Below are 72,089 nucleotides of genomic sequence, written 5' to 3' on the forward strand. Positions count from 1 at the left end.
ACTATGGGCCTCGGTGCTATGACCCACCGGACCTGAACGTGCCAGGACGGTATGGGGCCAACAAGCCGAGGAAAGTTGTAGTCCACCGACCTGAGTAATCAGGCGGTGTGTAGGGCTACGACTGGCTGCGACCCACCGGATTTTGGGACGACGGTGTGTAGGGCCATAGTCTCCGAGGATCTTCGCTCACCGACTGAGTATAGCTCTGCGGTGTGTCGGGCTGGATCCGCTATGGTCCACCGGCGTACCCATTGGCGATGTGTAGGGTCGTATGTCCCCCCTTGTAAAGGGGATCGCGGTCCACCGACTGGGTGCGTCAGCGGTGTGTAGGATCATGATCCGACGTTGAGTTCGTCAACGGTTATAAAAGGGTTGGTTGCTATCAACTCCCCTCATACCGCGGTATTGAGGTAGGGTGCTGTGGGGCTGTGTTAATGCTATATGCATTGACCCTCATGTTCGAGACATGCGATTGGTCCCGTGGCGCCATCAATGATGATGTGATATGTGATGATGATGATTCAGTAATGATGCGTGATGATTGATGTGTTTGGAATTGGGAAGTGACCTGTGTTGTGTTTTCCTCATGATGTTACCTCTATCTAAACTACTTGTTGTATTTGATGTGCTTATCCCTATCTGTCGAGTCTATTCCCGGTTTTTAAGCTAGCGTTCCTAGGATATATCTTCATGCTTCAAAATGGTTTTCCTATATCTATATATATCTATATGTAATGTATTTCAACACGTTGGAATGGGTTACCAACATCTCTCGCTGAACAGATATATTTGGCTTTCAAGCACAGAGGAGTAGACACCGGAGCGCGTTAGAGTCTTGGAGCGTAGAAGTAGATAGTTTCCCTTTCGGCCTGCGTGCCAAGCTTATGCATTTACATTATTGAGGATATTAGTTAGTTAGCCTGTGCACCTGAGTTCTCTAGCTCAGGTGTGGCATAGCACCCCATACTCTTATGTTACATCTTTGGGATTTAATGAAAATCTACCTTTAATATATAAGTCTTAAAAGTTGAAAATTTTCGGGGTGCTACACATAATCCAGTTTTACATTCACGAACTAAACATATCGATATCAAATATCATTTCATTCGTGATCATGTGAAAAGAAAGGACATATCTCTTGAGTATGTCAACACTGATGATCAACTTGCGGACATACTCACGAAACCCTTAAGTGAGGCGAGGTTCTCTACTCTAAGGCATGAAATAGGAATGATTGAGATGACATAAAGCCTTGAGAATCAAATCTGCAAAGATTCTCATAATATTCCTCGATGCTCTAACCAAAAGATTTGAATCCATATCACACGAAAGGTCTCTATAAAAAGAGGTATATGTTATCATCAAATTCTAATAATTAACAAGAGATCTAGTTTTTGTCTTTGTGTGTGCAGCCATGAGTACAGGAAGTGAAACGAAGACAACGATCACCGAGACAAGAAAGGAAGAAACCGAAATCTTCCATGACCCACTAGTGAATGAGGAGGATCTGAACAAATTCCTTGCATACTCTCAGCATATACAAAACATTCTACGAGATCCAACGGAGAATGAATCAAGAGAATCATTTCACTCCGTCGGCAATACCATAGGGTATGCAAAGGAAGATAGCGTGTTGGAACGAAGTGATAGTCTTGACTATTCACCATCAAGCACCCCTCCAAAAATACCATCCCCTCTCAAATCCACAGCTAGCTGCAAGAAGAAAAAGGCCTGAAAATCTCATTCGGCCACAATGATAAGCTGTGCTTTTGTTATCTTTAACTATATTTCGTTTCTTAAATGAATCATTTCAATTTCTCGTCTCTCACGAATTTTCTGATAACGTCTTCAACACGAAATGAGGCTTCAGTATCCAAATTATTATAACAAGATTCGCACGCAAAATTTGTGCCTATAAATTGGAATTTTTCTTCATAATCTTTACTCACACATTCAGTTTTTTTTTTTTAGTAAGAAAAGTTTCACAGGTATGGATAAGGGTAAAGGACAGATGGACGAGGCCGAGGCTCGAGCTATTCATCATCTTCGAGAAGCAGGCAAGCTGACAAGTGCCACAATAACGAAGATAGTGGAAGATGGTGATAGGGTCCACGTAACGTTCACCATGCCAAACTCGGCCACCCCGAGAGAAAGGAACATTCAGGATAAAGTCGTCAACGAATCTCTGGCCATGAAAGACAAATATTTGGCACAGGCAAAACAACTGGCTAACGAAAGGAAGGTGGCTTTGAACAACGCTAACAAGCACTCATCTCACCCACACACCTGATAGGGTCCACGTAACGTTCACCATGCCAAACTCGGCCACCCCGAGAGAAAGGAAAATTCAGGATAAAGTCGTCAACGAATCTCTGGCCATGAAAGACAAATGTTTGGCACAGGCAAAACAACTGGCTAACGAAAGGAAGGTGGCTTTGAACAACGCTAACAAGCACTCATCTCACCCACACACCTTTCGTTGGTACCCAGTTGCTGAGGCTCCACAAAATATTGAAAAGTCTTATGAAGACTTCAATCTAGTTCACTCTCAGTCACCAACTAACCCAACGACGCCCACCCTCTCTCTAGAGGAACTGGACGACTATGCAAACAAGACAAATGTGTCTGACGTGATTGATGAGTTGACTCGTCTGGAGCTTCACGTGCCTTATCGCTTTCTTTGAGCCATGTTGTTTCTATCTGTATGGCCTGATGTATCTCTGCATGATTCCTCTCAATGAATCTATCTATCCTTATTGGCTTTATTAATTACGCTTTTGACCATGAATCTTTTATGTCAGACTATTTCTTTCGAGTCAAAGATGGGATTATGTCATAAAGTACCATCTCTTAATCGTCTCAAAATGACAATGAAGACATGAATTTAATGCTAATTAGCTCTTCAGGAACCATAGACTCTCCTATTGGTTAATCTTTGGATAAGGCATTAATTCTCATCTCAAATTGCTATAAAAGGAGGATATTGGTTTTGCTAAAATGCATCCCTCTCATCACCAATGGCTCCTAAAGTTTCAATGACCAAAAAGGTGTCAAGAAAGACCCGAGCTCATCCAGAAGAGGGTGAACAAGGCAATCATTATCCTGGAAAAAATCCTATCAATCCTCTGAATATTTCATCCGACTCTGAAATTGAGGATTTTGATGAATTCATCAAAAGAGATGCTGATGAATATGCAAGATCTTTCGATCTCAATGAGGAACCCCCTCTAATTTTTAAAAAGGGCTTCTTGACACTGGAAGCTTGGAACGATCTCACTATAGACAGAGATCTTTGGGAATTCTATCGAAGATATGATTGCAAATCTGAACTTGTGGGGTATGTTGAAGGAAAATCTGATGAGGAGAAACATCTGTGCTCAAAGAAAATCCCCTAAGGCTCTAAGGGAGAGTCTAGCTCAAAAGGGAAGGGAAAGTCAAAGAAGTGATTATCTTTGTTTTAATCTATCTTTTATCTGACATTCCTGTACTCCTCGTAAGAGTAATCAATAAATATCTTCTAGCACACATATGTGCGTATTGGAGTTATGCTACTGTTCTTGAAAGCATGAATCTCTTGAATACAAACAGTCAAAGTCCTTCTTGAAATTGATTACTTATTGAAGAAATATGGGCATTAATTACCGCATTGAATGTTATGCGTAACAGTCACATAAATATCTTCACATCACGGCTATAAAAAGGGCATGAACTACTCACCATTTCACCATCACCTTCCTCATCATGTATCCCAAAAAGCCTTTTACCAGAGGTGATCTTCAAAAATTGAGAGACACTGCTAGGCAAATTCGAGAAGAACAGGGAGACATGTATCCAGGCAATAGCCTTCAAGCCCCCGTAGAGATCTCATCTGATACTGAAACATCATCTCTGTATGATGATATGGCTGGCTTCATTGTCGAAGAGCCCGAAGAAAACCCTCCAAAAGAAGTTGTCCCTCCAAATAAGACAACCCCTGCTGATCCTAGCAAGTACTATGATCAAGACAACATGGACTTTCTGAAAGAAGAGTTCAAATGTGAATCAAAGGCTGATGAAGAAAAACCAGAGTTGTCCTCGGGCTCCAACTATCTGCGTACCGGAAAATGGTACAAACGAATGTGGGCTGATCTGAAAAAGTTGAAGGCTGAGCCATCTGAGGGCAAGGCAAACGAGAGAAAGAAAAACTAATCCTTCGGATTATGTATCTTATCGTCTGTATCTGTTTCTCTCGTTTTAATGAATAATAAAGTCTTGGTTTCATTTTTTTTTCTGTTAAAGTGATGAACGAAACTTTATTTTTTTTATTCACACCCATCACAGTTTATCTCGGACTAAGCATATCCTTCTTGGAAATGCATATATTCCTTTACACATGCTTTCTGTGTTCATGGACAGTCATTCGGGTCACTTCTTTTGATGAAATCTCACATTCTTTATAAGGGACTATCTCGGGAAATATGGTTTCACCCTTCTTGTAACACCCCCCAAACAAGCTAGATAATAAGCCTTAACACATGCAGATTAGACAACAAAACTATCAAAGCGGAAGATAAAACGAGAACTGGATAAAAGAAATCCAACGGGGTGTCACGCCACGTCTACCAAACACGGTAAATGCTACGACAAACAATCTACAAGTGTAAACATCTATCCCAAAAACATCAGCATACAACTACATTGGCACACAGGCCACAAAACAGGGATAAAGGTACAAACCACACACACGCTAGCACTAAGACAATAAACTGGCATGCTTAACAACAGAGAAACTCAAGATAGTTCCGAGGAACATACAAGACACCTCACGGTCTAACGAAACACAATGTTGAACACTTAGCACGATTCAAGACACCAAAGTCCTACACGGATACCTACCATATAGTTCTAGACATACGAAACATCAAGAAGACGCTCAAATAGTTCCACAAAAGAACAACGGGAAGTCAAAAGACCAAATACCGAGTCAAACGGATCACGGGGAATAAATCCCGAATAAACACCACCATGTACCCGCGGGTGGACCCACGGGTAGTGCCCCACCCGTGGTTCCGCCCGCGGGAACATATTCCCACAGGGCTGTGTACCCGCGGGTAGGCCGGCGGGTGGTGCCCAGCCCGCCGTTTCGCCCGCGGGAACACTCTTGTTCCACACCAAATCCCTTCGGGGATTTTCTTCTCCAAACACAAATTCAAGTCCAAAACATGCCAAATCTCACCCAATACAAAAAAATGACTTGAACCATGGAAAATGCCAAGCAATGGCACAAAGGAACCCTAAACACAAGCTCTAGATATGCAATATCACAAGACAAATGCATAAACCCTCACATTTCATAGCAAAACACAAGTAGAATCCAAGAAATCACATATAGGTAAGCAAAATAGGTTTTGTAGAGCATGGGTTACCTCTTGTAGACCAAAAGACTTCACTTTACACCACAACAGGCTCCCCACAAGGCTTACTTTCCAAACCCACTTCAAGATCAAACCAAAAGATCATAAAGATCCTACCTTTAAGAAAAAGATAACTAAGATGAAACCAAAAACACAAGATAAACTTAGATCTTACCCTCCTAGATGCCCAAATAGGTGAAAGGTTGAATCTTGGAAGCAAAACTTGAAATCTTGACAAGGGTCTTAACTTGGCTTGGAGAATAAGCTACACTTCTTTTCTAGAGAGAAGGTAGAGCTAATTTCTAAGAATGGTAAGGAATGAAATGAAGAAGTCTTCTAGGTTAGGTTACAATACTAACTCTTGGTGAAAGGACAAGAATACCCTTACTAACCTTTAGAAAGTGTAAGGAACAAGGGAACTCCCCTCAAAGCTCAAGGTACAACACAACTTTAAGGTTGACTAGTCAAATACTAGTCCTTGAGTATTAAAAATCAGGATTTTAGGAATTAGTTCCCCAAATAAAATAGGATTAATTACTCAATTAATCCATGGATTGAATGTGGATTTTTGGGGTGTCACACTTCTCAACTGATATCACCATGGACAAGGGAAAAGCAATGGCTCTCATAACCGAAAGTCTGTCTAGAAAAGCTAAATCCAAGCATGCCTCTTGTCATGAACTAGAGAATTCATTGCTGGAGGGCTCATCTTCAGCTGATGGATCCACCAAGGTCTCAAGCCTATCTGAGTTTCTCACGCTTGTAAAGCTTACACCTCACCTGAGAAATGAAGAAAAATACCGGACTCTTTATGCCGGTGCTAAAGCTAAGGTTATGGCTGAACTGGATGACATGGAGAGACGAGGTCTCTCAAGGGATGCAATGGGAACGGATCATGAAACAATCATAGTCGAAGTGTTTGCTCATGAGGTGCGAAAGAAGGAATACTTTGAAAACGCTCGAAAGAAGAGGGCTGCCATGGAGTAAAGTACCATGGTTCGTGAATCACGAGAGATGTAGTAACAGTTGTCACTATCCTTGTTTCGTGTAATAAAGCATCTCTCGGGCTATGCACTTTCGTTGTATGTCTTAAATTTGTTTGACTTTATTTTTCTTACAAATCTGTTGTTATGTGAAATTTATCTCCCTTCGGTTTTCAGTCGTATTCAAGACGCTTCCTATTGAATCTCTCATCTGAACCGTTTACACATTTCATCATGGGGATCGTGTGGCCGAGGAAAATGGTCCACTACCCCACGACGTCTGACAGATGAATTGATGGGCATTTAATGCCTGTACAAGCACTTGAGTGGAATTCTCTCTTCACATTTAATATGGAATGATCAAAACTGATCTGAGCATGATCTTATCACTTTCTCATAAGCTGATCAGTTACCATTTGAAGAAGTAGAACCGGTTGAATATTTGAAATTCAAATCATCCACCCTAAAAATGGGCTAACCCGTATTTGAATACCCGGAAACAAGTGAAACCCTACATAAACCCTCTACTCTCCATACTTCACCTCTTTCATTCATCTCCCGTCTCAAAATCACATTGCCATACTTGTATTCCTTCAACACTTCAGAATGACGGAGAAACCCCAGATACTCCCTCCAATACAGAACCAGAAACCCCAACCACCTTGGAAATTCCTTCCTTCCCTACAGAAGATGTACAATTTATCGAATCAAGGGCTCCGCTTATTGTCAGAGGAAGCATGTGGGATGCTCATGGGTTTCTCGAATATGTTCTTGATCACGAGTTTGGAGAAAATATCATCAATCTGCTTACAGAAACTGGGCTATATAGGTTTATCACTCATCTCTATACTTTATGGTATCCTACCGATGTTGCTCAATTTTATATGAATGCAACTGTCTCCTCCGACTCTCTAACCATCACGTCGAGAGCTCACGATCATCAAGTAGTTATAACATCAGAGGATATACGAGCTGCATATAATTTTCCTCAGAGGGATGAAACCTACTCGCCCAACCTCTCTTTCTACCAGTATGACCCCAGTGATTTTTATGATTCCATCAAGAACAACGATGCACCCTCGAAAGCGGAGATTACTTGGCCTTTGAAGAAGAAGTGGTTTCGACTGAACTGTGAATTCACTGTGGACATCTTCAATAAGATTGTAGATCACAAAACGTCTGGAACAGATGATGTCACAAAGGAGAAGCTCAAAATGCTGCATGCATTCCTCCACAAACACACAGTCGACTGGTCGAAAGTTATCTTCAACAACCTTGTTCATACCGTCACCTTCAACAGAAAAAGTCCTGGTGACATCACAAAGAAACTGGGCTATGGATTCTTGGTTAGTCACCTACTTGTCACAAAGGATGTCCTTATGAGACCAGGAATTCGGCCAGGATTAAAAGCATGCCATATGAAACAGAAGCCCTCCGGTTATGACAAACAAAAAGCCTTGGAGCTGGGAATTCCTTTGGAATTGGTGAAATCCAAACGTAGATCAAGGACGCCGAAAGAGTCAGAAGATGACCAACCAAAGCTGAAAAGGCAAAAGAAGGAAAAGCGCTCTTCTCGGGTTAAGTCGAAAGAGGAAGCTGTCAGTATACCCACTCCCACATCTCCAAAATCTCCCACAGAAAATAAAACTTCCACCACACCTATTGCTCCTCCAGACACAATTGTTGTCGAAGACTCATCTGATGAAGACAATTTGGTTCTGTCGAACCTCCGAAAAACGGGACATTTTCGATCTCCTATCAAAACGAAACATGGTTCAACTCTCTCCCCGAAGGAAGACCATACACCAAGAAATGCACTCACTCAGGGGGAAGAAGACAGGAGAGAAGCACTCTTTCAGGGGGAAGGTCAGCCGAAAGAAACTTCTCCAGAAAAACCGTCTGAATAACAAGTGCAAAACCTTGGGCACAGTTCTCCTCAAGTCCTTCATCCACAAGAACCCATTTCAGCAGAGCGAAATATTCAAAGTTCGACACAAGAACTTGCTGGTATGGACACGGAGGCCGGTCACTTAAGTCTTCCACAAGAACCTAGCTTGCCAGCAAAGACGAAAGAAGTGGCTGCTGAATTGACTGAAGTTCCGTCTCTTCCACAAGAACCTACCAATGCAGAGCAGGTAACAAAAAATCTGACACAAGAACCTGCATTGGCAGATGAGACAATCGTTGTACCTGTTGACACTCCTGCCATTTCGAAGACATCGTCACCTGTTCCCGAAGCCACAACAAGACCACCAGTTGTTGCACCCATTCCTCCTTCTCTAGATCAACTGCTTCGTGAGTCTATTGAAAATGACTACAACCGAGTGTTGCAGTGGCAAAAATGGCGCACAGCCCCCTTGGACACGTTCATCGAAACTTTTGAAGCCATGAAAGATGAAGAAGAGTTTGCTCTAGAGTGGATTGAGACCAAGGATCTCAATGAAGCACTGCGACTTGAAAAAATAAGACGAGTGTTTTCTTACAAGATGACCAATCATACTCTCGAAAAGGATAAAGCTCCGATTTGCATTGAGCTCAACAAACCCCCCTTGGACCCAGCATTCGAAGAAGAAATGAAGATAGTTCGATATGCCATGTTGATATCCAAAGTCAAAACCATCCTGGAGAAAGAACATCAAAATGATCCTGACTGCAGCGTCAGTGGCATGAAAGATGAGCAAGGCCGAGAAATTGACATGACCAAAGACGAAGAAGAAGACGAAACTGACGATGTCGAGGTTGCAGATGATGAGAATGATGATGATGATGATGACAATGATGATTCGGGTAATGACGGAGATAATGGGGTTGACCTGGCCTATGACAGCGAATCTCCTCTCTTGGTCGGTCCTGATTACGACACTATTCCTGAAAGATCTCCAGCTCAAAAATCACCCCACAGTGATGACACAAGGGAAGCATCACAACAAGATGAAGACATTTCAACTGAACTTCCTGAGGATCTGTCTCGAGCTCTCGTTCCACACTTTCAACCCATGGATGAGACTCGGATAAAACGAGAGGAAGTAGTTGTACATGAGGGTAAACTAGAAGCCTCTCCAATCCTTCTTAGCTCAGGTAGTGGTAGCAAAAAGGATGCACCACCTCAAGAAGACCAGGTGGAAACCCCACAAACCAATATTGAAGATGAATCTCCTCCAGTATCCCCGCGAGTAGTCATGAATCTCATGAGGAATACAGTCCATGCTGCCGAAATTATACATCAGCAACACTTGATCCTTCGGCAAAGAGACACCAAAGTTATGGCAGATCGACTTGTCCAAGAAGGTGGATCAGCTGATGGCTGCCCAAGCTCACTCTCGTCTGCCTCCGCAAGAGCCATCTCAACCTCCACCACAAGCTGATCCTGACCAACAATTCCACAAGCATTTGGCTAAGAAACTCCATGAACTTCATACCGCTGTCAACAAAGTGGCTCGTCAACAGCACGAAATTAAGCACTCTCACTTCAGCCTCAAAGAGCGTGTTGACTTAGCTTGCTCAAAGATAGAGACTTCCCAAGACAACACATACCAACTGGGACAGTATGCTCTTCAAACTCTCGGGTATGCTCAAGACATTCTGAATGCAGTTAATCAACTTTCCGTCGTTCCTCTTACCACATGTGGCGATGATGTCAAAAAGGGGGAAAAGAGAAATCATGATGATAAGGATGACGATCATCCAAGGAATGACGATCATTCGAGGAAGAACACGAGAGAACGCTCTTCATCTCATGCACCAAGAGACTCTGGGCAAAGAAGTACAAATCCTCTATCCAAGTCTCGTGGTCACCATCCTTCCCAGTCTAGACATTATTCAAATCGTGGTCATTCTCAACCCAGATCACAGTCTCTCAGGCCTCGTCAATCCTATGGTTCTGAATCACAATTTGTATTCGCTGGGCTCTCCAAGAGAGAAAAGGCAAACCGAAGGCATAAACTCATGAAGGACAAAAAGGTAACTATGGATGGAGTAGGAAATTTTGTGGAATACAAACCTTGTGAAGAAGGCAGTGGAAAGCGTTTTGAGGGTTGCAATGTTCCTACCTGGCTGAAGACAAAGGACAACTACACTAGACAACATCACATAAGCACCCAAAACGAAAGAATCAAGAGACAAAACAGAGAACTATGGGAGAAACACGAAGAAGAAGCCCGAAAGAGAGAGCATGAACTGGAGGAAAGAGAGAGAGAGTAAAGAAGCTTATTGAAGATCTCACGAAAGTGACCAAACACTCTGAGCATGGTGTCATCTACAATGCAGCTTTCAAAGTGCATGCCGAGTCTGGAAAGAGCTACAAAGAAGGAATGAATTCCTTTGAACTCATCTCATGGTGGAAGGCTGGAGTAATTGCAGGAGCAAACATTCGCGAGGCTTACAACAAATACATAAGTCTCAACATTCGAGGAAAACACGAAGATCTAGTCAAAACAAATCCAATCAAGATCTTCAGAGAACGAATCAACAAGGAGATCGATACCGATAGAATGCTCAAACAGCAAGAGGAAAGGGACATTCATGAACGAGAAAAAGTTAAGCCACAGATGTCGAATCTTCTAGATCTGTAAGATGCCCTTCTTTATGTATTTCTTAGAATGTTTTTGTAATCATCTTTATCCATATATAAAGAACTCGTTGTTACACATCTCGTGTCACTTGTCTGAGTTACTTGTCCTTATCTTACTTATTATTTGCATTTTTCTAGAAAAGACTTGTAAACTCTCGAGTATGGCTGACTTGTAATAGAAAATCCATAACGGAACCTTTTATCAGCCATATAAGAAGAGTATAGGTTTTGACATCATCAAAAAGGGGGAAATTGTTAGGAACTCTTGTATTAGGATTTTGATGATACCAATGTAATCTAGAAAGTAGACCCCTAACCGTTAATACTTTTAATCGCCGCTTTCGTCCTAGACGAAAGTTGCCATAACTCACATGTAATTCGTGTTAAGCTAGTCAAACACAAGAAGACGAGTTATGCCTAGTTGTTAGGGTTATCAAGACGAAATAAGATACGAAGCATGAAGCAACTGCAACGAGAGTTAACCAGGAGTTGTCATTAAACACGAAAGGACAGTCTTATTAACGACAATCCTTCAAGACATTTCTTCTCACCAATAACAAGAAGAATGTCTCCACTATCTGACTTGACAACATCCTAGGAACAAAAGGACCTCAACTTGTGGGACACGCATACCAAGGAGCATTAAATGAAGATGTACTATTTCCTGAAGCTAAAGAACAAAACCCTAAGGCTCTCCATGCCAGCAACGGCCACAAGGTACAATCTCATTAATGGAGCATTTAATGCGGGAAGCTCCCCGGTCCTTACCCACTGGATAATAGGTTTAAAAATTCATCTCCCTCCAACGGATGAATTTTTCCTCACCTATATAAACCCACCTTCACCAACTAAGAAGGTGTTGGTTCTTATCACTCGATCTATCTATACGCAAAATCTCTTAAACGATCTCAGTTCTCTCAAGCTTTTGTGAACCAGTGTTAAGGTGCAAAGATACTTGAAAAAGCTCATTGATACTCATCTTACACCTTAAAGAAGTCTTGCAACTTGTACGAAGCATTCATCCATCATCAGTCAAGACTTCATCACCTTGGAGAAATCAGAAATCATTTTGTACCAACCACAACTCTGAAGAAGATGTTGATAGAGGCAGAGTAAACTCGAGGGGTTGAAAAACCTACGAAGGTTGTCCTGCTTAGTGATCAAGGAAGTCTTTGTGTAATTGTACTAACGAGTGATAGTGCAATCCTTCCATAAGTTGTGGAAGAAGAGTGGAGTACGCAAAGTTGGCCGAACCACTATAAAACTCTCGTCTCCCTATCTCTTTACTTTCGCTATTCATTTCTGCATCATATTATCTTTCACGACATTACCGAAAGTTTCCTTTATAACGAAAACCCGTGCAAAGCAAGTAATCAAACTTAACATTTCCGCTGCGCCAAAACACCGAAAGGTTGTTTTTCGGCAAAACACAAAAAGAGTCTATTCACCCCCCCCCCCTCTAGACTCTCGCTACAACTCTACCGGGACCAACAATTTGTTTACTAATGTTCGCGAACAACCTCGTTTAGTGTTCTTCGTTTAATAATGTTTGTGAACAAGCTCATTTGTGTTCGTTTAATATTTGTTTGTATTCTCTTTATAGTTGTGTTACATGTTTGGTTATTTTTCGTGAACATATATTATTTATTGTTAATGAACAAATTGTGATCATGAACATGCATGTTCATATGTTTGGTTATTAAGCATTCACGAACGTGCTTATGAACGTGAACGAACATGTTCGCAAATATTAATGAACATGTTCATTAACATGATTGTTAACAAACATGTTCGTGAATGTCACTACTAGAAATTATGTAATTTCTAACCACCTGAAAGTCATCTTAAATCAAGTTGAAAGCAAAAGTGGTCGGAAATAGCTGCAAAGGTTTTTCCGGATACCAAAAGTGGTCGGAACAAGGCTTTCGACTTGATTTAAGATCACTTTCAGGTGGTCGAAAATTCCATAATTTTCAGTAGTGTGTGTTTGTTAATGCTAACGAACATGTTCGTGAACGTGTTCGCGAACGTTAACAAACACTAATGAACGCTTAACAAATGAAGATGAACAAGATTTTCCAAAACCATAACGAACGAACACGAACACAAACACTTCAAAAATCTTAACAATCGAACACGCACAACCTCCGTTTGTTTATATATGTTCGGTTCGTTAAGAACGCTATGTTAGGAACCTTGTATTAGGATTTTGATGATACCAATGTAATGTAGAAAGTAGACCCCTAACTATTAGATTTTTTGATCGCTGCTTTCGTCCTAGACGAGAGTTGCCATAACTCTCCTGTAATTCGTGTTAAGCTAGACAAACACACGAAAATGAGTTATGACTAGTTTATAGGGTCTCCAAGACGAAAGAAGACACAAGGCATGATGAACAACAACGAAAGTCAAGCAGGAGTTGTCAAATACCACGAAAGGACAGTTTTGTTAAAGACGATTCTTACCAAGCATTACTTCTCTTCAACAACGAGAAGAATGTTCTATCTGTCTGATTTGACAACATCCTAGGACAATAAGGACCTCATCTTATGGGACACAGTAATCAAGGAGCATTGAATGAAGGTGTACCATCTCCTGGAGCTAAAGGACAAAACCCCAATGCTTTCCATACCTTCAACGGCTACATGGTACAACCTCATTAATGGAGCATTTAATGCATGAAGCTCCCCGGTCTTTGCCCACTGGTTAAAAGGTTCGAAAATCTCATCTCCCTCCAAAGGATGAATTTTCATCACCTATATAAACCCACCTTCATCAACTAAGAAGGTGCTGGTTCCTTTCACTCGACTCATTTACTTGCAAAAGCTCTTGAACGCTCTCAAATCTCTAAAAGCTTTTGTGAACCAGTGTTAAGGTGTTAAGTTACTTGAAGAAGGTTATTGATCATTTTCTTACACCTTAAAGAAGTCTTGCCATTTGTTAGAAGCAATCATCTCTCACTGTCAAGACTTCATCACGTTGGAGAAATCAAGAAATCATTTTCTACCAACCTCAACTCTGACGAAGAAGTTGATAGAGGCGGAGTAAACTCGAGGAGTTGAAAAACCTACGAAGGTTGTCCGGCTTAGTGATCAAGGAGGTCTTTGTGTAATTGTACTAAAGAGTGATAGTGCAATCCTTCCATCAGTTGTGGAAGAAGAGTGGAGTAGGCAACGTTAGCCGAACCACTATAAAATCTCTTGTCCCTTCTATCTCTTTACTTACGCTTTTTCTTTCTGCATTCATATCATCCTCATTATCACCTTTACCGAAAGTTTTCCTCATATCGTAAACTCGTGCAAAGCAAATAAACGAATCTGACTTTTCCGCTGCGCCAAAACACCGAAAGGTGACTTTTAGGGCATTTCACGAAAAGAGTCTATTCACCCCCCCCCCCCCCCCTCTAGACTCTCGCTACACTCTATCGGGACCAACAAGTGGTATCAGAGCCAATACCTTGATCGGTAAAGGCTTTGCATTTACTGCCTGGTAGATCCCTTATCAAAAATCTCTTGAAAATCTTGCATATTTTCTTTGCACGCTTTTTATCTTTAAAAATGGAAAAGGATCATGCACATCGCTCTAAGCAACTTGCCTTTAGTCTTGCTAAATTTAATGACTGCAAGTTAAGAATGCAGGCTCTCCAATGCTCTATTCATGATGAAATGTGGGACTTCATAACAATCGGACCAATCACGGTCATGATGGCGAATGCACAAGCAGCCGCTCAGGGAGCAGGAGCTGCACAGATGATACCAAAGCCGAAAGAGCAGTATACCTCGGACGAAAGAACGAGGGCAAATCTGGACAATGTGGCAAGAAATATTCTCTTCAACTCTCTGGATGATTCTTTGTTTCCCAGAGTCCGAAAGTGCCAAAATGCCATGGAAGTGTGGAATGTCCTAATGAGTTTAGGAGAAGGAGACGAGCAAGAAAAGGACAACAAACTGACAATGGCCATGAAAAAATTTGAAGATTTCAAAATGCTGCCAAATGAAACAATCATGGAGATGGAACTCAGATTCACCAGACTTATGGGCGATCTGTCAGATCTCGGGAAAGAGCTAACTGAAAAGGAGATGAATCTGAAGATTCTTCGTGGATTACCAAAATCATGGGAAATGAAGGTTATCGCGATGAGGGATAATCGAGACATGAAAACAACAAGCACGGCTAAGATTTTTCAGTGATCTCAAAGCATATGAGTTCGAACATGAAACGAAAGATGCCGAAGAATCAGAAATGAGAAACATTGCTCTCGTGGCAAATCAATCAGCATCAACATCCAACAGGTCAAAATCTAATTCTTGTGATTTTTTATCTGATGAACAATATGCACTATTTGTTAGGAAAATGAAAAGGTTCATGAGAAAGAACAACTTTCAAGACCCACAACGATCGGGCCACCGAAAGAAGCATGAGAATTCCCCTCAAACCTCAAAAACCGAAACCATGGACTCGCAACTATTGTGCTATATTTGCCGAAAGCCAGGACACTTCAAGGCGAACTGTCCTCATCCTATAGTGAGCAAGCATCAAGATAACAACACTGCCACAAGTCCTTCAAAAGAGACTGGAGAAAGATATAAAAGGAGCGACAAGTCCGAATCATCAAAATCCAGAAATGAAAGAAGAAGGATGGCGATGGTAGTAAACGAAACTTCTGACACAGTTGCAACCGAAAGTAGCTCCTCAAGTTCGAGCTCAGAAGACGAAAACACTGATGAGGAGAAAGGACTGTTGTGCCTATTCAGTCAAGAGTTAGACGAACTGTGCCTCATGGCAGATGAAGATGAGGTAAACTCTCATTCATCTTCTTGTTATTCAGCTGAGTCAAGTTCTGTGAGAAGTCAAACCTCCAATGAATCTATTACCGAAATGATGAGGAGGTTCAAGGTGATAAATAGCACTTACTCCAAACTTAAAGAGGAGAACTCTCGGCTCATGATTAGCTATAATGAACTGAAGTAAATTCGAATTCAGAACGATATGCTAGTCATTGCTAAGGAGCAACTTGAGAAAAATGTTCTCGCTCTAAAGGAGCAATGCACAGCAAGAGAAACGAGAGAGCAAGAACTGCTTGAAGTCTTGGATAAATTCAATAACTCATCCAAATTAATGGATAGAATGATGAATGAATCTAGACTGCCCGGGGAAAGAACTGGAATTGGTTTTCACCCCAGCTCCTCTTCACAAGTCGAATTGAACAAATCCACAAATGCATATTCACACGAAAGCTTTGAGGCTGCATTTGTTCAAGGACCCACCCAGGTGTCTGAGCCTATGATGGTAGTTAACAATGTCGAAACACCACAAACAACAAGCCAACCGAAAGGAATAGCTGTACAACGTGTTGTGGAATCTGGAAAAGAGAAATCCGTTAATGGCAATCCTAGACAAATTTATGTCAGACGGAATGGACCAAATGGCAATAGACAAGATCTACACCATAAAAGAGGTCAGCCTAACAGGAATACTCAATCCAAGAAAAAGACGAATGTTAACCAGAGGCAATATCGTCCGAAATTCACACTAAAGAATCCTACTCAAGGAATTTCAAAGACAAATCAGACAACCCGAAAGATCCTTCATAAGATCTGGGTATGGCAATGGATGGACTGGGCCATCAGAAGAAGATTGGTTTGATTACCCAGAACCTCTCTCTAGAGCGGAATTTGAAAAGATTCATCTGCGTAAACAAACTAATCATCTCAAGCATTATGAAAATCCTCCTCAGGAATATCTTCGTAAAAAATATAATGCTAAAGTCTTTGCCAGCATTCATTATGATTATCGCACATCTAATGGATATAGAGGACCAAGGATGAGTCGTGGACACTCTAGGTTGATGTGGGTTCCAAAGTTGACTGCTAACCCTCAAGGACCCGAAACTCAATGGGCACCTAAAAACATATAATCTTTGATGCAGGAAAAACAAGTCATATGGTATGTTGATAGTGGATGCTCAAGACATATGACTGGTGATAAAACAATGTTGAGCAACTTTAGGGAAGTAGATGGACCCAAAGTTATCTTTGGAGGAGAAAACAGTGGCAAGACTCGTGGAAAAGGGGACATCATCAAAAAGGGAATAACAATACAAGATGTCTCTTATGTTGAAGGACTGAAGTTCAATCTCCTAAGCACAAGTCAATTCTGTGACAAAGGATACAAAGTAGAATTCTCCAAAGACGAATGTAAAATCGTGAACACGAAGGATGGCAAGATAGCCTTAACGGGTCAACGAAAAAAGAACATGTATGTAATATCCTTAAATTCTTCTAACGCTAATGTTTGTCTTGTGGCCAAAAGTAATGCAGATCTCAATCAAGAATGGCATAACAAACTAAGCCATCTGAACTTGAAGACTATAAACAAGCTTGCCAAATGAAATCTCTTGAGAGGACTACCCGAAGTGTCTTACACGAAAGATAAAATATGTGAAGCATGTCAAAAAGGAAAGCAATTCAAGTCATCTTTTAAGTTAAAAGATGTGGATGCAAACTCTCGATCTCTAAGCCTTCTACATATGGATCTCTTTGGACCAGTAGATCCAGCAAGTTTGAGTGGAAGAAAGTATACTTTTGTTATAGTAGACGACTACACAAGATATACATGGGTGCTTTTCTTGAAGAAGAAGAACGAAGCAGAGACAGCTCTTCCAAATCTTTTAAGACAACTTCAAACAGAAAAGGAGGTCAAAATAATTCGAATAAGATCTGATCAGGGAACTGAATTTGTCAACAAAGTTATAAAGTATTGTGTGCGCAAAATGGAATCTTCCATCAACTCTCGGCAGCACGAACTCCTCAGCAAAACGGAGTGGCCGAAAGAAGAAACAGAAGCTTGAAAGAAGCTGCACGAACGATGATCTCGCACTCAAGTCTACCAAAGAGATTTTGGGCCGAAGCTATAAACATAGCATGCTATACACAAAACAGATCCTTGATCAACAAATCTCACAACAAAACACCATATGAGTTATGGAAAGGTAAAACACCTAGTATCGGTTATTTTCATGTCTTTGGTTGCAAGTGCTTCATACACTACAATGGAAAGAACCATCTAAAGGCTTTTGACGAAAGAGCTGATGAAGGACTATTCATGGGATATTCTTCAGTAAGCAAAGCATTCAGAGTTCTCAACAAACGAACAATGGTAATTGAGGAATCCATTCATGTCAAATTTGATGAACAATCTGAGAAGAATCCATCTGGATATAAAACATCAATCAATTCAAGTCAAAGTCCTCAGCAACCTGTTGATGAAGACATCTCAGATGAAGAAGATATACTTTCGACTTACACGAAATATCAGCTAAAGATTTCAGAACCCGAACCTGCGTCTCAAGAAATGGTTGGAACTCAACAGAATGATCCTACAAGTACCACAACATCTGAACCAATGATATACATTGATCTACCATATATTCCTGAAATGGATGCTCAAAATTAACAAGATGCATTTGAACCAGACCTTAGGTGGTTAAGAGATCATCCATCAAATCAGGTTATTGGTAATGTCCAAGAAGGTGTGAGAACAAGAGCCTCGTTGCACGAAAGTATGATGGCATGCTTTTTGTCACAAATGGAACCAAAATCCATAGAAGAAGCCCTAAGTGACCCTGACTGGGTAATAGCCATGCAAGAAGAGCTCCATCAGTTTGAACGAAATGAGGTATGGGAACTTGTATCGAGACCATCTCATCAGAACGTCATTGGAACTAAATGGGTGTTCAGAAACAAAATGAGTGAAGATGGGCTCATTGTTAGGAACAAAGCTCGTCTTGTCGCTAAGGGGTATTGCCAAGAATAAGGAATTGATTTTGATGAAACCTTCGCCCCTGTAGCTAGATTGGAGGCTATACATATATTCCTGGCATTTGCAGCCTATAAGAATTTCAAAGTTTATCAAATGGATGTCAAGAGTGCTTTCTTAAATGGACTTCTTGAAGAAGAAGTGTATGTTGAACAACCACCTGGTTTTGCAATCAATAATGAGCTTGAAAAGGTTTATCATCTCGAAAAGGCTCTTTATGGTTTAAAGCAAGCTCCACGAGCTTGGTATGACACTCTTTCATACTTTCTTATCAACTGTGGCTTCACGAAAGGAGTGGTTGACAAAACACTCTTTCGTGTAAAAGATAATGATCATATTCTATTAGTCCGAATCTACGTTGATGACATTATCTTCGGAAGCACGAATCCAATATTATGTGAAAAGTTCTCCAATCTTATGAAAGGTAAATTTGAAATGAGCATGATGGGAGAACTAAACTATTTTCTGGGATTACAAGTCAAACAATGCCCAGATGGAATATTCATCAATCAAGCCAAATATACCAAGGACCTAATCCGAAAATTTGGCATTGATGGAAAAAGTTCGGTCAAAATTCCTATGAGCACATCCCTGAGAATGGATGTTGATAATGAAGGAAAAGATGTTGATCAGAAAAACTTTCGAGGCATTATTGGTTCTCTTTTATACCTAACAGCAAGCAGACCTGACATTTCGTTTGTTGTTGGTGTATGTGCTCGCTTTCAAGCCAAGCCGAAAGAAAGTCATCTAAGTGCAACTAAAAAGATATTAAGATATCTTAAGGGAACGCAAAGTGTCGGACTTTGGTATCCGAAAGAAGGATCATTTGATCTAATTGGGTACTCAGAGGCAGACTTCTCAGGATGTCGAATTGATCGAAAAAGTACCTCAGGAACCTGCCAGTTCCTAGGAGGAAGAATTGTATCATTGTTTAGCAAGAAACAACACTCTATTGCTACAAGTACGGCTGAAGCCGAATATATAGCAGCCGGAAGCTGTTGTGCTCAAATTTTATGGATGAGAAATCAATTGAAGGATTATGGTATAAATGCACGAGAAGTGAGCATTAAATGCGATAACACGAGTGCAATCGCCATTACCCATAAACCCGACTTACACTCTCGAACTAAGCATATTGACATCAAATATCATTTCATTCGTGATCATGTCGAGAAGAAAGACATATCTCTTGAGTAATACTGATGATCTACTTGCAGATATACTCACAAAACCATTGAGTGAAGCAAGATTCTCCTCTCTAAGACACGAAATCAGAATGATTGAATTGACATAAAGCCAAGAGAATCAAATCTGCAAAGATTCTCACTCTCGATATTCAAAAGATTTGATCCATCCTTACATCCAAGGATCTTTATAAATGAGGTACACGACGTGGTTAAGTTTTCATATCTAACAAAAATTCTAGTGTTTGTCTTGCATGTGCAGATATGAGTACAGGAAGCGAAAGAACAATCACTGAAGCACAAGAAGGGAAAAGCGAAATCCTCAATGATCCACTTGTAACCGAGCAAGAGTTTAATCAATTTCTTGAACATTCTCAACACATACAGAGTCTTCTCCGTGACACAACGGAAAATGAGTCAAGAGAGTCATTTCACTCTGTTGGCAACCCTATAGGGTATGTCAAGGAAGACAGTGTACTGGAACAAAGTGGTAGTTTTAACTCCTCACCCTCAAGCACTCCTCCTAAGATGACATCTCCTCTCAAATCCACCGCAAGCAGCAAGAAAAAGAAGGCCTAAATAACTTTGTTAGGCCACGGTGATAGGTTGTGATGTTATCATGATTGTGATCCTCTAATATATGACTCTATCTTTCAATATCTTTTCAATATGGTGTCAGTATCTAAAAGATTTTATTAAGATTCACACGATAACTTTTTGCCTATAAATTGTTTTCTCATTTCATGAGCCTTACTCACTCTCAACCCTTAGAAAAAGAAAAAGCTTGCAGGAATGGACAAAGGGAAAGGAAAGATCGATGAAGCTGAGAGAAGAGCTACTCGCCTAGATCATCATCTGCGAGAAGCCAGCAAGCTACCAAATGCCACCATCATTAAGTTGGAAGAAGATGGGGAAAGGGTCAACATAACTTACTCCATGTCTAACACAGCAACACGAAAGGAGAAGGAGATTCTTGACAATCTGGTCAATGAATCCAGGGCTAAGAAAGCATACCACCTAGAACAAGCCAAACGGCTTGCTAACGAGAAAATAATGGTGATGAAAAGCTCTAACAAGCATTCAACAACTACACCTACCTTTCACTGGTATCCTATTCCTGAAGTTCCCCAACCTAGTGATCAATCTTATGAAGATTTCACTATGGTTCACTCTCGGTCCTCAACTCATTCACCCGTACCCACTCTCTCACTTGAGGAGCTGGATGAATATGCAAAGAAGGCAAATCTATCTGATGTGACCGAAGAGATGACTCGTCTGGAACTTCATGTGCCATATCGTTTTCTCTAAATTGTTGTGTGATGTACTCTCGTGACTTGGAACCCCCTTTCTCTCTCCTTTATGATCTAATAAAAGTGTTATTTTTCGTGCTTAGAATGAATGCATTTCTTGACTATGTCTATCTTTGTCAGTTTCTTGTTTAAAGTCACAGGAAAACTCATCACACAAATATAATCTGGTCAAAAACGGGCCATAAATCATTATGAGTTATCTGACAGATAAGCTCATTGAAGTTGGAGCATGCTTAATAAAAAGTCAAATATTCACAGTCAAAGTCTTGCCTGGAATTGATAACTCCTTGAAGATATTTATGAGCATTAATTGCTACGTTGAAAAATATGTGTAACAGACACATGAACATTGTGGATCTCTTGCTATAAAAGGAGGTGAATTCTTCACATCCTCATCATTCTCTTCCTCACCGTGTCTCCAAAGAAACCTTTCACCAGAGGTGACTCTCACAAACTGAGAGAGGTTGCTAGGCGAATCCGGGAAGAACAAGGTGATTTCTATCCTGGTAACAGTCTGCAAGCGCCACTAGACATCCTCTCTGATTCCGACTCATCTCTTCAATATGATGAGATGGCTGCCTATATTGTTGACAAATCTGAAAATGAAGAAAGCCCTTCAAAAGGAACACAGGCAACCCCTGAGGATCCCAGCAAGTTTTATGATCCGGACTATATGGCCTATCTGAAACAAGAGGATGAAAAGGAGGCATATGCTAAGGGGGAAGAACCTGAATCATCTTCATGCTCTAACTATCCTCGTACTGGGAAGTGGTATAAGCGTATGTGGGGTGATCTGAAAAAGGCAAAAGCTAAGCCATCTAAGATCAAGAAAGTCGAGAGAAAGAAAATTAATCCGTGGGATTATGTATTTTGTCTTTTGTACCGCTATCTCTCGTTATTATAATAAAATCTCAGTGTTTCTGTGTCTCTTAAAAGCAGTAAACGAAACTTTACTTGTCTCGTTTCTCATCTGTTCAATATCCCGAATCAAGGACAAACTTCTTGGAAATGAATATATTCCCTAAGGCGTGCCTTGGTCAAGTCATTCGGACACATCTTTTGAGATGTCCAACTCGCTATTTAATGGACCTTCTCATTTAACAATGGACTCATTCTTCATATTTCACAAGCTCATGGATAAAGGGAAGGAAATGGCCCTCACATCCGAGAGCTTATCTGTGTCCGAAAAAATGTCTCACCATGATCTCGGAAGCTCAGTTGAGAAAGGTTCACCTTCTGGGAAGGAACCAGACATCTCTGAATTCTACTCACTTGTTCAACTAACACCACTTCTGAAACATGAAGAAAGATATCGTGCATTGTATGCTGGTGCTAAAGCCAAAGTCTTGGCAGAATTGGATGGCATGGAGAGGCGAGGTATCTCTAGAGAAACAATGGGGGCAGATCACGAAACTCTCATCGCTGAAGTATTTGCTCATGATATCCAAAAGAAGGAGTATCTTGAGAATGCACGAAAGAAGAAGGATAGCATTGAGTGAAGGCTAGCCTGCCTACTGATGCACGAGAGATTGTAATCGTTATTATTACGTTTGTTCTGTGTAATAAATCTCTCGGGAAAAGCACCCTTGTTATTGTAAAAAGGATTTGTTTGACTTTATTTGTCTTACAAATCTTATGTTGTGCTAATCTTATCTATCTTTGGGTTTGGAATCGTGCCTAAGACGCTTCATCTTTAGCTTTTAATCCAAACCGTTTAAATGAGTCATAATGGGGATCATGTGGCCGTGAAAAATGGTCCACTATCCCACTCTGTCTGACACTGGACGTAACGTGCATTTAATGCACCCATAGGCACTCGAGTGCTTTTCTCTCACCTCATTAAATGATGGAATGATCAAATTTGATCTGCACACGATCTTATCATTCCCCCACTATGATCAGTTACCATATGAAGAAGAGGAACCGGTAGCTCTTTTGAAATTCAAATAATCAATCTCTAAATGGGTTACCCATAACTGTTTACCCGGAGTCAGATTAAACCCTACTTAAATCCTCTTCTCAATATACCTTACCTTTTTCACTCAATCCCTACACACATCCATCATACTTCTCTCTCTCTCTCAATCCTTCACAATAGCGGAACTCTCAGAAGCTTCACATACTGAAAAAGAACCTGAAACACCATCAACCCTGGAAATTCCAAGCTTTCTAACTCAAGACTTGAGGTTCATTGAATCCAGAGTACCTTTTATTATCGGGGGTAGCATGTGGGATGCACATGGATTTCTTGAATACATTTTGAATAGAAGATTTGGAGAAAACACCATTCGAATCCTCACAGAAATAGGGCTGTATAGATTCATCAAACATCTTTACACCATATGTCACCCTATTGATGTTACGCAGTTCTACATGAACTCAACCATCTCTTCTGATTCTCTGACCATCACCTCCAGGGTTCACAATCATGAAGTGATCCTCACCTCGGAAGACATTCGAACCACATACGGTTTTCCACAGAGAGATGACTCTTACATGTCCAACCTTACCCACTATTACCACGATCCAGAAGACTTCTATGTCTCTATCAAGAACAATCAAGGTCCGGCGAAGACAGAGATCTCATGGCCGTTAAAGAAGAAGTGGTTTCGACTAAATTATGAGTTCATAGTTGATATCTTCAACAAAGTTGTTGATCACAAAACTTCAGGAACTGATGATGTAACAAAGGAGAAATTAAAAATGTTGCATGCCTTTCTGAATGAAATCAAGGTGGATTGGTCAAAGATCATCTTCAATAATCTCGTCCACACCATCACCTACAACAGAAAGAGTCCTGGTGACGTCGCCAAGAAACTAGGGTATGGATTTATGGTCAGCCATCTTCTTGTCACCAAAGGAATTTTAATGCGCCCAGGAATCCGGCCAGGACCGAAAGCATGCCATATGAAACAGAAACCATCAGGTTATGACAAGCAGAAGGCATTGGAGTTAGGGATTCCTATTGAGTTGGTTAAATCCAAGAGGAAGTCAAGAACTCCTAAGGTTTCAGAGGATGATCAACCTAAACCTAAACGACAAAAGCTAGAAAAACACTCCTCTCGGATTAAGGCAAAGAAGACAGAAGCTTTCCTATCTCTTCCAACTCCTCCAAAATCTCCTCAAGAGAAGAAAGATCCTACTCCACCTCCAGAAACAATCATTGTAAAAGATTCATCCGAAGAAGACAATCTGACTCTTTCAAGATTCGGCAAAAAGGGTCACTTTCGGTCTCCTGTCAAGCCAAAGCTTTCCCCGAAGAAACATTCTACACCGAAAGTAGCAGACACGAGAGAAGCACCTCCACAGGGGGAAGAGGTCACGAAAGAAGCACATCCTCAAGGGGAAGCTCAACCGAAAGGTGTCTTTCCTGAAAGACTCTCTGATGCTCAAGACCTAGTAACTGGTCTCGTTCCTTCTCAAGTCCCCCATCCACAAGAACCTACTTCGGCAGAGCAACTCCCTCGTGAGTTGACACAAGAACCTGCTGATGTAGAAATGGAGGCCAGTCGCTTAAGTCTTCCACAAGAACCTGGTTCGCCAGAAAAGGCGAAAGAAGCGTCTGATGCATTGATTGATATGCCATCTCTACCACAAGAACCTACCAATGCAGAGCAGGTAATTCTGACACAAGAACCTGCGTTGGTAGACGAGACTGCTGTTGTGCCGGTAGCAACTCCAGCTATCCCGAAACCATCTGCACCAGCTCCTGAAGTAACTGTTCCTCAACCATCACCAGATCAAGTGCTCAGAGAATCCATTGAAAGGGATTACCAACGGGTTTTGCAGTGGCAAAAGTGGCGCACTGCCCCCTTAAGAACTTTCATTGAAACCTTTGAAGCCATGCAAGACGAAGAAGACTTTGCATTGAAATGGATTGGCACAGATGACGTTTACAAAGCCCTTCGTCTTGAAGAAATTAGACGAGTGTTCTCCTACAAGATGACCAATCGCACTCTCGGAAAAGACAAAGCTCCACTCTGCATTGAACTTAACAAACCACCATTGGATCCAGCTTTGGAGGAAGAAATGAAGCAACTTCGATATGCCATGCTACTATCAAAGATCAAAACCACTTTAGAAAAGGAACACCAGAATGATCCAAACTGCAATGTTAGTGGCACGAAGGATGAGCATGGACGAGAAATTGAAGAAGACGAAAGTGACATGAATGATGAAGATGATGTTGAAGATGCAGATGATGAGCATGATGACGATGATGATGACAATGACAATGATGATAATTGGGTAATGCAGGTGTCCAAGGAGCCGATCCCGAAGACAGTGATCCAATATTGATCGGTCCTGATTATGATACCTTTCCTCAAAGATCTACTCTAAGAAAATTACCCTCTGACAGTGATGACCCGAAAGAAGCTTCAAATGAACATCCCGAAGATCTGTCTCGTGCCATAGTTCCACTTGTTCAACCCATGGACGAGACACCGATCAAGCAAGAGAAAGAATCTGTGCGTGAGGGCAAACTGGAAGCCTCACCAATTCTTCTCTGCTCAGCAAGTGGTGGCAAAAGAGAAGCACCACCTCAAGATGAACAAATGGACACAACGCCAACAAATTTTGAAGAAGAGTCCACTGCAAAGTCCCCACGGACTATCATGAACCACATCAGAGAAACTATCCATACAGCCGAAACCATTCATTTGCAATATCTTGTCCTACGACAAAAGGACACGAAAGTATTAGATGATTTATGCAAGAAGGTAGATTTTCTTATGGCTGCCCAATCTCAACCTCAGCCTCCACCTCAAGAACAGCTTCAACCGTCGCATCACACTCAATCAAATCACAAGTTCCTTGAACGAATTGCGAAGAAACTTCATGAACTTGACACCACCATGAACAAAGTTGCACGGCAACAACACGAACTCAAACATTCTCACTTCGGCCTAAAAGAGCGTGTTGACTTAGCCTGCACAAAAATCGATACCTATCAAGATAACTCCTACCAACTGGGAGAATATGCTCTTCAAATTCTCGGATATGCCCAGGACATCTTGGTAGCAGTAAGTAAGATTTCCACTGTTCCTCCTACCACTTGTGCCGATGATGCCAAAAAGGGGGAAAAGAGAGATGACGACAAGGATAAGGATGATGATCATCCGAGAAACAACACGAAAGATCAGTCTCCAGAAGCAAGACACTCGCCTTCTCGAACACCAAGAGACTCTGGCCGAAAGAACACAAATCCATCCCATCCTCCATCAAGGTCTCGTGGCCACCATTCCTCAAAGCCAAGATACCATGGTCGATACCAATCCAGATCACTTAAGCCTCGCCAATCCTTTGGTTCTGAAGCCAAGTACATCTTCACGGGTCTCTCCAAGAGAGAACAGACGAAACTAAGGCAGAAACTTATGAAGAACAACAAAGTAACTATGGATGGCATAGGAAACTTTGTGGACTTTGTTCCCTATGAAGAAGGAAGTGGTAAACGTTTTGAGGGTTGCAATGTCCCTACCTGGCTTAAAACAAGGGATAATCATACAAGGCAAGATCACATAACCACCCAAAACGAAAGGATCAAAAGAGAAAACAGAGAGCTGTGGAAGAAACATGATGAAGAAATCAAAAGAAGAGAGGATGAAGCAAAGGAAAGAGAAAGAATCAGGAATCTCATCGAAGATCTTTCAAGTGTAACCAAAGACTCTCCACAAAGTGTTATTTACAATGCAGCTTTCAAAGTGCACAAAGAGTTAGGAAAAAGTTATCAAGAAGGAATGAATTTGTTTGAGCTAATTTCATGGTGGATAGCTGGAATAGTCGAAGGAAGAAACATCCGTGAAGCCTATAACAACTACACAAGCTTAAATATCAAAGGAGAACATGAAGAGCTTGTCAAGACAAATCCGATTAAGATCTTCAGGAAAAAGATCAATGAGGAAATAGACTTCAAAAGAATGCTCAAGCAACAAAAGGAAACAGACAACAGAGAACATAAGGAAGCTGATCAACAGAAGTCAAAGCTCTTAGAAATGTAAGATATCTTTCGTTCTGTTTTCATCATAAAGTTTTTGTAATTTTCTCTATCTTAATATGAAACTCTCATTGTCACACATCTCGTGTCACTTGTCTGAGTTATTTGTCCTTGTCTTATTTGTTAATGCTTTCATCCTAGAAAAGACTTGTACACTCTCACGTAAGGCTGCTTTTATAATAGAAAAATTCTTTATGGAATCCCATTCAGCCTTACAAGAAGGTTATAGGTTTTGGCATCATCAAAAAGGGGGAAATTGTTAGGAACCTTGAATTAGGATTTTGATGATACCAATGTAATGTAGAAAGTAGACCCCTAACTATTAGCTTTTTCGATCGCTGCTTTCGTCCTAGACGAGAGTTGCCATAACTCTCCTGTAATTCGTGTTAAGCTAGACAAACACACGAAAATGAGTTATGACTAGTTTATAGGGTCTCCAAGACGAAAGAAGACACAAGGCATGATGAACAACAACGAAGTCAAGCAGGAGTTGTCAAATACCACGAAAGGACAGTTTTGTTAAAGACGATTCTTACCAAGCATTACTTCTCTTCAACAACGAGAAGAATGTTCTATCTGTCTGATTTGACAACATCCTAGGACAATAAGGACCTCATCTTATGGGACAGACTAATCAAGGAGCATTAAATGAAGGTGTACCATCTCCTGGAGCTAAAGGACAAAACCCTAATGCTTTCCATACCTTCAACGGCTACATGGTAACATGGTACAACGTCATTAATGGAGCATTTAATGCATGAAGCTCCCCGGTCCTTGCCCACTGGTTAAAAGGTTCGAAAATCTCATCTCCCTCCAACGGATGAATTTTCATCACCTATATAAACCCACCTTCATCAACTAAGAAGGTGCTGGTTCCTTTCACTCGACTCATTTACTTGCAAAAGCTCTTGAACGCTCTCAAATCTCTAAAAGCTTTTGTGAACCAGTGTTAAGGTGTTAAGTTACTTGAAGAAGGTTATTGATCATTTTCTTACACCTTAAAGAAGTCTTGCCATTTGTTCGAAGCAATCATCTCTCACTGTCAAGACTTCATCACGTTGGAGAAATCAAGAAATCATTTTCTACCAACCTCAACTCTGAAGAAGAAGTTGATAGAGGCGGAGTAAACTCGAGGAGTTGATAAACCTACGAAGTCTGTCTGGCTTAGTGATCAAGGAGGTCTTTGTGTAATTGTACTAAAGAGTGATAGTGCAATCCTTCCATCAGTTGTGGAAGAAGAGTGGAGTAGGCAACGTTAGCCAAACCACTATAAAATCTCTTGTCCCTTCTATCTCTTTACTTACGTTTTTTCTTTTTGCATTCATATCATCCTCATTATCACCTTTACCGAAAGTTTTCCTCATATCGTAAACTCGTGCAAAGCAAATAAACGAATCTGAATTTTCCGCTGCGCCAAAACACCGAAAGGTGACTTTTAGGGCATTTCACGAAAAGAGTCTATTCACCCCCCCCCCCCCTCTAGACTCTCGCTACAGTCTATCGGGACCAACACCCTATATTCATGTATTTACCGCAACCTCAAATTGGTTTGATTGCCCTCGTCGTCATCGTTATCTCCAATACAAGGTTATCGTTTCAAAATTTGTTGACGGTGGAGATTACTGCTCATTGATGATTAAAGGTACATCCTTAATCTATTGATTGAAAATAGCATTAAGGTTTCAGATTCTTCATTATGGGTTGAATTGTTAGATTTGAATATGGAAAACAGCAAATTACCGAGGGATTTGTTGATTGAAATTTTGGTTAGATTATCGGTGAAGACTCTGATGCGATTTAAGTGTGCACTACAAGAAAAATTGTGATTCGCGATGGAAAAATTCCGTCGTGAAAACACGAAATTCCGTCGCAAATCGCGTTTTGCGACGAAATTTTACATTTTCGTGATGGAATCCATTCCGTAGTGTCAAGGCTTGTCGTATTTCATTTTGTGACGGAAATAATCCGTCGCGAGCGGTGGCAACGGAAAATGGTGACAGAATTATCTGTCACGAAGTAGGCGACGAAATTCATTCCATCGCTAGTCCGTCGCGATTTTGGCAACGGAAATGATTCTTTGTATCACTATTTCGTGAAAAATATTCCGTCGCAAAACTCATATTCCGTTGCATATTTCTATCGTGATATAACGACGAAAATAATTATTGTCTTTATTCCGTCGCTAACCTTTCCGTTGCAAATTTTGTATTCCGTCATAAAATTGTCGTAAAAAAACAACGGAACAAATTGTTGTCGTGATTCTGTCGCTAACTTTTCCGTTGTAAATTTTGTCTTCCATCACACAAATTCGTTGTAAGAAAGCGACAGAACAAATTTCCGTAGTAATTGCATCACTAGATATTCCGTCGCAAAATTTGTTTTCCGTCCCAAAATTTTGTCGTAAAAAAATAAAAGAACTAATCACTGTCGTGATTTCATCTCATTTTGAGTGACAAAAATCTTTTCATCGCCATAATTACAATGAATATTTCATCGTTAACATTATATTTCGTCGTAATTTTTCTAAATTACAATTTTGTTAATACCTTCGTAATTATTAGTATTTTGTTAAAATTCTAATAATTGTATTTAAAATGTTAAATTCAAACTAAAATATAATATAATTTAAATATAATAGTGCAACTACTTTGTAGTTCAAAATAATTAAATGTTGTACTTAATAACAAATTCATGTCTAAATAACAATATAGGAATTAATGAAAGAAAAATCATATCAAGTTAAACTGTTGTGATGAGGGTGATGATGAAGTACCAGCTCTCTCACTCTCAAGAGCATTTAACCTTTGCTGCATAAGAACCATAAAAGCCTTCAAATTCTCAATCTCATCTTGCATCTTTGCAGAATAAGCATTGTCTGATGGTTGCAAGGTTGATGTTATATTGTATGATGTGTTAGCATTTATTGAACTGCGAACGAAGGTACCATATGAGCCAAGTCCATAAACTCTTCTTTTCTTATCATGCCCTCCAACTGCATCATAGTACAATTGACTCTCATCCACTTCCTCTCCATTTTGTGTTAATACCTCCAGTTGCAATGCAAACTTGCTCCTACAAAAATTTACAAATTTAGCACAATTTTTATCAAAATTCATATATATATATATATATATATATATATATATATTCAAGGAAAATCAAGATAAATAAACTTACATTGATTTGTTTGTCTTTTTCAACTATAAATGTTTATCCATCATATTTTTTGGTATGTGTATGCTTGAACAATTCAAAATACGATGGGCTTCCTAAAAATTAGTTAAAAATATAAACAAAATAAAACAAATAAAATTATAATATATAATACAAATATTTCAAACATCAACTCAATAAGCAGAATATAACATAATCACAATTTTTTTATCACAATAGCTTAAATAAAAGTTTCTAGCAACACAAAAATACATAATTATGATTTTAAAACAAACGAAATTCAAAAAAAAAAAAAAAAAAAAAAAAAGTAGCATGAGTTTCCTTTATAAATAGAACTATCTCCCTACTTAATATATAACACAAACATCTTGAACATCATCTCGATAGACACAATAAAATTAAATCACAATGATTTTATCATAATAGTCTCAATAAAAATTTCTACCAACACAATAGCACATAATTATAATATAAAATAGACAAAATTCCGATAAAAAAAAAATCAGCATAGTTTCCTTGCTTAATAAATAATGTAAACATCTCAAACATCAACTCAATAGGCACAATAAAATAAAATCACAATAAAGTCAATAATCTCAATAAAAGTTTCTACCAACACAATAACGCATAATTCAAACAATCCAAACATAATCACTTATAACTTAAACAATTCGAATGAACTTACAAGTTGAATGGTAACTTTGGAATGAGATGTTGATCCTGTGGTATGCGTAGATTAGACAACTCCATCTAAAATACCCCCACGTCTATTAAACCTTTTTCGGTAATTTATTTCAACCAAAGTATACTTGTTATGCACCTTAACTACAACATTAGGAGTTGGATTGAACCATTAACATTTGAACAAGACAATGTGTTTAATTGGTAAAGCAGTATACTCAGTTTCTAATATTTCCATCAGCTTACCATAGTAGCATGGTTGATATAGGAAAAAGCAATGCACTCACATACTTTCTAGGATCACTACATAAATGTGCATCAACTAAATGTACTGTTGTCAACTGCATTAAAGATAAAACTCTTAAGAAAGGGAGTGATTTTGCCTCACGTATATACAATGAATCCAAGTGAATGTTGAAAGATGAAATAGATGAAATATCATTTGAAAGGCCTAACTATACCATGAGATTTACGTTCTTAATGAGTTTCATGATCACTGCTTTGGCATTTGAGTGAAGGAAAAATAGCTCCAAGCCTCCACCTGACTCGAGAGATCAAAGAGGAAGTAGTGATCTGCAAGAATCAAATTCAAATAATAGAATCATACGCTAAGTATTTTCTCAATCATACACCCAAGTACTTATTAAAAAAAAAAAAGAAAAAAAGAAAGAGGAAACTTGTATGTTTCTCATGATGGCATATACCTGAGATTGTCAACCTTTAAGAACTAGATAATGCACACTAGCATGGCGTTTGGTTGAAGGGAATTTAAATTTCCTTCCAACTTAATTCCCACCTAATTCCAAAGGCCACAAAATTTCCTTGTTTGGTTGAAAGGAATTGCAATTCTATGAAATTGCAATTCCCCCATTTTCATGGAATTAAAATCCCATGTCCCCCTGTGATTTTAATTCCTGGGATTTTAGGAAGAAAAAAAGATAGTGATGAGTCAAAATTACCCCTTCATTTTTTAACCTAAAATTAATGCCTAACAACAACAATGGACATTTTTTACTTTATACTACTTATTCCCTTTCAATTCTCATATATACCAAACATTAGAATTAAAATTCCCATTAATTCTATTCAACCAAATGCTGGAATTTATTCCCAGTAATTCCCAGTAATTCATCTCCCATTGAATTGCAATTTCTTTCCCACGTAATTCCCCCTCTCCAACCAAACGCCCAGTAGTATGCAGAATATTTTATATGTTTCAGCACTATTAACACTTCTATGTACCTAGCTTGTGTATTCAAGAATCAAGACATCTAGCATTAGCACATTAGATGCACACCCTTACTAATACTACTGCAAAACACTACTAGAATGCCTACACACTAACCACTACAAGAAAAATGCACATAAACAACGGTTAATAACCGTTGTCGTAGGGGTATAATTTCTGTTGTTGAAGCCGGTGTTGTTGTAAGTCCCGCGCATAGACAACGGTTTTTTAACCGTTGTCTTTTCTAGAAACAACAACGGTTTTTTAACCGCTGTCTATTAAGTGTTGTTGAAGCCGGTGTTGTTGTAAGTCACGCACATAGACAACGGTTAATAACCGTTGTCTTTTCTAGAAACGACAACGGTTTTTTAACCGTTGTCTATTAAGTGTTGTTGAAACCGGTGTTGTTAAAAGTCACGCACATAGACAACGGTTATTAACCGTTGTCTTTTCTACCAACGACAACGGTTTTTTAACCGTTGTCTATTAAGTGTTGTTGAAACCGGTGTTGTTAAAAGTCACGCACATAGACAACGGTTATTAACCGTTGTCTTTTCTACCAACGACAACGGTTTTTTAACCGTTGTCTATTAAGTGTTGTTGAAATCGGTGTTGTTAAAAGTCACGCACATAGACAACGGTTATTAACCGTTGTCTTTTCTACCAACGACAACGGTTTTTGACCCGTTGTCTATTCAATGTTGTTGAAACCGATGTTGTTAAAAGTGATGCACATAGACAACGGTTTTTAACTGTTGTCTATTGTGTGTTGTTGAAATCGCTGTTGTTAAAAGTCACGCCCATAAACTGTTGTGTTTTGTAGAAAATACAACAGTTTCAACTGTTGTCTATTGTACAAAAGACAACAGTTTCAAACTGTTGTCTATTGTAAAATAGACAACGGTTTTTAACCGTTTTTAACCTGCTTAAATTTTAATCATATAAAAAATCAATTTATCCATTCACCATGGCCAAGTGTAGTTACATAATTTTGCACAAGCTAAGGTTCAAAATAACAAGTCTAAATACTTCCATGACCAATTCTAATCGAATCATATATCATCCAAGTCATAATACTACAAAAAACAATTCCACGAACCAAGTCTAAATGATCACAACGTTCTAATGATCAAATCATACCTACTCTAATAACTTCATAGAATATCGGCCCATTCAGAACGCACCAGATCAATAATTGCTTTGTCACCCTCAATCTGCAATAAAAGAGTAGGCATTTATAAAGAGCACAATCCTAAAGTGCTTCTATAAAGAGGAAAATTTAAGAGACTTGAGATTACACTAATTATATCACTTGCTCCCGTTATATCATCCAATCCATACAATATCCTTTCAGTGTCACTTTCCTAAAAGTAACAATGGCACAACAATAAGAGATTAGTAACGTAACACTGTGCCAAAAAACAAAATAAAAAGCAAATGATATTCATAGTTTAGAATCAAAAGCATCAAGAACAATAAATAGAAGAAAATCTTAAAATGAAAAATCTGAATAGTAGTCACCACTTTTTATCATTTAAGAATTAAGAGGGAATTTCCCCAACTCAAAGGTGAAGAGGTTAGCCTTATAGATAAGACACAATAAGGGTTGAATCAATAAATGTGGATAATAATCATAATATGAATAATGTGTGAATGCAGCTAGTGGAGTTTAGAAAATAAACTGTAGCACTATATCAAGCTTTAAAATCAATGTGTTTCTTAGCTAAAGAAATGGTATTGACAAGCACCTGCCAAAATCTTTTTCTTTTGTTTATATCCCGGTATTTGCAGCTTACAATTTCGCCATTCCTCCGATAAGGAAATGCAATAACAATCTGTATCAACAGAACTTTCAAAAAAGTTAGCCTGGGAAACATTGAATTCATCATATCCGTATGGAAAACCAGCTATGGTAAGATGAGGTAATTAGACTATTAGAGCTTACAATATTTCTCTAATATGGGACAAGCCTTTACTAGTTCATTAAGGAGTTTGATCACTTTAAAGATTAAGAGGATGAGGGTGGTTTCACAAAAGAAGAGAAGAACATTTAAAGAAACACAAATTTGCCATACAAAATCAGACTTGCCAGAAGAGCAGTTGTCAAGCAGCCTTGTATATAAAGCCCTTGGTGAAATTTCCAAATGATTAAAATGGTCCAAGAGCCAATGGTGAAAGGTTCAAGAGCCTAATGAATTGCAAAGTATAGCCTCAAATAGGAACACAAAACTGAAAATTAGGTAATTCAAAGGGAAAAGTTTGAGAACTGATGATAAAGTTAAGGATCAATTATAGTTGATCAAAAACATAAATACACAACAATCAACTTTACATAGTGAAGAAATAAGGGTTGGTTGGGAAAAGTATATCTACGAGGTAAACATGTTTTTTAATATGTAAAGTTGAGTGTTGTTTATATGTACTTTAGCAACCATTTTTGCAAGAAATATAATGCTAATGGCTAAAAAAAAAATTTATTTATTGAACTTATAGGTGCATAATATATTTAAATCTAAAAAGATAATCTAAACATACTTGGAAACGTATATATTCTGTCTCTTTACGTTCCAAGTCCTTGAGAAGAACCTTTTGCTCCTACTTTGGCAAATCTAAGCTTGCCAACTTCTGCTCTAGAAATGAGCGCCTGCAGTTTGTAGAATAGAAAGCATCTGAATACTTCAACAAAGCATCTGACAATTTGTTTGATATTATGGTCCACCTTCTGGGAAAGCTAACTAAATCTAGAAAATACTTCTCTAGAAATAGTTCATTTATCTCAATCCAAGCTAACATATGGGAATGCTGTAACTTCATATCAAAATTATTCATCCACCAGCAATTAAGTGGACATGAGGAAAAATCAAACAGTTCATTTTACAAGGCATATAATGTACAACTGCATCACCACTAAATCATTCAATCAGCTTGTGTCCTATTTATATTGAATGCAGATTTGGACACCCATTATGAATGTCCATCTTTGCAGTGACAATTTCCATGACAACAACCTCATAGGAGGTATGAGCTCATCCTGTATGGCTGTATATATGAGTGCCTGCTATAGACTACCATTCCAAGACAATGACAAACTTCCCTACAAACACTCATATGACTTGTGTTCCACTCACAGACTCATAAATTTTCAAATGATGCAAGCACAACAAGGATTCAAATACTAATATAATGTAGACTCCCTCACCACAGAATAACATTTAGAGCATTTTATTAGAACTAAAGGTTTACAACTTTTCCAACATTGAACTTGAAACTCAAGTAAAGAAAGAAGGAGAAAGCTATTTTTTTTAGCTTTAAATCTTTAATCCGAGGCATAATTTCACTAAAGCACAAGAAACGAACGTATCAACAAGACTCCACTATATGCATGATTAAACTAAGTTGAATATCAAGAAAATGCAATTACCTGAACTCACCAGAACTTGATTTGGTGCAGGAGCAGCTCCCATTCGTGTATCCATTTCAACTTTTCCTTAAACATGCAAAGTGTTTCACTAAGTAAGGAAAGCATAATACTAGACATGCAATGATTGGTTTGGTAGTGAGAATCCTCAGAACTTAGCTTGTTTATTTACCTCAGAACTTGAAGTTCTCTTTCAAGTAACAAACCATCTCTTTCAAGTTACTCATGTGCATAAGTAAGATTAAAGAACTCCTTTGTTTGGTGATTATAAAGATAGCCTGCATGCAAGTTCCAAATAACCATCAGAATCATGGAAAAAACAATATGAACCATATGCAACATATACCATATACTCTTCATAATAAGTACTTTTTTTTTAAAAAAAAAAAATCAAATTCAAAATGAGCATGAGATGTGGCTCATTTTAATAGGAACACTAATTCCCAAGCAAAATCATAAAACCAAATAAGTAATGGCTAGTAATGCATGTCAGAAATTGTGAAAGCCTGAGGCAAAACTGCAGAAAAGGGACCATAAAGAAGTGTTAAGGAATTGCACTACAGAAATAAAAATAAAATGTGCATTCAGAATAATGCATGTCAACCTGTTGCATATGTAATGATGTGACTATTCTAGGGTACAACGAAAGGAGAACACAAGGTTTGAAGAGGAAAGCACAAAAAGCTGCGTCATATTTTGTCCTGTATGCAATAACTGTAAAATGAGATATAGAGAACTACTTAATACATTGACCCGGAGAACTCAACAAACTATTAATCAGAATAGTATCATATCCAACAAGCTTGTTGACCCATGTTGCAAAGCCCAGTTATAAGAATGCCACATAACTTGATTAATTTTGCACACATTCTCCCTCACCAACTTTCTAAATAGTTCTACAGCCTCCACAATCCTATTATCCAGACAGACACCATTAATTAAGGGAGCATAAGTGATGGTATTCGGGGGAATCCCTTTTCCTATCATCTCGGCAAATTATGCTGTGGAACCATGCCCACCTTGCAAGGTGGATACGGTTCCACAACATAACAATTTCCATACAATCAATGCAGCCTAATTAACATCACATAATAGAAGATCTTTTAACACACATATAATAAATTTGCTTAAGAAATATGAATTAATCTTGTTCATCATTGCAAAAACAGAAGCAAAACCTTAAAAATTAAAGCAGATTAAAACAATATGAGACTAGCCCAGATTTTATCCAAATGCAAAATTCAAAAGCAAATCAAAGCAACAACAATTCACACAAACGAATCTTTTAAAGAAATTGAGACCTTTTCTTTAACCACAAAGAGTGAAACCTAAATAGCATGCATATAACAGAGCTGTATAGAAGGAAGATTAGACTGGAATGAAAAAAAAATAGAAAGACAAGCAAGATTAGACTTACAATGAGGCCTGTGCACTTAACAGAGAGCTGTAGAAGGAAGAGCAGCGGCGGCGAGTGTGACTGAGGCTGAGGCTGTGGCTGTCGGCCGTCGTCGTCGGCGAAGGAAGAGCGGCGGCCGGAGGTCTCGGAAATGAGAGGGCGAGAGGAAGGGCGGCGGCGAGTGTGGCTAAGGCTGAGGCGATGGCTGTTGGTTGTCGTCGTCGGCAGAGGGATGGCAGTGAAGAACTCTCCTGATCGGCGAAATGAAATTTTGGAATATTGGGGGTAGAACTCTCTTGATCGAGGAATAAAATTGGGCGAAATGAAAATTTTCTAAGTTTGGGCGGGTAGGGCTAAATTTTGGGTTGATTTTTCGCGCTCTCTAATAAAATAATAATAAATTTTTCGCGGCATCCGGAACGCTAGACCCAATTAAACCGGACAATATAGATATAGAACAGGGTAAGAAAATATTAGTTTTATTACCCGGGTCACTAGACCCAATTAAAATAGTACCGGGTATATAGGTACAGAACGCGAGATTCACAGATTTCTATACTGTAGATTCATAAAATCTTTACTCTAGATTCATAATTTCTAAAGCGTAGATTCATAATTTCTAAATCGTAGATTCATAATTTAAATACAGTAGATTCATAATTTAAATACAGTAGATTCATAATTTCTATGTAGTAGATTCATAATTTCTATACTACAGATTCATAATTTCTGTATTGTTGATTCATAATTTCTAAACTGTATAGTTATCAAATTATGAACATATAATTTTGTGAAAACGACGTCGTACGTTTTGGACTCGTGTTCACAATGCATTGTTCAGCTATTATGAACATAGAACAGTTGCACAGCATAATTTGCCCTTTAATACCCCGAGGTTTATTACCGACAACTCGCGGCCCAATTATATTACAAAGCTAAGATCATGGCAAAAGAAATGGGATATAGCTAACCAATCGTTATGCTATGGACCCGTGTCCACACTGTAGTGTGGACACGGTAACGGTGCCGTTGGTGGACTTTGATCAATGTACGACATAATTTGTGATAGCTAACTGTACGGCATCGATCAACTACTCTTTCATATTCATTCTCCACGTGTCTCAATTTTGGGTGCCCAAATTTTTTTAAAAAAATATTATAGATATAATCTATTGTTTTTTATACTTGATATTTTTATTTTTTTTTTTTGAATTCATAGATTGGTCTTAATTATAATATGAAAATAAAACTTTAATGAATTGACTTTGAAATTTTGGTGAATAATTTTATATTTAAATATGAACGAAAATATAACTATTAAATTAACTTTTGAATTGTATTCTTTATTTGTTAAATTTTTATGCAATATATTTGGACAACAAATTTTAATTACATTTTTATTCTTGTTAACACTCAGGATATAATAGCTAAAAGATAAGGTGTAACACTTTAGTACACAAGAGTTGGTGTGGTTTGGTGGATTTGGCTTTGTTTGTTATGTTAAAGGTCTTGGGTTCTATCTTTTGTGGTGGCATCCTTAACCTATTTTATACAATCATTGTCTTGGGTCTCAAAGACAACACATAAGAAAATTGGTTATATCAAGTATATATATTAGTTTACTTGAGTACATAAGTGTTGATTTGGTTTGGTCGGTTTAACTTAGTTTATTATGTTAGAGGTCTTGGGTTCTATTCTTCCTAAGGGATCCTTTAATTATTTTCTAAAATTGTTGTCTTGGTTTTCACAAACAACACAGAAGCAACCCAGTTATATACTAAATGTTGCACATTTAAACACAAGAGTTTATGTTGCTTAGTTGGTTAAACCTTATTTGTTAAGTTTGAGGTTAAAGGTTCAACTCTTGTTATTAACATTCTTATCTTTGCTTTATACAACTCATTAAATAATGATGTGCAAAGACAACGATTTTTATAACCGTTGTATTTGTAGTGTTGTGTATTCAAATACGCTTAAAGACAACATACCAAAGACAATGGTTAAATAAAACCGTTGTCTTAAACAAATAAAGAACGCGCAACGACAACGGTTGACAATGGTTAAATAAAACCGTTGTCTTAAACAAATAAAGAACGCGCAACGACAACGGTTATATAAAACCGTTGTCGTTGTAGTGTTGTGTATTCAAGTGCTATTAAAGACAACACATAAATGACAACGGTTAAATAAAACCGTTGTCTTTTATAAAATAATATTGCGCAAAGACAACGATTTTTTATAACTGTTGTCTTTGTAGTGTTGTGTGTTCAAATACGCTTAAAGACAACATACCAAAGACAACGGTTAAATAAAACTATTGTCTTAAACAAATAAAGAACGCGCAACGACAACGGTTATATAAAACTGTTGTCGTTGTAGTGTTGTGTATTCAAGTGCTATTAAAGACAACACATAAATGACAACAGTTAAATAAAACCGTTGTCTTTTAAAAAATAATAATGCGCAAAGACAACGGTTTAAAAAAACCGTTGTCTTTGTAGCGTTGTGTATTCTAGTGCGCTTAAAGACAACACACCAACGACAACGGTTAAATAAAACCGTTGTCTTTTTTAAAAAAAAAAGAGCGCACAAAGACAACGGTTTTAAACAACCGATGTCTTTCTAGTGTTGTGTATTCTAATGCTCTTAAAGACAACACACCAACGACAACGGTTAAAAAAACCGTTGTCTTTTTAAAAAAAAAAACGCACATAGATAACAGTTTTAAAAATCCGTTGTCGTTGTGGTGTTGTCTTTTCACAAAATGCACAAAGACAACACACTTATAACAACGGTTAAGTAAAAACCGTTGTCTTTGACAAAAGTGTTGCATCAAAGACAACGGTTTTGGACCAAACTGTTGTCTTTTATACAAAAGACAACACTTTTCTTAAAAACTGTTGTCTTTCTAGTGTTGTCTATGTGCATTTTTCTTGTAGTGAACCCTTCAAGAATATATCGCCCAGAATTTTATGGCCCCAAGACCCACATTGAATTATAAAATGCCTAAAATTGAAAATTACCAAATCCCCTGATACGGCTAAAGACACCCCATAGCAAAGAAATTAAGGATTTACGGTATGAAATTTTACGCCAAATCACTCTGCTCTAACTAGGTCTATAGACAAAATTTACCGTTCATCAATTTATGGCCACAATATTAGCCCTAATTCGAGGGCCGACGGAACGCCACAAGCTCAACGACACGAGCAACCCCAAATCACCGCTGGTTTTAGACCCAAACAATGAGAGAACACAAGGAATAGGAAAACATTGCTTACCACATTCGGAAAGTTGCCGCCCCAACTGCCACCTTTTCGAAACCCTACCATCCAGCACGCCAGCCCACCGTCGATACGCCGGAAGAGAAGTTCGACTCTTCAGAAAGGCACCCGGATGCATGCGTCGTAGGTGATACTCCCGTCCTGGAAAAGGGCGTCGCCAGAATGGATGGACTCCTTTTCGGCCGGCGACTATCAGACCCCTTCGCCATTGCTACACCGAAATTCGCTTTGATTAGAATCGCCGGCATGAGCTCTGGAATGCACGGACGAAAGAAGAACCAACGTGGATTAGGATTCCAATACTGATTTGTCGCTACGTGAGGAGAACTAGAAGACCAAAATGCCCTTTGAATAAGAAACATAACAAAACAATACATTTTAAAAAGGGAAAATGGCACTTTTTCCCTCTAAACTATATACTTATAGTACTTTTTCCCTCTGAATTATTTAAGTGGCTCTTTTTCCCTCTAAAATGTTAAATGGACATATTTATCCTTAAAATAAATATTTAAAATTAATATTTCATTTATTTTTATTCTCCAACAAATTATTACTATAATTTGGTTCAAACCAAACAGATACTATAGCAACCAAACCAAAATATTTCAATTACAATTTATAATCAAAACGCGATATTTAGAGTTTATTAAAATCGCGAACCGGAATGACTGATTCATGTTCCGAACTGAAAAAATAAAATACATTTATTGTTGAATTTAACTATTTTAAAATAAAAAATAAAATTTTAAAATAAAGACGGTTCAAAATCGCGAACTGGATTCGGAACCACCGGTTCACGATTCATGATCTAGTTTTTTTGTTTTTTATTCTTAAATTTAATAAATTAAAATCCAAATATTGGGTTCTAGATCTGAATCATAACTGAAAAATTTTAATTCGATTGTTATAGTGTCTTGTTCAGTTCGAACCGAACCGTGGTAATCGCTACATATACGCAATAATTTGTTGGAGAAGTGAAATAAATAAAATGTTTACTTTAAGGGTAGAAATGTCAATTTAATATATTTGGGGGAAAAACCACCACTTTTAAAATAATTGAGGGGACTAATGTGCTTACATAAATAATTAAGGGGGAAGAAGTGCTATAAGTATATAATTTAGTGAGAAAAAGTGCAATTTTCCCTTTTAAAAAATAAAAAACGGAAACTAATTAAAGACACAAGACAATCAGCACCGTGCAGTCACTTAAATATAGGGCCGAGAATGTTAAGTCCATATTTTAAAAAAGGTTCTCATATGTTTCAAAAAAACATGAATCGTCGGATTTATTTTTGGAAAAAAGTGACAAATAGGTCACTGAATTTTTACACATTGTACAATTGAATTGAACAAAAAAAAAATGTGCAACTAGACCATTAAACATTCAAAATTTGTGCAAATATCATTTTTTTACAGGTTACTTCCAAATTTCCCATAAATATGATGTCATAATGTAAAATTATATATAAAAAATTATTTTAATTATTATTTTTCAAAATTAAAAGAAAAATAATAATTTTTTAAAAATAAATAATAGCATTGAAATGTAACAGTTAACTATAACAAATGCCACAGTATATGATCTTACCTATATGGTTAAAGGTACTAAAGACCTCTTCCCTTTTCGTTCGTTAATCAGAATGCCTACCAGCTTAGGTGAAGTTTTAATTTGTTTTTCGTCACCTAACTATATTTACTAAACATATTTTTTTTTTCACTAAAGTGTCTAGTGCCCATTTAACTTCAACCATAGAGGTAACATATATTCGTTAATCAAAACGGGCATATATTCGTTAATCAAAACGGGTCCGGTCAAGTGTTTCAGAATGCCTGCCAGATTCCTGAAACATCATAGAATGAATAAGTATATATTCTCCTGAAGTATTTTGGCGTGATACCCGGTTAATTATATGACAAAGGTCGAGCTTCATTAATCCCATTCCAAATATAGCAACTCGCCTAATCAACTCACCAAGCCTACCTTCAGCTATATATATAATTAAAAAAAATATATATGATGTCATAATGTAATTTTTTAAAGAAAACAATTATTATGGAAAAAAAAATTATATATAAGATTTTTTTTAATTTAAAAAAAATTATAATTTGAATTGAAATTTAAAATTCAGAAGAAGGTGGAAATTTTAAATTTTAAAATTTAAAATTATTGTCGTTAAGTTTTAATTCTAATTTTGATTTTATGAATTAGAGATTTTGGGTTTGAATTTTAATTTTTAATTATTAAATTATTAGTTTTTAATATATATATATATATATATATATATATATATATATATATATATATAATATGTAAATTATAAAAACTATGCCATTTTAGATTAATGATTAAAATAAATATACCTCCCAAATATTTGAGAAAATTAATTATTTAATTATTTATCACATTTGTGTATGATCAAAATCTTCTTTTATTTAATATTCACACAAATTTTAATTATTATTTTTAAGATTGCGTATAACCAGTGAAAATTGTTAAACGCTCGAACCCAAGAATCCATTTAAAAAAAATATTCTAAACACATCGGTTAAGTGAATTGTTTTATACACATACACACTAGTTAAAATGCGTAAATTGCGCGATTAAATTAATATCTAACACAAAAGTTAAAATAGGTAAATGTTTAGTAATCTTTAAAATATTAAATAATTAATAATTAATATAAAATAAAAATGATTATTTTCGATATAATCAAAATGAGTATTTTTAACTTGTAGTAAAAGTAGTAGTAAAGAAATAATGTCCTAACAAATTTTTTATATTAAAATAAATTAAAGCTTCTTAAAGCAATATTGATTAGACAATAAAACTTAAATTATTTTTTGTTAAAATTGACATTATTATAATAAGTTTACTGATGTTGTAAAATAGTGATTAAAAAGTTATGCAATTTAGTTTTAACATATGAATTCATACGCAAATTAAAATCTTCTATCGAATTTTGAAAATCTCCCAAATTTAATACCACACCTGGTATAAAATTCGACCATTAAATATTTTTGAGACGAAAAAAACGATCGTCGCAAGTTCCGTCGTCAACGTCAAATCTCTCTTTGTGCCAAACATCACACCATAATTAATTTTCATTGCCATAGCGCAACGGACATGTAAGGTGTCGCATTTTCTGTCGCCAATGTGTCAACATATTGCGACGGAATTGATTTTGTCGTCCCATTCTATAGCAAAAATAAACTTTTCTTAAAAAATTAAATATTTTTGCGGCGGAAAGAACGATCATCGCAAGTTCCGTCGCCAACCTCAAACGCCAAATCTCTCTTTGGGCCAAACATCACAACATAATTAATTTTCGTTGCCAATACCATTGTCATATCGCGACAGACATGTAGGGAGTCGCATTTCTGTCGCCAATATGTCAACATTTTGAGATGAAATTGAATCCGTTGTCCCATTCTGCAGCGAAAATAAACTTTACTTAAAAATAAAATATTTTCACGACGGAAAAAATAATCGTCGCAATTTCCGTCGTAACCCTCCGTCGTCAATTTATTGGCAAAAAGATTACATGGGAGTGTTTTCCACTTTGCACTAAATATCGCAACGGAATTCATTATCGTCGCCGATTATGTCGCAACATCGCGACAGAAATTATCGATTGTTGTCATTTCTGTCGCCACTGTGGGCACGGAACTTAATTCCATCGCAAAATCCGTCAACAAAATGTGGGCGCCAATGTTTCCCGAGTTTTTACTCACTTTGCGCCAAAAATCGCTACGGAATTGAATTTCGTCACCATTTCCGTCGCAAAATTGCAACGGAACACATTCCGTCACAAAAACTGTTGCAAATCGGCAACGAATTACGTTCTGTCGCAATGTTTCCGTCCTGATTCGCGATTTTTCTTGTAGTGGTGTTTGTAAATTTTTTTATGATTTAATAAAAAATGATCATCTCTTCATGGACAAACACTACGAATTTAAATGAGCTAAAAACAATTATGCTCTCCTACAGTTTTATTCTTCCGATTTCCTGGTACATGGTCTACTATATTACTTGCTTTACAAAGAAACAGAGTCACAGACTAGATGTAAATACCTAGACATGTCAAACTCAAAAATCAGGTACGTCAAGAGTTGCCATGGTGTGCTATGCCTGATTGTTGACGAGGGTTATTCAAGCGTCGATGGGCATGATACAAATAGAATGCTTTCTACGGGCATGATTTTTGATGTTTTCGCATTGAATTCATCCACTAGGGAAATAAAGGCCTTACCTTCGATTAAGGTGCCTAACAAACCACCCAACAAGCCAACTATACGTATAGGGTTTGGATTTGGGCTGTCTAAAACCATGGGCTGGAAGATCATAATGCTTTTGAAATTTGAATGCAATGGGCTGGAAGATCATAGCAAAGATAGTTATGAAATTGCAATGGTTTGTAGCCAAGTAGAGGATTCGTGAGAGTGGAGGCAAATAGATGCAGTTCCACACTGCCCTAAACGTTTTCCTTACCTAAATTACCGTCGGAACTGCTATTTAAAAGGAAAATATTATTGGTTGTGTTTGAACGATCATTTGATTTGGTTTGACATGGATGATGAGGTTTTCGATAAGATTAAGATTCCATAAGAATTGAATACTAATTTCATTAGGATTATAAATGATTCTATTGCTGTAATTAGTTATCCATTTCCATCTGGGGAGGTTGATGATCATTTCATCAATATTTGGTTAATGGATGGAGATAATAATAATAATAATAATATTAATTGGCGAAAACATTCAAGTATACACTGTGACATAACTGATCATGACTTTTGGACCCCGGTAGGAATGAGCCAATTGCTAGTGTGTTCAAGTGATTATACGGAATTAAGGTATGATGAGATTGCAGAAGAGAATGTGCCTTTTTTCAAGGTTGGTTATGGACCAGATCTAATTTTTATTAATTTGGTAACTTAAGAAAAGAAGATTATTTGTGCAAGTGAAGTGAAGAAGAGTCCAATTAATATTGGTCTGAATCCAGGTGGGAATGCTCAAATTTTCAGTGAGAGGAATATTAATAAAGATGAAGAATGGGATGATAGTAATATTGTTTGGGATGATTTGGAACACAATCCATATGCTCGATATTTTCATGAGAGCTTGAAATTTCTTTAAGAACAAAAAATGTGTTTATGTTTCCCCATCTTCTTTGGAATGTTATTTCACATGATTTAATGAATTAATTCCCTTTTGTTAAAAAATATATATATTTTTCTTTGTGCTCTTGTGGTGCAAGGATGTATGCTTTTGCTTTTTCCTTCACTTCTACTGATCTTTATAATAAACTTTTGTTTGTTTTTTGGTTTTTTTTTTTTTTTGTTTTTTTTTTAGGATAAAAACTTAATTCATTAAATCATGAACCAGAAAAATAGGGGGCATCTAGCGACTCCCGGCAACCTGACTCAGAAACGGCCTCTCTAGCAACAAAGTGGGCGGCGCGATTCGCAGATTGCTTGACAAAACGAAAATCAATATCCATAATAGATGATGCTAATTCTTTTAAATCACCTACGACTAAACCGAAAGCAGAAAAAAAATGGAGCGCTAGAAAGTGCATTAAACAGTAGTTGTGAATCTGTCTCGAGATCCACAAAATCCAAACTGGTATTTTTGAACCAACTCAGAGCTTCCCGCATGCTTAGCTTCAGCCACCTTAACATCATAAATTCCAGGCACACATATATTCTTCGCTGCTAGGAACACTCCATGATCATCCCTAACCACCCATCCAAGGCCCATTGTGTTATTTGTATGGTTTAATGCAACATCAGTTCATCTTTAAGCGCCCTGGTCGCGGCATCCTCCACCGCTCAATATGTCTCGCGGCAACCAACACAGCAACAGACTCATTGGCTGCAATCCAATTATCTAGAAACAAAAGAGCATGGCGCACCATCAGGTTTAAATCAAAAGCAGCACCCTTCCAAACACAAGCATTCCGGCTACACCAAATCCCCCAGCAAACCATCAAGAATTTGGGAACCTGTTCAGCCTATAACATAGAAAGAATGCCAAAAAACCAATCATTGACTACATTACCCGGCACATGTGCAATAGATATGCCAATAGCTCTGTAACGACTGTAAGCTCGCAATTGCCTCCGGACAAGCTGCAAAAATATGTGAAGCACTCTCCTCTTCTTGCCTGCACATATGGCACATCAAATTACATTCAATATGCTTCTTTCGAAGGGCATCCCAGATTGGTAAAAAAGACGATGCCAATTGCCACCCAAAGGTTTTAACCTTTGGAGGTACAATGGTATTCCATAAAAGCCTCCATAGCCGATCATCATGCAGCATGCTCACTTGTCGTCTGTAACTAGACTTCACAGTGTATGCCCCTTTATGATCCCAATGCCAAACCCAAGAATCATGGGGTTTAGGAACACTAATTGGGATTTTCAGAATTAATTCTGCATCACGGTCATTAGAAATATCTTTTACACAATCCCTATCCCACGACATACCTTGCTCATTTAGTAATGATGACACGGGAGCATTTGCAATCGACGAGTGCACCTCAGTTTGTCATAATAAACTTTTGTTTTAGGGCTTGGTTGTTTTTCTTTCTTGAAATGTAGTTGCGTAATGCAATATATTTTGATATATTATCTAAATTGTTAGGACAAATCTGTGTTCTCCAACACCTTCAAAATGGAATTATTGCCTCATAGTGACTAGTGAGGTATGTAACATATTTTTATAATTAAAATTTCTCTCAATCATTAACTCCTTTTACACAATTCGTCTAACCACACCCCTATTATTATACTTGTGATTCTTTTACATCAAACTTCCAAACTTAATACATCATTTGATTTACAGAAATATTTGCCATTGCTATTCAAAAGTATGCTCTAGGTGAAGCTCACATTCTGATTCTAATATGCAAATTAAAGTTCTACAATTTAGATTGACTTAGCTTATCCATAACTAACTGTCTCAAGTCAAGAAGGAAAATAAAATACTCTCATTGAGATTTGTACTTTAGAGCTTGTAATTACTAAACACAAGTATATGATAACTCCTATAATCCCATATTTATTCAACTTGTGAACCAGACAGTAGAGTAGCATAGTATTCGTATTCTATTCCTTTCTTATTCTATTCATGCTGGAATTTTATTATACTCTTTATATTTTATTCTCTGAATCAAACGCGACGTAACCATAAATACTCGATTACTATTGAAAGACATGGTTATTACTATATATACTATCACTTCTCGACTATAAATGATCATATATGTATGGTCAAGGACAAGGGGATTATTTTCATCTACATAAAAATAACCTTCGCACCCTTAAAACCTCTAAACTTCCCTAAACTCCATGGAAATATTCTAAGCCCAAATGCACATAATATTCACCTTACAATTTTCACGTAAAAAAAACTATGTCAATTTATTTTCTCGCAATTTGTTTATATTTTATTATCAGATTCATGTTGGATCAACTTCTATAAAACCAACCGAGAGAGAGAGAATTGAAACTAACTAAACTTTATGTTAAATTTATTGAAAATCAAATTTTATTGGTGAATTTGATCACAAGTTGTTGAAAATCACAATCATTATTTCAATTTAAAAAAATAATGAATTATTTGTACTAGTCAATATGGTACATTTTATAAATACTTTTAATATTGTAAGTGTAAAATGTTACACATTTAAAACCCACTTAAGTTGGCTTAAATTAGTTGTCAAAATGGTCCAGTGTCTGTGTCAGGTTGAGTCGGATCAGCGCCTACTCCAGTCCAGTGTCAGCACTAGGATGCAGTCCAGGATCAGCTCCAGGAAGTAATCCAGAAGAAGTGAAACTCATTCAAACATTTATTTTGGTCAAGACCCTACTTCCATGACTTTTTAAATCAGGAGATGCAGCTTAATTTGAGAAATTGAAGGCTGCATTTTTTCATACCAAAGAGGTTTCATACATCACTATAAAATGCTACTTTGTTAAGCATTAAAGTTGAAGATTCAAGGATTAAAATTATACATATCATACCTCAAATCCTACACTAGGTTTTCTATAAATACATTCGTGTGTTGAAGGTCTCTCAACTGGTTCAAGTTGTGATGAAGATAGCCTTCATGTCAAGTCCATGGTGACGCTGGAGTAGTCGCTGGATCGGAGTAGTGCGCTGCGCTGGAGTAGTGTAGTTTATGCTTTAGTGTGTAATGTACTCCCCCTTGTACTCCTAGTTGATCATCTAGTGGATTGGGCTGGCATGAGTGGCCCCGCAGACATAGGAGTGAGGCTCCGAACTGCGTGAACATTTTCTGGTGCACGGTTCCATTTGCTTTTATATTTAATTTCTTTATTCTGGCTGGAGTAGATCCTAGAGCTAGTCCAACTTAATAATTGAATTAAAATTTAGTATGAACCTTTAGGTTATATCTTGCATTCAAGATCCACGAGCATTTTTCAATTGGTATCAGAGCCCGGGGACTTAAAATATTAGTCTAATCGATCTGGCTTACTCATGTTTCTTGAACACAAGATCTCGGTTTTTGTTCTTGATTCTTCTTTAGCTTACTGTGCATTGAGTTTTGCAGAATGGAACGACATAGAGAACCTCCTGAATTAACAGGTGACAACTATGCATACTGGAAAGCTCGTACCAAAATGCACCTACGAGCTCATGGGGAGATGATCTGGAGGGCAGTTCCCACTGGATGGACTCATCCTACCAAAGATGGAGCCACTACAGGAGCCCCTCTAGTTCTCAAACCAGAAACAGAATGGACAATTGCTGAGATGACTACTGCGAACTACAACAATAAAGTCTTAGATATTATTTATTCCTTAATGCATGAGAGTCAGTTTACCCTTATTACAGGTTGTGACTCTGCCAAAGACGTTTGGGAGATTTTGGAAACTACCTATGAAGGAACTAACTCAGTCAAGCAGTCCAAACTCCAAATGGTTTAATCTGACTTTGAAGTTCTAAAAATGGCAGAAGACGAATCAATAGTTGATTTCCATGCCCATGTTCAGGAACTAGCAAATCGTGCAACCGTTCCAGGCGAACCTTTCTCCCAACCTAAACTAGTCAAGAAGATTCTTCGTTCACTCCCTCAACGTTTCAGGATAAAGGTAACGGCGATTCAAGAACATGACAGGTGGGACGATAAAAATGTAGCTCAATTAATGGGAAACTTGCAAACCTATGAGATGGAAATATTCTCTAACCACACTAAAAAGAAGAAAAGCATTGCCTTTATAGCTGAAGAACATGAGTCAGTATTTGATCTAGAAGAGGTAAATGTTGATCTCGTTGAATTTTTAATTAACCAACTTTCGAAGCTTTTGAAACAGGTGAAACAGATGAACAACTCTCGAAATAGAAAGTTTCAAAACTAGAAGGGATCAACATCAAATGCATCACGTAACAGCCAAAACACTGGATCATCTAATTTTCATCCATCACGAAACTCTCAATCCAGGGATAAATCAAGTGCAAAAGGCATTAGGTGTTACGAATGTGAAGGTTTCGGCCATGTTCGAGCAGAATGCACAACATACCTAAGGCGTAAGAAGTCGATGTAGGCAGCTCTAACCTGGAGTGACGATGACGAACTTGAACCTGATCCTGATCTAGGATCTAATCCAGAAGAGATCTCCCGTAACCTTGTGGCATTCACTGCAATAGCCAACATGGAGTCTGACCTAGAAGCTGAAGTAGACTCAGAAGCTGGAGAATATGTGTCGGCTGAAGACCATGATTTACCAGTTCCCTCATTTGAAGTACAATATAAAAAGTTGTATGCAAAATAGGAAATTCTTGTAAAAGTAAATAGATCTTTGTCGAGTCAAGTCAGTAATCTAGAGAATGCTAGGAAAGTGTATAAAAATCAAATTACTGACAGGGACAACATCATCAAAGACGGGCTCAAACGTGAATTGAAGAAGAACTCAAACAAGAGTTGGACATGCTCAAAAAGAGAATTAAAATGATGAACAACACTTCCACCGTCGACCAAATCTTGGATTCTGGAAGGACAACATCTACCATGTATGGTTTAGGTTTTTCTAGCGGAAAAGACAAGGCTGTGACAGTTTTGTAAAAGCTTCTGACTCTGACTCAGCACCTGGACCAGTTTCGGATACTCCAGAAACTAGTACAGCGCGGGAAAGGATTGGTAATGTAAGGCGTGACAATCCAAAATTTAAATTCTATAACCCTATTTGTCATTATTGAAGGGTTCGTGGCCATACCAGACCTGGGTGTTTTTACTTTTATAAAGATCAAAGGCGTGAGAAGTACACCCACAAACACATTGCATCGTTTGTAAAACAAGTGTGGGTTATGAAAGCAGATTTTATATCCCAGTTAACTCCAATCGCATCTCAAGGGAAACTAGCAGAAGACAGAGGAGTTGAATTAGAGAATCTGCAAATACAAGATTGAAGGGTCATCATCGAAATAAAATCAGGTATTTTATAATTCAATAAGTTATGTTTATTTAAAATGTTTTTTTTTTTCTCACTGTTTCAAATCGGGAAGAATTGCTGGCTTAGTCCAGAAAATATTAATCCAAATTCTCCGATTGCTGACTTGGAGAGTTCAAAAAATCTGAAAATTATGGTACCTTTTTCTACTCTCTCCTCTACTAGTGGTGGTATTTGCTCAATACCATTTTCAATTCCTATCTTTTTGTCTTTCTCGTTGCCTTTTGCACTGCACAGTTCTATTTTGTCTAGATTATCTTGTTTTGCCTTCTTTGACTGGTTCTATGTGTTCATTAAATGTCCATCTATGATTTGATTGATTTTGTGTGATTGTACCTTCGAATTTTTTTGCTCCAGTTATAATTGTTGCTAATCCTGTCCAGTCTGGTTCTGTGTCAGTTTCTGCTCCAGAATTCTTTGGTTCTATCTCTGCTTCTATCTCTACTCCAGGAACCTCTGGTCCAGTTTCTATATCTAAATTTTCCTTTGAATTGGTGTTTGAATTTGAAAATGCTATTCTTGTAATGCCATGTGTATTTGTTTCTATGTGTTATGTGTTTTGTCCGGTCATGACCGTGTTTGATTTTGGTTGTGTGCTTTCTGTGCTAAGTGTAATGAATATGTGCCTGAATATGCTTTATATGAATATGTGCCTTAATATGCTTTATATGAATCTATGCCTAAATCTGCTTTACCTGGATGTGACTGGTTTATTTACTAATCTGTTTTGTTTTGTTTGACCTTTTTAAAAAAAAAAAAAAAAAGTTCTTGAACTGTTGTTTTGCTGAGTTGTGTGCAACTTGATGTGCTTTGTTTTGGGTCTCTTATTTCTATTTAGCTTGTGCAGGTTCATATGGCAATTTCTTTCAGACAAAGCAAAAGGAATCTTTCTCTAAGCTATGATGTTTCTTTTTGACGAACAGTTAATGTACTAATTGAGGGGGAGCATACTTATTTGGATTATCCTATTATACGGATTATCTCATCTGGATTATCATATTATTTGGATCATCATACTATTTGGATCATCATATTATTTGGATTATTTCCTTGGATTATCTTGTTGATGGGATTGATTATTTTACCATCTTCGTGGTGAATTCTATTGTGACATGGGTTGAATATGGAGATTATTGATATGGATGATAAGTGATGCATGGATGAGATATGGATATTACTCGTGATAATAGATGATGAATTGGAATCTGCCCCTGCCTTAGATAAATCGGGCACTCCGTCAGATCATAGTCCTACCCACTGATGATCACCTTTGGCCTTTATGGTGATGCTGGAGTAGTCGCTGGATCGGAGTAGTGCGTTGCACTGGAGTAGTGTAGTTTATGCTTTAGTGTGTAATGTACTCCCCCTTGTACACATAGTTGATCATCTAGTGGATTGGGCTGACGTGAGTGGCCCCACAGACGTAGGTGTGAGGCTCCGAACTGCGTGAACATTTCCTGGTGCACGGGGTTCCATTTATTGCTTTTATATTTAATTTCTTTATTCTGGCTGGAGTAGATCATCGAGCTAGTCCAACTTAATATTTGAATTAAAATTTAGTAGGAACCTTTAGGTTATATCTTGCATTCAAGATCCATGAGCATTTTTCAAATATAACTATATAAATTTTTTTTACTTATAAGCCCAAGGACCCATGATTTTCACCTTATATTGTTCACTCCGTAATTATATGTGGATTTACTTCCGATTTGGATTGGGTCAAAGTGGGTTCGAGTTTTCCTAAGTGAGACAAAAATATTTATATATTATACGCTCGAAATAAATAATAGATGAATGATCAATTAATTCTCAAAGTATACACATTTAAGTTGAAAGAAATGGAGATGGGAAGGCTTGTAAGAAATCCTTCTCCCACATTGGAAAAGGGATGTACTTTGCACTAGTATATATACAATTTGTTTTTAAAAAAAAAAAATTGAATTTTAAGACATAGAGGTTTTCTCTCGTGCATAGGGGTTGCACTCCTACTTCTCGGCGGATATATTAACAACAATTATATTTTTAAAAAGAATAACTATGAATGAAGTTACATTATACATTTTCCATGCCCCAACCTCATCAATACAACACACAATAAACTTATCAATAAGTATTCTCAAACATTTCTAGGCATCTAATCTCAAGAAATCTAACTTTAACATGCTAAAGTAATAGTTTTGGGAATCCATGGTTTATACCTTTGAGCTTGGCTTTCTCTAGTGTGGATCCCTCTTCTTCTTCAACAGAGATTTCCACCCTCACCTCCTATTTCTCATACAACCAAAATACAAGCAACACCCATCACAAACTTAAACACAGTGAGGGATGAAAGAGATGAAATGGATGGAGGAAAACTTACTGTGATTCTTCCTTCTCTGCTAGCTGACTTCTACAACTTAGGATGAAGGAGGCAAAATGGAGGGATCAAGAGATATCTGATGGAATAGTGTTGTATAAATAGGGTACGAAACCCTAGGTGAGATATTTTGCTGAGAAGGATAGTTTGGTCTTTTGGCTTTTTGAAATTATCAGGTTTCTCATTCAAGGCTAAGCTAGGTAATGAAATAGTTCTAATCAACTTAGGAGATGAAGTAGATTTCTTAAAAGGATGTTTTAAGTAAAAACATTTGACTTGGGTTTTTCAGGTTTCTCTCAGATTGACTTTTTGGGTCAAAACTTGACACATAGATATATCCAATACTTGGGATTTTCGAAATAGGCATGATTTGGTGTAGAATTTATAAGAAAATATAAACTTTAAACTAACCTTCAGCCATAGTAGTTCTTAGTGCTGTCTTGATGTTGCTGTTGTTTGCTGCAATGACTTGGGCAGAGTGTTTCCCACTGGTCTCAGGTACAATAAGATGGTGTATATTTTCTCAGAATGACTGTGTCTTGAGTAGTGGGGGGACCTAACTTTTATAACCTATCTAGCCATCAATATAGGCTTTGTAACAGTTGTAACGGTAACTGTTACAACTGTTACAATTGGCACACCTTAATGGCCATTAAGGCCATAATAACCTTGCACCACAACATGGAAAATGTTACATTCTCCCACTTGGTGCAAGAACAAACTTAAAGAAACAAAATACATGAACTATAGAGATATGTCCTCTGAAAACGAGTAGTATCTACTATAATCACATGCAACTTGTTCTCTAAATACTTTATGTGCTTAACCAAAACTCAATGGATAAACCTTATGTTTATTCCAGGTCCAAAAGATATATATTTTCTCCACAAAATGTGCACAATACAATAACGAGAAAATATCTGAATGCTTTAAGAATTTCATAAAATAACTTTATGTATACAAGTTTTTTACAAAATGGGCGCAAGCCCCATTTTCTCAACAAAATCCCTAAACTTGAATGGTGGCATGCCTTTAGTTAAGGGATCAGCAATCATCAACTCAGTGCTTATATGCTCAATGACCACTTTCTTATCTTTAACACGCTCCCTGATGGCCAAGTACTTGGTGTCGATATGCTTACTTCGACTCCCACTTTTATTGTTCTTAGCTAGGAAGACTGCAGTTGAGTTGTCAGAATAAACCTTTAATGGCTTAGAAATAGAGCCCATAACTCTAAGCCCCAAAATGAAATTCTTAAGCCATACACCTTCATATGTAGCCTCAAAACATGAACGAACTCGGCTTCCATGGTTGAAGTGGTGACAAGAGTTTGTTTAACACTTCTCCATGAAACAGCTCCACCGGCCCTGATAAAATGTTCCCCGAAGTTGATTTTCGAGAATCAACACAACCGGCAAAGTCCAAATCAGAATATCCGACAATGTCCAAAACGTCCATCTGTTTGAACACAAGCTTATAATCCTTGGTACCCTTGAGATGCCTTAAAACCTTCTTTGCAGCTCTCTAGTGGTCTAAACCCGTATCACTTTGATATCGTCTCAGCATTCCAACAACAAAGGCAATGTCCGGCCTAGTACAGACTTGAACATACCCGAGGCACCCGACAACTGAAGCATAAGGAATATTCTTCATGGATTCTCTTTCAAAATTATTCTTTGGACATTGGTCCAAACTGAATTTATCTCCTCTCACTATAGGAGCTGGACTCGGTGAACAATCCTTCATTTGAAATCTTTCTAAGACTTTGTTGATATAGGTTTCCTGTGATAGTCCAGAATACCATGTCTATCCCTATGGATCTTTATGCCAATGACATTATAAGATGCCTCGCCCATATCTTTCATATCAAAGTTCTTAGAAAGGAATTGCTTAACCTCGTGCAGCATTCCCTTATCATTTGTTGCAAGTAGAATATCATCCACATATAAAACAAGAAAACAAATTTACTCCCACTTGTCTTTTGGTATATGCAATGATCTATGGGATTTTCAACAAATCCATATGAAGAAATGACCCCATCAAACTTGTTATACCATGATTAGAAATCAAATCATTGAACCGATCCCTCCCACTAATCATGTCATCTTCAAGAAACTTATGATTTCTGATCTTGATTCCACAATCCTAGTTGAATTAGATGGAAAATAAAATATGTATCCCTTGGAGGACTGTGCGTATCCAATAAAGAAACCACTAATAGTCTTCGAATCCAACTTCTTTTCTTGTGGGTTATATATCCGCACTTCAGACAAGCATCCCCAAACACGCATATGTTGCAAATTCGGTTTACAACCTTTAAATAACTCAAACGGCGTCTTTGGGATAGCCTTGGTTGGAACACAGTTTAATATATACGTAGCCGTCTTAAGTGCTTTGGCCCACGAAAACTTAGGAAGTTTTGAGTTGCTAAGCATACTCTGCACCATATCAATAAGCATGTAGTTTCTTCTTTCAGCAACACCATTTTGGTCCAGAGAACCAGGCATTGTGTATTGGGCAACAATCTCGTGTTCTATTCACCACCTCTATCGGATTTTACTATCTGTATTTGTTTCCCATATTGGTTCTCAACTTCAGCCTTAAAAAACTTGAAGGCATCCAATGCTTCATTCTTATTATGAATCAAATACACATAAGTAAATCGCGAGCAATCATCAATGAAGGTGATGAAATACTTTTGACCTAGCATATCCATATCTGGATAGCAAAGGTCAGTGTGTATGATTTCCAATATGCTAGGACTCCTTTTGGCACCTTTCTTAGACTTGTTCGTCTGCTTTCCCTTAATGCAGTTTATACAAGTCTCGAAATCAGTATAATCAAGAGTACTAAGTACCCCATCATTTACTAATGTCTTTATACGTTCAAGGGAGATATGACCTAATCTCCAATGCCATAACATGGAGGAATTCTCACTAAGACTCGATCTTTTGGAACCGGAGTGAACATGCAATGAGCTATAAGTGGCATTGTTTTGTAAATGTAAATTATAAAGACCATCAGACAATGTACTGTATCCAACACAAGTTGATTTATTGAAAATATCAAAACGCTTGTCTTGGAAATTAAAAGAGAAACCCAACGGTACAAGTCTAGAAATGGAAATCAAGTTACGGGAGAAACTTGGTATATAAAATGTCTTTTCTAAAACCAAAACAAAGCCACTACTTAAAATAAGCTTGCATGTTCCAATGGCTTCCACTTGTGACCCCATCTTGTTTCCTGATAAGATGGTTCGTTCACTTCCCACCGGCTTCCTTAGATCCTGCATTCCTTGTAAAGAGTTTGCAATGTGGATTGTTGAACCAGAATCAATCCACCAAGTATTAGTGTTAACTTCAGAGATATTAGATTTATAACAAATGAATGAGGATAGAATACCTTTCTTCTTGATCCACTTTTTGTACTTGATGCAATCTTTCTTCATGTGCCCCTTCTTTTTACAAAAGAAACACTTATGCACCTTCTTTATGTCTGCTTGAGGTGAAACTTTTACTTTCCCCTTAGCTTTAGAAGTGGAACCTCGAGATTTGCCTGATTTAGACTTCTCGTGTGTCGTAGCCAACATAGCACTTTCTCCCATTTCCATCACCAACCTTCCTTCTTCTTGAACACACATGGTCATTAAATCATTTATGGACAATTTTTCCTTATTATGTGTGTTATAAGAAATTTTAAAAGGTCCATATGGAGATGGTAGGGTGTACAAAGCATAGTACACAACAAAGTCATCCGACATATCTACTCCAAGAGTCTTAAGTTGAGCCACAATGTCCTGCAATTCCATGATATGCTCACGCACACCTTTGACGGAAGTGAGACAGAGAGGAGAATCTCATGATGAGGGAGCTTGCTAAAGCCTTTTATGAAGTGACGAACTAGTCGTTAATAGACTTGAGCAATGCTTGGATATCCTTATGCTTTTCACTAACGGAGCCCCGAATCCCATCAGATATTTTCGCCTTGATGTACATTGTATTGAGCCGATTGGACTTATCCCATCGCTCATATAGTGCAATGTCATCTTGGGTACTGTCTTCAGTGGGGACCGGTGGTTTCTCGTTATTGATAGCAAAGTCCAATTCCTTCCACCCTAAACTGAGAAGAACCCTTTCTTTCCAAATTTTGTAGTTGTCGCCCCTAAGTTCGGGAACTTCGATGTTCAAATCAGTATGAGTAACAGATTGAGATGCTGTAAAGGTAAAGGTTTGGATTAGAATTTTGAGGCATAGAAATAACTGAATCGCATACATTACCAATGTGAATGATGCATGTAAAGATCCAAATGCCATAAAAATTGCCTGTGGGCTAAATTTTTACTCAAAATGGACCTTATAAATTTTTAGAATAGAAATGGGATGGGAACAAGGTTGAATTTCTATTCTCAACGATAAAACTACCAAAGACTCTATGCCGATACATAATTGTCTGTGGGCTAAATTATGATCATATTTTGGTATTTTTATCCTGATTAACCATATAAATATAATTAAATTGCCTGTGGGCTAAATTTCACAAATAATTAATCACAATTTATGTCTAAACTTTATGTGATTTGAAAAGGCTTGATATATAATTTTAATTAAACTAAGGATGCTGTGGCTACTCCTTAATTAACTAAATTTGTATTATCACATCGGCATAGATTTATGAAAAAACAAAACAAACTATGCACTCAACATGATAAGCAATTACGAATTATACTCCCAAGAAAGTTAGTCCACCAACTCCTTAGACAGAGTAGGATTCCAATGGAACTAGTAGCATATTGGCTATTCTAGTTTTCTTCCCAAGAAATTTTCCCCGGTTCATGCATTCTCATATTATAGCATAACTGTTTTGAAGGGTTTTTCAAAACTTTGATATTCACTGTTTCGAAAAAGGCTTTAAGAATATGGGAACTTTTGATCTTAATGTGCTAATCATCAGGCACTACCGTAGTCGTACTAAACCTTATGTACTACTATAACCGCAATATGCTAAAGTCCAAAAGATTAAGGAATTCAACAAACTCCTAAAAGGCACTACCAAAGTCCAAGTACTAAGGAGTTTAATAAATTCCTAAAACATACATTTCTTAGGCATAAAATAAATCGCATAATTAAAACAAATTAAAATTTTGCTAATTGGACATAACATGCATATTACAGAAACACAAACTCATATTAAACAAATAAATTGCACAAACATCATAGCAATTTAAAACATATGAGCATACTAAATAATAAAATTTAAATTCAATTTCAATTTACAATTTGAATGAAAATTATATTAAAACAATATAATTTATAAAACTTTAAGATATTAGGTCCAGAACATGATAAAAAGTTATTAGAAACAAATTAATTAGTAGAGACAGACCCATTTATTTTTCCTTTTAATTGAATGAGGCCCAGAAGAGAATAATGCCCCATTTAATAAAATTAACCTAGTTTCCCAACCATTTACAGACCTGCAGATCAAATCAATGGACAACAACCTGTAGATTAGATCGAACAGGAGAGAGAGATCGGCCGGAAGCTGATGCCCAGTAGATCCGCCACCACCGCTCGCCACCGTCACCCAAGACCCAGCGCCGCCACCCCTCCGCTGTCTCCCACAGCCGCACCAACGGATCGCGGCCGACAAGCAGAGGAAGCGCGACGGAGACATCGTCGCCGCCCACGATCTGTCGGCCTCTCAGTTCGCTGGAAAAGGCAGCGATGACGCCACCTCCAGGAACCTGCTTCACGTCGCCATACTAGCCCCGTCGCTGGTCGTTGCCTGAAGAAGAAAGGGAAGCAGCGACGTTGCCGAAAACCAGCTTCGCCGCTATTGCTTGACCTCTACGTCGGTAACCGGAGATAATGGCACACCAACGACCATCTAAAACTGTTACACGGTCGTCGGTCTGAAATCGGAGAAAATAAATTCTCGACAACAGCAGGTTAGTTTTAAAAAAATTATATTTTTTTTGAGCAAATGTACTCGTACATTCTAAATATTATGTATATATTTATATGCATATCACCAAATATTTCATACACATATCCATTAATACGCACAATATATTTAGGATTGATATAACACAAAACACAAATATATAAATAACATATAAATCAATTTCAAATTGCATATGAACAGACAGTATTTTTCCAGAATATACTTTTGCAACACAATAACAATTTGAACAACTAGGCAGAGATAAACAGGCTCTGATACGAAATATAAGCAAATATAAACTTTAAACTAACCTCCAACCATAGTAGTTCTTAGTGCTGCCTTGATGTCGCTATTGTTTGCTGCAGTGACTTGGGCAGTGTAACACCCCGTGTTACGACCTCTAAACCAATTAATTATTTAATCATTTACCCAAAAGAAAGAATTAAATTTCATTAATTAATTAGGAAGGGTCCACCATAAGCCCATGAACCCTTATCCCTAAAACCAATCACTTAGTCCTATAGGAAATAGAATTAGCAAACCCAAACCATTTAGATCCTAATTAGGACTCTTAGATATATAAATAGGAATATAGGAGGCACCTAGAACTCACACCACAATAACTTTCACCACACAAGAATTCCCAAGAATTCCCATAGGAGAAATCAAGAAAGAAGAAATCTTAAAGAAAGACCCTTCATAGCCAAGGAATTTAGTTAAAGCTAAGAGGTAACCCATGTGTCAACAAAACCTATTTTCCTTGCTATAATCTCCTTCTTTGGCTCCCTCTATATGATTGCGTCTTGATGAATTCCTTTATGATAATCGTGATATAATCTCGTTGATTGATGTGATAATTTTATGTGTGATCTTGATGATCTTGATGCTAAAAAAAGGTTCTTGATATTTATGTGATGATTCTTGATAAATCTTGATGGTTCTTGATGATAAACATAAAATATGATTTTGATGATTTGGATGGGATTAGAGCCCTAGGTTGGATTGGAAATTTGTATTATGATGTTCTCAATATATATTTGGGAGGGAATTCACATGTTCGGGTGTTGTTTATGTTTAGAAGTCATAATAGGATGAGTTTTACGTGGTTCTTGCTTTTGATCCATTAATTGCATACGTGGTGTTGTTATTTGCGTTTAAAAGTGTCTAAGCATGGTTTCGGGTTCCACGGAGGATCCCGGGACGTTTATTGTGATGAGGAGTCAGTGGGGGGTAGGTGGGGGTAGGGGAACCCGCCACCTACCCGCTGCCCAAAGAAGTACCGTCGGCAGCGGGCAGGCGACTGCCCCCCGGGCACCCGCTGCCCGGAGAGTTATCGCCGGCGGGCAGCCAGCGGGTGGCCCTGCACCCACCGGCTACCCGCTGGTTTGTTGCCCACTTCAGGTATTTGGCTTCCCCGTTTGATGTTTCCAAATCCCCGTGGTGTCCCAACGGATCCCGTTTGTCGTGCATGAGTCTAGTCTGATGTTTTGGGTGCCATTCGTAGGGTAGAAGAGTCTTAGGAATTGCATGCTAGTTGAATCGGTAACTCGTTAGCCTAGGTGGAAGATGCATGAACCCCTTATGTCTATTCTTAGTATGTGGATGATCACACGTAAGTTTATTTATACGTCTCCCCCTTCCCAATGTGCTAATACGTGCTACAATGTGTTATGTGATGCATGATACCCCAATTTGGTTGCGATCAAATTAGGAGTTCCTAAGCTGCGGTTAAGAAGTTGGCTGCGGTCAAATTGGTTACTTATGAGCTGCAGTTCATTTTCCTGGCTGCGGTCAGGGATTCACTTCTTGGGCTGCGGTCCACATGGGCTTCGTGTACTATGGTCCACCGACTGGACGCACCAGGCGGTGTGTAGGGCCACTAGCCTGAGGAAGGCTATAGCCCACCGAATGAGTGATCAGGTGGTGTGTAGGGCTACGGTCGGCTGCGATCCACCGAGTGTTTGGGCCAGCGTTGTGTAGGGTCGTAGTCTCCGAAGATCAACACCCGCCGAATGAGTCCCTCAGGCGGTGTGTAGGGCTTGATCTACTACGACCCACCGACTAAGTTCGTCAAGCGGTGTGTAGGGTCGCAGTTCCCCCTTAAAGAGGATCACAGTCTACCGACTGAGCGCGTCAGCGGTGTGTAGGGCTGTGATCCGCCGTTGAGTTCGTCGACGGTCTATACGGTTGGTTGCGATCAACCCCTTCATGCTGTAGTATGAGGTAGGGTGCTGCAGGGCCGTGTTAGTACTATATGTACTAACCCTCATGTTCGGGGCATGCGATTGGTCCAGTAGCGCCACCAAAGTATGCTTGTGTGACTTGAATGATGATTGAATGATAATGTGAATGATTTGAAAGTGAACGGTGACCTTAGATACATGTTCTTTATGATATTGTCTCTATATAACTGTCTATCATCGCTTAATGTGCTTATCCTTATCAGTCGAGTCTATCCCTGGTTTTAAAGCTAGAGTTTCCTAAGTATATATCTTCTTGCTTCAAAATGGTTTTCATATAATCTATATATATATATATATATATATATATATATATATATATATATATATATATATATATATATATATATATATATATATATATATATATATATATATATATATATATATATATATATATATATATATATATATATATATATATATATATATATATATATATATATATATATATGTATTTCAACACGTTGGAGTGAGTTACCAGCATCATTCGCTGAACCGATATATTTGGCTTTCAGGCACAGATGAGTAGACCTCGGAGCGCTCTAGAGATCCGGAGCGTAGATTAGTTAGTTTCCTTTCGGCCTGCGTGCCATGATTATGTATTGACATTGCTTTGAGGATATTTAGTTAGTTTAGCCTGTGCATCTGAGTTCTCCAGCTCAGATGTGGCATAGCACCCTGCACTCTTATGTTTGATTTTGGGATTTAATGGGAATTCACCTTTATTATATAAGTTTTAAAAGTTTCAAAATTTCGGGGTGTTACAGTTGGTATCAGAGCCTAAGTTTGACCCTAGGATAAGACTCTTAAGACCAGATTTTTAGACATTAGGCTTAAACTCTAGGAGTTCAGGAACATAGGATTTAGGGATCATTGGACGCGCGGCGAGATTGTGAGACCCCAAAACTTTCCCTCACTCTAATTCCCACTTAATTTAAATGAACTTCCCCTACACTCATAGCATCAAGGTAAGGATGCAAAATAATATCGGCCTATGGACCCCCAGGATGGAACCGACAAGGAAACAGGCAAAAGCACCTAGACTCCCCACACAAGAATCCTTGATTCAGAATCTACAACGTCTGGCCCAAGTTGCCAAAACACTAAGCAACACAGTCCTCCAATCTTCACCACACAAACCCCCTCCGGGAGTCAAAAACCGCCAGGGCCACCTCACCCCACAAAGCCATAACACCAGCCCCCACAAGGCAGGTGGGAGCCACTCAAGGAAGGATCCTTACCATAAGCAAAGCCAAAATTGGAGATAGCAACATAGTCTCTGGAACCTTCCTCATACACACCACTCCCGCCACCGTACTATTTGACTCGGGAGCTACAAACTCATTTATAGCAGCCGAATTCGCCGCACAACTCGGTCTGAACACCAACACAAGAGTACAACTGCAAGTCAAGGTGGCGTCCGGCGAAATCATAAAATGTGACCGCATGTACAAGGATATAATGATCACCATCGAGGGAGTGGAATTCCCTTGCGATCTAATACAATTCAGACTAGATGGGATACAAGTGATCTTGGGTATGGACTGGCTAGGGAAATTCCAAGCACAAATCCTATGCGGCGAACAAAAAGTGGTCTTGCGGGGACCAAACGGCAAACGGGTATCCTACCACGGAACCCACAAGAATCCGGAAATCAAATTAGTAAACATGATGAAAATGAAGAAATATCTAACCCAAGGGCACGAAGCCTTCCTATGCTCAGTCAAAGATCTCGACACCAAAATAGCCGAGCCCCAGACCATCCCAGTGGTAAACGAATTCACCGATGTCTTCGCCAGACGAGATCCCCGGGGCACCCCCAACCAGAGAAGTCGAATTCACCATAGATTTGATGCCTGGCGCTGCCCCAATCTCGAAGCCACCCTACAGACTGGCACCAAAAGAAATGAAGGAACTGAAAACACAACTTCAGGAGTTACTAGATAAAGGATACATACACCCCAGCCCCTCACCATGGGGAGCACCAGTGCTATTCGTCAAGAAGAAGGACGGGAGCATGCGTCTATGCATCGACTACAGGGAACTAAATCAAGTTACAATAAAGAATAAGTATCCTCTTCCCCGAATTGATGACTTGTTCGACCAACTTAAAGGAGCAGGGGTGTTCTCTAAAATTGATTTAAGATCCGGGTACCATCAGATAAAAGTGGCCGACCCAGATGTTCAGAAAACGGCCTTTCGAACCCGCTACGGCCACTACGAATTCACGGTAATGCCCTTCGGACTCACCAATGCACCCGCTATATTCATGGACCTCATGAACCGAGTATTCCGACCCTACCTAGATGACTTCGTCATTGTGTTCATCGATGACATCCTGGTCTATTCCCGAAACAAAGAAAAACACGAAAAGCATCTCCGCACAACCTTACAAACCCTGAAGGAACACCAGTTATACGCCAAATTCTCCAAATGCGAATTTTGGAAAGACAACGTGGCCTTCCTGGGTCACGTGATAACCAAAGAGGGGATCAGGGTGGACCCAACCAAGATCCACGCCGTCAAAGAATGGCCCACACCGAAATCACTTTCGGGGGTCAGAAGCTTCCCAGGGTTGGCAGGCTACTATAGGAGGTTCGTACCCGATTTTACCAAGATAGCCCAACCCCTCACTAAGCTCATGAAAAAGGAAACCCCCTTTCAATGGGACGACAACTGCACCTCAGCCTTTCAAGAATTGAAAGAAAAGCTGACCACAGCACCCGTCCTAGCCCTTCCCTCTTGAATGGAAGGATTCGAAGTTTTCAGCGACGCCTCCAAAAAGGGACTGGGATGCGTACTAATGCAAAGGGGCAAAGTAATAGCATACGCATCCAGGCAACTCAAAACCCACGAGGAAAACTACCCCACACACGACCTCGAGCTAGCTGCCATCGTGTTCGCCCTGAAAATTTGGAGGCATTACCTATACGGAGTACAATGCAAGATTTATACAGATCATAAAAGCCTAAAGTACATCTTCACCCAAAAGGATCTAAGCATGCGACAACGAAGATGGTTGGAACTTATAAAAGATAATGACCTAGATATTCAGTACCACGAGGGGAAGGCTAACGTCGTGGCAGACGCCCTAAGCCGAAAGACTAACCACTCCCTCAACACCACCTAGATCCTGTCAGACGAGCTATGCAAGGACTTCTAAAGGTTGGATTTGGAGGTAGTGGAGCAAGGACAAACAAATTCTGAGATCCACCTATTCAATGTCAGGATCATACCCACACTACTCGAAGAAATCAAAGCCGGGCAGCAACAAGACCCAGAACTAGATAAAATACGGCTCGACCTAACTCAAGGAAGGGACGGACCATTCGAAATATGTGAATATGGTAGCCTCCACTATCAAGGAAGATGGTGCGTACCCACAACACACCCCCACCTAAAACAACAAATCTTGGAAGAAGGGCACAACTCACCATACTCGGTGCACCCCAGAGGCGACAAACTATACCAAGATGTGAAAAAGGTGTTTTGGTGGCCCAACATGAAAAAGGAAATCGCAGACTTCGTGGGCAAATGTCTAAACTGCCAAAGGGTAAAAGCCGAACGATGCAACCCCAAAAGACTCTACAACCCCTTGAGATACCACAAGGAAAATGGGACTTCATATCCATGGACTTCGTCGGAGGATTACCCACAACACCAACAGGCAAAGATAAAATCTGGGTGATAGCGGACCGGCTAACCAAGACATCACGGTTCATTGCCATGAAAGAAACATGGACAATGACACAACTAGCCAAGGCCTACCTAAACCGAGTAGTGAAGTACCACGGAATCCCCCGAAACATCGTGTCTGATAGGGATCCCAGATTCCTCTCACAATTCTGGAACTCTCTACAAATAGCCATGGGGACACGGCTGAACCTGAGCACTGCCTTCCACCCCACTACCAACGGTCAAACCGAGAGAACCATTCAGACTCTCGAAGATATGCTAAGAGCCTACATGTTAGACTTCCACGGGACATGGGAAGAACACCTAGACCTCATCGAATTCTCTTACAACAACAGCTATCACGCAAGTATCCGCATGGCTCCCTACGAAGCATTGTACGGTCAAAAATGCAGAACACCCTTATGTTGGGAAGACATGGTCAGCCCAGTGGCACTGGGACCCCAATACCTACAAGATACCATAACTAAAGTCAAACACATACAAGAAAGAATGAAAGCCGCCCAAGACCGCCAAAAATCTTACGCCGACCTGTGAAGAAAGCAAGCCGAGTTCGCCATCGGGGAAAAGGTCTGACTAAGAATCTCACCCACACGAGGGGTGATGAGGTTCGGAAGAAAGGGGAAACTCAGCCCCCGGTTTATCGGTCCCTACGAAATCTTAGGAAAAGTCAGAAACCTGGCCTACCGCCTCGCCCTACCCATCGAACTGGAGCGAGTACACAACGTATTCCACATATCCCAACTAAAGAAATATATACACGATTCAAGACACGTGCTACAACCCGAGACCATGGACCTTGACGACACACTAACTTACGAAGAAAAACCCGTAAGGATCCTGGACACCAAAATAAGAACCACTCGCCAACGAACCATAGAAATGGTAAAAATCCTCTGGACCAACCACGGGGCCGAAGAAGCAACATGGGAACTCAAAGACACAATGAAGGAACGCTACCTCGAATTCTTCACACAAGGTAACCAAGACGAAGGCGTAGGATAAGGGAAGAGGTCAACTCAGAAAAAAAAACCAAAACTTCGGGGACGAAGCTTCTCATTAAGGGGGGGGGGGGGGAGAGTGTAACACCCCGTGTTACGGTCTCTAAACCAATTAATTATTTAATCATTTACCCAAAAGAAAGAATTAAATTTCATTAATTAATTAGGAAGGGTCCACCATAAGCCCATGAACCCTTATCCCTAAAACCAATCCCTTAGTCCTATAGGAAATAGAATTAGCAAACCCATACCATTTAGATCCTAATTACGACTCTTAGATATATAAATAGGAACATAGGAGGCACCTAGAACTCACACCAGAATAACTTTCACCACACAAGAATTCCCATAGGAGAAATCAAGAAAGAAGAAATCTTAAAGAAAGACCATTCATGGCCAAGGAATTTAATTAAGGCTAAGAGGTAACCCATGTCTCAACAAAACCGATTTTCCTTGCTATATTCTCCCTCTTTGGCATATGCTTGCGTCTTGATGAATTCCTTTATGATAATCGTGATATAATCTCGTTGATTGATGTGATGATTTTATGTGTGATCTTGATGATCTTGATGCTAAAAAGAGGTTCTTGATATTTATGTGATGATTCTTGATAAATCTTGATGGTTCTTGATGATAAAGATAAAATATGATTTTGATGATTTGGATGGGATTAGAGCCCTAGGTTGGATTCGGAATTTGTATTATGATGTGCTCAATATATATTTGGGAGGGAATTCACATGTTCGGGTTTTGTTTATGTTTAGAAGTCATAATAGGATGAGTTCTACGTGGTTCTTGCTTTTGATCCATTAATTGCATACGTGGTGTCGTTATTTGCGTTTAAAAGTGTCTAAGCATGGTTTCGGGTTCCACGGAGGATCCCGGGACGTTTATTGTGATAAGGAGTCAGTAGGGAATAGGTGGGGGTAGAGGAACCCGCCACCTACCCGCTGCCCAAAGAAGTACCGTCGGCAGCGGGCAGGCGACTGCCAGCCGGGCACCCGCTGCCCGGAGAGTTATCGCCGGCGGGTGGCCCTCCACCCACCGGCTACCCGCTGGTTTGTTGCCCACTTGGGGTCTTTGGCATCCCTGTTTGATGTTCCCCAATACCCGTGGTGCCCCAACGGACCCCGTTTGTCGTGCATGAGTCTAGTCTGATGTTTCGGGTGCCATTCGTAGGGTAGAAGAGTCTTAGGAATTGCATGCTAGTTGAATCGGTAACCCGTTGGCCTAGGTGGAAGATGCATGAACCCCTTAGGCCTATTCTTAGTATGTGGATGATCACACGTAAGTTTATTTATATGTCTCCCCATTCCCAATGTGCTAATACGTGCTACAATGTGTTATGTGATGCATGATACCCCAATTTGGTTGCGATCAAATTAGGAGTTCCTGAGCTGCGGTTCAGAAGTTGACTGCGGTTAAATTGGTTACTTATGAGCTGCGGTTCATTTTCCTGGCTGCGGTCAGTGATTAACCTCTTGGGCTGCGGTCCACATGGGCCTCGTGTGCTATGGCCCACCGACTGGACGCGCCAGATGGTGTGTAGGGCCACTAACCCGAGGAAGGCCATAGCCCACCGAATGAGTGATCAGGCGGTGTGTAGGGCTACGGTCGGCTGCGATCCACTGAGTGTATGGGTCATCGGTGTGTAGGGTCGTAGTCTCCGAAGATCATCGCCCATCGAATGAGTCCCTCAGGCGGTGTGTAGGGCTTGATCTACTACGACCCACCGACTGAGTTCGTCAAGCGGTGTGTAGGGTTGCAGTCCTCCCTTAAAGAGGATCACCGTCCACCGACTGAGCGCATCAGCGGTGTGTAGGGCTGTGATCCGCCGTTGAGTTCGTCGACGGTCTATACAGTTGGTTGCGATCAACCCCTTCGTGCTGCGGTATGAGGTAGGGTGCTGCAAGGCCGTGTTAGTACTATATGTACTAACCCTCATGTTCGGGGCATGCGATTGGTCCCGTTGCGCCACCAAAGTATGCTTGTGTGACTTGAATGATGATTGAATGATAATGTGAATGATTTGAAAGTGAACGGTGACCTTAGATACATGTTCTTTATGATATTGTCTCTATATAACTGTCTATCATCGCTTAATGTGCTTATCCTTATCAGTCGAGTCTATCCCTGGTTTTAAAGCTAGAGTTTCCTAAGTATATATCTTCTTGCTTCAAAATGGTTTTCATATAATCTATATATATATATATATATATATATATATATATATATATATATATATATATATATATATATATATTTGTCTATATGTATTTCAACGCGTTGGAGTGGGTTACCAGCATCATTCGCTGAACAGATATATTTGGCTTTTAGGCACAGATGAGTAGACCCCGGAGCGTGCTAGAGATCCGGAGCGTAGATTAGTTAGTTTCCCTTTCGGCCTGCGTGCCATGATTATGTATTGACATTGCTTTGAGGATATTTAGTTAGTTTAGCCTGTGCATCTGAGTTCTCCAGCTTAGATGTGGCATAGCACCCCGCACTCTTATGTTTGATTTTGGGATTTAATGGGAATTCACCTTTATTATATAAGTTTTAAAAGTTTCAAAATTTCGGGGTGTTACAGGCAGAGTGTCTCCCAGTGGTCTCAGGTACAATGAGATGGTGTATATTTTGTTAGAATGACAGTGTCCTGAGTAGTGGGGGGACCTAACTGTTATAGCCTATCTGACCATCAATATAGGCTTTGTAACAGTTGTAACGGTAACCGTTACAACTGTTACAATTGGCACACCTTAATGGCCACTAAGGCCATAATAACCTTACACCACAACATGGAAAATGTTACAGAATTAGCGAAGTCACGATTTAAAATATTTAACTCATACACCTGTTTTAGAAAAAATTTCGAAGGAGTAAAAATAATTGTTTTGGGATTTATAAAATTGAATTTGGAAATTAATTTTTGAGTTGTCACAATCTGCCCTCCTTAAAAGAAGCTTCTTCCTCGAAACTAAGGTCAAACGAAAAGAGTTTTCTTAAAACGGATATTTTCTAAAAAGGGTAACTCGGAACATTGCTAGACTTGCAAGAATAGGCTTAGGAATTCTTGGAATGATTTAAAGAATAGGAATTTGGAATAAGCATGCAAGCACTCTTAGTTCTTAAGTACTAATCATATTCCAACTACTAAATGGAATTTACCAAAGCATAAAGGAAACTTAAACGATTGCCTCGGACCAAAGTCTCTCGGTGCACAACCTTGATAACCAAAACTCAGCCTTGCCCTTGATGGGTCATCTCTGAAGGAACCTCGATTCCAACTTTGGTTTTAACACTTGTCATCCTTGCACTAGTACAAAAAAAATCAATAAAATTGAATAATTCGCATCCAAAGTTTAAACTTTGGACACCAAAAGTGTAGTGCGGTGGCATTTTTGTAATTAAAATGCCACTATATAATTTGTTTTTTTATTTATTTTTAATTAAAATGAATGGGTATCCAAAGTTAATAGACCTTTGGACGCCTATTTTTAACGGGCCAAATAATAGGCGTCCAAAGTACGTAATTTTGGACGCCTATTATATAACCGTCCAAATAATAGGCGTTGTCCAAAGTTACGTACTTTGGACGCCTATTATTATGGTTCAAAATTATAACCCTTCGTCTTCATCATCAGATCTACGCGCTCTCCACACTCCACACCCCTAAAACCCTCGTCGTCGCCTCCTCACCGTGTCGCCGCCACCGCCCCTCGTCTGAGTCCTTGCGACTGCCGTCACTGCACCGGAGCTCCAAGCTCGCTGCCTTAGCCACGCACGCCGACCGTCGCTGCTGGTACGTAAATTATTTTACTTATTTATTTTTTTTTCGAAAATCAGTTTTAATTTAAGTATATTTATTTTAGAATTTTTATTGTTGTTTATTTATTTTAAAACCCCAATTTGAACATTAATAAAGATATTTAAACTCTAAGATCAATATCAATTCGCAAAATCTCCTTCTCAAATTAAGGTAGAATGAGGATGAACTAATGGATTTTCAAAAAAAAAAAAAAAAAAAAAAAAAAAAGGATGAACTAATGATGCCGGTAGGCAGGCAGAATAGTAATGTGCTTAATTAATGTCGGAGGGGAGATTAGTATAATGACAAAATCATAAATGTAGAGTGGCAACACTGCAGCATTGATTAAGGTTCCCTAATTACGTTTAACTTCCCACTATCATATTAATTGATAGGAACTGTTCACAAAAGCAGCTTAGATTAGCACTTCCATTCACCTTTGAGCAAAAACAATCATTATAATACTTCCCGGCCCAGTGAGCTTTCCAGGTAACATACACTACAATAATGTAAAGTGGTCATTATGGGTTCCAATTACAGATTTATGGTATGTACTCTTTTGGGTAAAGCTATATCAAGACAATGGTGAAAAGCTTGTCATTTCATAAAGGGTAGCACAAATCTTCAACTGCATCATAATGATTCGGGCCGAGTTTTAACTCAACCAATATGATGATATTATATAACAGTTAAAACAAAATGATGATATAATGTCTGTTACACGGTTAAGGTTTAAAATGGATATAAGAAATTAGAATTTCATAATAGATTATAACGGTAGCATAGTAATAGTAAACAACATTCTCATAGTAGCACAATAAGGTTGTTTTTTAGAGCATGATGGATGGATAGATGCTTTATGAAATCTTGCAATGGGAGGGAGAACAACCAATTTTTTTAAAAAATTAAATAAGTCTATATTCACAAATCTTGATTTCTTTTTCTTTAAATTTTCTAATGTTTTTAAGAGTTTGGTTAAAGTTGGTGGCCGGGACTAGAGGAGTTTTTGGAAATTAGAAAATTTCATGGAAAGAGGATGAACACCCCATACTATAAATAAATAGCATATAGAGACTTGACTCAATAATGGTGTAAAGACTTGACTTGATGATTTATTATTTAGTTAAAGCTTTAATTTGAGTCTTTAAGTTATAATTCAAGTAAACTAACTCATTTATCATAAATGTGTCCGAAGTGTCGAGCATCGTGTTATAAACGAAAAGGGCTTGATGATGCATGTGACCAGAAGAAAGGTCCTCCAGCGAAGTTGGTGTGGTATCTACCGGTGATTCCAAGATTCAAACGTTTATTTGCAAATGCAAAGGATGCGAAGAATTTGCAATGGCATGCTAGTGGGAGAAAAGAAGATGGAAAGTTGAGACATCCTGCCGATTCTCCTCAATGGAAGAACAATAATAGGAAGTTTCCTGAATTCAGTTTTGAAAACCGAAAACTTAGGCTTGGACTATGCACGGATGGAATGAATTCTCATGGTAACATGAGCAGTCGCCATAGCACTTGGCCAGTTCTTTTAACAGTTTACAATCTTCCTCTGTGGTTGTGTATGAAGAGCAAGTACATCATGTTATCATTGCTAATATCTGATCCTAAACAACCAGGAAACGACATAGATGTGTACTTGGCACCGCTTATTGAAGATTTAAATATGTTGCGGAATGAAGGTGTGACAGTATTTGATGCTCATAGTTAAACCAACTTCACTTTACGAGCCATGTTGTTCTGCACAATCAATGACTTCCCAGCATATGGTAGCTTGTCAGGGTATACTACTAAAGGGGCTAAGGCATGCCCTATTTGTGAAGATGAAACAGTTGATCTTTGGTTGAACAATAGTAGGAAAAATGTGTTCACGAGTCACCAAACTTTTTTACCTATTGTCCATCCTTATCGAAAGAGGAAAAAAGCTTTCAATGGAAAATTTGAGACTGGAGTTGCTCGCTTACCATTACAGGGGATGTTGTTTATGAACGAGTCAAAAACATTGATAATGTGTGGGGAAAAACTTCAAAAACAAGTCAAAATTGTATTTGGAAAAAGAGGTCTATATTATGGGATTTACCATATTGGGAGCACTTATCTGTTCGACATTGTCTTGATGTAATGCATGTGGAG

The 72,089-nt window shown here is 38.5% G+C and overlaps 1 protein-coding gene and 2 long non-coding RNA genes across 3 annotated transcripts; 2 read left to right on the forward strand and 1 right to left on the reverse strand.

The window, feature by feature from the left end:
• Positions 1-15,398: 15,398 nt before the first annotated feature.
• LOC109160508 lies at positions 15,399-20,527 on the forward strand. Its single transcript, XM_019308796.1, has 4 exons — positions 15,399-15,743; positions 15,930-16,031; positions 18,153-18,330; positions 20,211-20,527. Exons 1-4 carry the CDS (start codon positions 15,399-15,401, stop codon positions 20,525-20,527), a joined length of 942 nt encoding a protein of 313 aa, XP_019164341.1.
• Positions 20,528-33,459: 12,932 nt separating this feature from the next.
• On the reverse strand, positions 33,460-37,393 carry LOC109160470. The gene is made up of 7 exons (XR_002050745.1): positions 37,172-37,393; positions 35,927-36,032; positions 35,758-35,823; positions 34,872-34,980; positions 34,085-34,171; positions 33,635-33,700; positions 33,460-33,550 (listed from the first exon to the last, which is right to left on the reverse strand). It is a non-coding gene; the product is annotated as an uncharacterized LOC109160470 (long non-coding RNA).
• Positions 35,876-50,145, forward strand: LOC109160471. The gene is made up of 3 exons (XR_002050746.1): positions 35,876-35,972; positions 46,021-46,025; positions 50,134-50,145. It is a non-coding gene; the product is annotated as an uncharacterized LOC109160471 (long non-coding RNA).
• Positions 50,146-72,089: the final 21,944 nt, after the last annotated feature.

This window comes from Ipomoea nil, unplaced genomic scaffold, assembly GCF_001879475.1.
Source record: "Ipomoea nil cultivar Tokyo-kokei standard unplaced genomic scaffold, Asagao_1.1 scaffold2848, whole genome shotgun sequence".
Classification (NCBI taxonomy): domain Eukaryota; kingdom Viridiplantae; phylum Streptophyta; class Magnoliopsida; order Solanales; family Convolvulaceae; genus Ipomoea; species Ipomoea nil.

Excerpts from the sequence above, each read along its gene's own strand:
- LOC109160508 (XM_019308796.1), top strand. The coding sequence starts at position 15,399 with ATGGACTCGCAACTATTGTGCTATATTTGCCGAAAGCCAGGACACTTC. Across the intron at positions 15,744-15,929 it reads TCATGGCAGATGAAGATGAG|AACGATATGCTAGTCATTGC; the intron begins GTAAACTCTCAT and ends ATTCGAATTCAG. Across the intron at positions 16,032-18,152 it reads GAGAGCAAGAACTGCTTGAA|AATCCATCTGGATATAAAAC; the intron begins GTCTTGGATAAA and ends CAATCTGAGAAG.